This window comes from Heterodontus francisci, unplaced genomic scaffold, assembly GCF_036365525.1.
Source record: "Heterodontus francisci isolate sHetFra1 unplaced genomic scaffold, sHetFra1.hap1 HAP1_SCAFFOLD_157, whole genome shotgun sequence".
NCBI lineage: Eukaryota > Metazoa > Chordata > Chondrichthyes > Heterodontiformes > Heterodontidae > Heterodontus > Heterodontus francisci.
In genome coordinates, this window is record NW_027140118.1 from 3,996,403 (window position 1) to 4,068,491 (window position 72,089).

A 72,089-nucleotide genomic window follows, 5' to 3' on the forward strand; every position below is an offset into this window, starting at 1 on the left:
AAGGATGTGGAAGCTTTGGAAAAGGTGCAGAGGAGTTTTACTAGGATGTTGCCTGTTATGGAGGGAAGGTCTTACGAGGAAAGGCTGAGGGACTTGGGGTTGTTTTCGTTAGAGAGAAGGAGGAGAAGAGGTGACTTATCAGAGACATATAAGATAATCAGAGGGCTGGACAGGGTGGATAGTGAGAGCCTTTTTCCTCGGATGGTGATGGCAAACACGAGGGGACATAGCTTTAAGTTGAGGGGTGATAGATATCGGACAGATTTCAGAGGTAGTTTCTTTACACAGAGAGTAGTAGGGGCGTGGAACGCCCTGCCTGCAACAGTAGTAGACTCGCCAACTTTAAGGGCATTTAAGTGGTCATTGGATAGACATATGGATGAAAATGGAATAGTGTAGGTCAGATGGTTTCACAGGTCGGCGCAACATCGAGGGCTGAAGGGCCTGTACTGCGCTGTAATGTTCTAATATCCTGGGATTGTTGACCCATATTCACACTGTAACAGCTTGGCATGGTGAACAGTATCCTGGCCTGGTTGACCCATTTTCACACTGTACCAGATTGGCATGGTGATCAGTATCTTGGGCTGGTTGACCCATATTCACACATTGACAGTTCAGCATAGTGATCACTATCTTGGGCTGGTTGACCTACATTTACATTGTACCAGCTCAGCATGGTGATCAGTGTCCTGGGGCTGGTTGACCCATATTCACACTGTCCCAGCTCAGACTGGCGATCTGTAAACTGGGTTGGTTGACCATTATGTGGGATGAAAGCGGGAACTGGTTACTGAATTGTATGATCAGCCATGATCATAATGAATGGTGAAGCATGCTTGAACGGCCGAATGGCCTACTCCTCTCCTATATTCAATGTTTCTATGTTCTATGCAGGGGTCTAACTCTGCATTCTGAAAGGGAGGAGAATAGGACGATGCACAGGGATCTTCCTTTGCATTCTGAATGGGATGCGGCCTGGGATTACTGGAGGGAAAGCTGTGCTCACATGAAGCGAATTATCATGTGCCAGCCCTCCGTTAACAGTGTGCTCTCTGTGTTTGTGAGGGGCCAATGGCACACACTGCACCCTGTTTGAGTGGAGGGTGCCAGAAAGGGCAGGAGAATTAAGGTTATGTGGATGCTGTTGGCATTCGATTCAGCTGGTCGGATCTTGATGTTGTCATGCTGTGCCACTCCAAGTGTCGGCGAAGTTGGGAAATGCCATGGCACCCCACATAGTTGATCCAGGAAAGCAGCTGATGTGCCTATCAACGCCAATCCTTGCCCTATTAGCAGCCTTCGAATATATGAAGGGTGCAACCTTATTTATCACATGGCAACAGATTTGGCTCGTCCGCCATTGTGTGATCCACTGCACATGAGGATCCGTATATGCTAGAGGCAATACCAACAGGCAGTTGCGATCCGTGTAGAGGCCCCTGGTCGTGATCAGAAGCCACCAAGGGGACCTGGCCATTACGTTTGCGGTACATCTACCAGGCCCCACATGATATACCAACAGATGTCAGATCACCAGTGTCAGAGGAGATTGTGCCTATAGAGAGGGTGGTGGCATGTCTCTGTGCCCTGCTCAAGGATGGCCTGCAGCCCATGGGCTCCTGTGGACATCCCATGCCTTTGTTTCTCATCATTACAGCGGTCCCGAGGCTGATCCCTCTGAAGCCTGTTCGGGGACCACCAGAGACCTTGTTGGGTCATGCAGTTAGAAGTGCACCGCTGCATCAGGGAGGTCACCAATGGCCGCACCGGATGGCCAGTGAGGATGTTCACTTCAGGCCGGACTCTCATAGCCAGACCCAGAGGGCCATTGGTTCTGGCATCATTGCCGGAGAACCATAGGTTGTAATGTTCATAGACTGCACACAAGTGGTCATCAGGTCTACTGCCAGGCTACCACCTGCAGACGTCAATATTAAAGGAGCCCACTCAATCCAGGTGAAGCTGGTATGTGAACACCACAGTTGCTTGCAGCGAATGTGTGACCATCTCTCAGGAAACTGTCATGACATCTGGGTCTTGCACCCGTCCCGGCCACCACCACTGTTCACTAAACTGGCCCAGAGGGAGGGGTGGCTTCTTGGAGATAAGGGCTATCCATTGCAGACATGGCCATCAACACCAGTGAGAGACTCCACCACTGCTGCAGAGTAGAAGTACAACGCCAGCCACTGAGCTACAAGAGCCACCATTGAGCAGCTGATCGGCATGCTGAAAGAACGCCTTCAATGGCTGTATGGATAGGGTAATGCCCTGTACTACAGGCCGAAAAGGCCAACTCTTTTCTTTGCTGGTCTGCACAAGTATGCACCCAATAGGGGCCAGGCTTGGCATGATGATGAGAGACGTCAATAGATTCCTCCTCGGAATATGAGGACGCTGAGTACCTACAACATGAAAGATACATTGGAGGGCAGATGACACCCAGGCTCTGCACACAGGGCGAGCAGTGAGCGAGAGACGTACAGAGCTGTCATATCAGACAAAGGCTGTCTGCTCCATCGGAACCACCATGAACTCTGCAAGCCACACTGATGCAATGTCCATGTCACTGAGTCCCTGGAGACGCTCATGAGTAATCATGGCATAGTAATGGTGTTTTTGCATACGTTGGCTCTCCTGAAGTGCCAACGGTGCAAAAGGATGTGACGTTGCCGCTAAATGCTGGCACATATCATTCCCACAGAGAAAAGGACACACATGTTGGTGAGGAACATTTAGTGAAAGGAGTGTTTACATTGCTGTAACATACGTGTATTCCCATTTGTATCAGTGTGTTCTCTGCAAACCTCTGTAATACATTTAATGGTCTATTTAAGTCTCACGTACTGGAATGTGCAAAATTAAGATTATTCACCCAGGTGCAGCTCGCCTACAAAAGGGAATGTTACACTTAAGTGGGAGAAGAGAATCACAACTTCACAGGACATTGGGACGCAGCAGGGTAAGTATGTGACAGCAAAGCGGAATGTGTTAGGGTAACTAAGCAGGTCAGGCAGCATCTGCAGAGAGAGAAGCAGAGTTAACTTTCAGGTCTGTGAACTTGGACAATTTAACTCTGCTTCTGTCTCCACAGATGCTGCCTGACCTGCTGGATTTCTGCAGTACTTTCTGCTTTGCTGCCAGATTGACAGCAGCCCCACTCCGCAACAGTCATGTAAGTATTTCTCGGACGGCTGTCAGGAAACAGGTGCTACAGCGCTCTATATTAGTTATCAAGCGTAATTTAACAATTAACCAGAACAATAAACCCTGTGTATTCGGGATAACATCTAAGTTAGCAATTAACTGAAACGTTTTACACTCTACTTTAGTTATCAAGTCTAATTTTACAATTACCAAGAATTTTATACCCTGTGCATTAGGGATGAGATCTTATTTAACAATTAACTGGAACAATTCATGTTATGTATTAGATATCATGCCTAATTTAACAACTAACCGGAATATTATGCCTTGTGTATTATTGGTGACATCTAATTTAACAACCAACTGGAGCGTTTTACACTCCGTATTAGATACCATGTCTAAAAAAGCAATTAACCAGTATATTATTCCCTGTGCATTAGAGATGACATTTAACTTGATAATTTATTAGAATTTGAAGCACGCTATACTAGTTATCATGTATAATTTAACAATTAACTAGAATATTATAACTTGTGTGTTAGGGATGACATCTAATTTAACAATTAACTGGAACATTTTACAAACTATATTAGTTAGTTTGTCTAATTTAACAATTAGCAAGAATATTATACCCTGTGTTTTCCTGATGACATCTGATTTAACAAGTGGAACGATTTACGCTCTTTATTAGTTATACTGTCTAATTTAACCATTAACCAGAAGATCATTCCTTTTGTATTTGGGATGGCATCTAATTTAACAATATATTGAAATTTTATACACTCTTATTAATTACCATGACCCATTTAACAATTAACCAGAATATCATTCCTTTTGTATTAGGGATGGCTTCTGACTTGACAATATATTGGAATTTTATACACTCTTATTAATTACCATGACCCATTTAACAATTAACCAGAATATTATACCCTGTGTATTCAGGATGACAGCTAATTTAACAATTCACTGAAACATTTTACACTCTACATTTATCATCATGCCCAATTTAACAATTAACCAGAATATTACACCCTGTGTATTCGCGATGACAACTAATGTAACAAATGCCTGGACATTCTATACTCCGTATTAATCATCATGCCCCATTTCGCAATTAACCAGAATTTTATACCCTTTGTATTCGGGATGACATCTAATTCAACACCTAATGGGAACATTTTGCACTCTGTATTAGATATGATGTCTAATTTAACAATTAACCAAAATATTATCCACTACTTAATATGAATGACATCTGATTGAACAATGCCCGGAACGTTTTCGTCTCTATATTATTTTGTATGTCCATTCAAACAATTAACCTTAATATTATCCCCTGTGTGTTATGGATGGCATCGAATATAACAAATGCCTGGAACGTTTTACGCTCTATATTAGTTATCATGTCCATTTTAATAATTAACCAGAATATTATCCCCTGTGTATTATGGATGACATTTAATTTAGCTATTAATTGGAACATTTGCACTCTCTATCGGTTATTTTGATTTGATTTAGAGATACAGCATTGAAACAGACCATTCGGCCCACCGAGTCTGTGCAGACCATTAACCACCCATTTATACTAATCATACACTAATCCCATATTCCTACCACATCCTCACCTGTCCCGATATTCCCCTACCACCTACCTATACTAGAGGCAATTTATAATGGCCACTTTACCTATCAACCTGCAAGACTTTTGGCTGTGGGAGGAAACCGGAGCACCCGGAGGAAACCCACGCAGACACAGGGAGAACTTACAAACTCCACACAGGCAGTACCCAAAATTGAACCCGGGTCGCTGGAGCTGTGAGGCTGCAGTGCTAACCACTGCGCCACTGTGTGGAGTTTGCAAGTTTCCCCTGTGTCTGTGTGGGTTTTCTCCGGGTGCTCCGGTTTCCTCCCACAAGCCAAAAGACTTGAAGGATGGTAGGTAAATTGGCCATTATAAATTGCCCCTAGTATAGGTAGGTGGTAGGGAAATATAGGGACAGGTGGAGATGTGGTAGGAATATGGGATTAGTGTAGGATTAGTATAAATGGGTGGTTGATGGTCGGCATCTCGAAACTAAACTAAACTAATGTAACAATTAACCAGATTATCCCCTGTGTATTAGAGATGATATCTAATTTAAAAATTAACTGGAAAGTTTTACACTCTGTATTAGTTAGCTTGTCGAAGTTAACAATTAATCAGAATATTTTACACTGTGTATTAGACATGACATCAAATTTAACAATTAACTGGAACATTTTACACACTCTATTAGTTGTAATGTCTAATTTAACAAGGAACAAGAATATCATCACCTGTGTCTTAGGGATGACATTAAATTTGACAATATATTAGAATTTTAAGCACTCTACACTAGTTATCCTGTGTAATTTAACCATAAACCAGAATATTACAACTTGTGAATTAGGGATGATATCAAATTTGACAATTAGCTGGAACATTTTACACTTTATATTTGTTATGATGCCTAATTTAACAGTTAACAGGAATATTCTACCCTGTGTATTAGGGATGGTGTCCTATCTAACAATTAACAGGAACAATTCATGTCCTATATTAGTTAACATTCCTCCTTTTACAACTAACTAGGATATTCACCCTCTGTATTAGGGATGACATCTAATTTAACAATTAGCTGCGACGTTGTACTCTCTAAATTAGATATCATGCATAATTTAACACTTAATCAGAATATTATAGCCTGTGTATTAGTGATGGCATTTAATCTAACAATTAACTGGAACGATTTATGCTCTATATTAGTTGTCTTTCCCATTTGAGAATTAACCAGACTATAAGCTGTGTAATGGTGAGTTCATGTTGTTTAACAATTTGCTGGCATGTTTTATACTCTATATTAATCAAGTCTCTGTTGGAAGCTGCAGACGGAAGATCTCCAGAGGAGATGAGGTCAGTGACAGTCCCGGGGGAATCGGAAGAAGTGTCTGAGTGTTGGCACTGAGCGTCTGCAAGGTGGAGGTCGGTACACCGGACAATAACAGCACCACCCTTATCTGCAGGTTTGATGACAATGTCGGGGTTAGAACTGAGACCGGCATGTTCAGAGCAGGGATAGTTTAGAGTGAGTGTGGGAGGCAGAGAAATTATGATGACGCGCTGACAGTTTTTAATGAAAAGATAAAGAGCTGTTAAGAGGCCAGAGGGAAGGGTCCAGGTAGAGGGTGCATGCTGGAGGCGGGTGAATGGGTCTTCTGGCCGGGGAAGGACTCCTGTGCAAAGAAGTGAGCATGGACGTCAAGGCAATGGAAGAAGAAGTTAATGTCGTGCCAAGCACGGAATTCATTGATGTGGGGGTGTAAGGTGATTAAACTGAATCCTTTGCTGAGTACCAAAAGTTCAGCACCAGAGAGGGGAAGGTCAGAGGGTATAGTGAATACATGGAAAGGGGTCAGATCAGAAGGGGTTGGGTCAGAGGGAAGAGAAACGGAAGGAGGATCTGCAGGGGCATTAGTTCCCATCAGCTGTTGGAACTTGCATTCCATAGCACATGAAAGGAAGAAAAAAGACTAATATTAATGCGTAGGATAAGACGAAGGATGAAATGAAACTGAGGAATAGAACAGCTTTGAGATAACGTGAGGTGGTGCTTCTTGGTGGAGAGAGAGGTCCAGTGTGTACATGCGGAGGGCACATGCAGAAATCCAGAGTAGATCTCAGGATGCGGCAAGAACAGCTGTCCGACGAACGTTGTATTTCGTAGAGATGCCTGTAATCCTGCTGGATTAAAAAAAAGGATGCAAATTCAGTTGGAATCCACGTGGAATAAGTCGGAGTTGGAGACAGTCACTGAGGAAGGAAATGTTAATGTGAAAACATGTTTTGGTAGACACTTCAGCAAGCAGCACGACGGAAATAGAAAGCAATGAAAGTGAACAAGGTAAAAGAGGCAAACGAAAATCCCGTCGGAGAGAAGAGCAGAACTTCTTCAATGTAATTACTGGAAGAGAAGTGGCAGTGAATTAAACACTAAGATAAAAGCAAAATGCATCAGATGCTGGAAATCTGAAATAAAAGCAAGAAATTCTGGAAATACTCAGTGGGCCTGGCAGCAGTGAGAAGCAGCGTTATTGTTTCAGGTCAGTGACCGATTTTCAGAACTGACAGATATTAGAAATGTAAAAGGTTTTAAGCAACTAAAACGGGGTGGGCAAGAGATAACAAAGGAGAAGATGTTGATAGGACAGGGTCAGAGACTAATTGACCATATTGTCATGGAACAAAGGCAAATAATGTGCTAATGGTGTGCTGACATACAAAGCGTGAGGACAAAGAGGGTGAGAATTGACTGTTGAGCAGAACGCACTCCAGTCACTCACATTAAAAAAACAGTAGGTAAGCATAGTAGAAACAAACTGAAAAACCTAAAATAAAGTAAACAAATAAAAAAGGAAAAAGAAAACAAAAGAAAATATAACCAAAAATACAAAGGGGGGCGTCATGCTCTGAAATGATTTAACTCCGTGTTCAAGCCGTCAGGCTGTAGTGTGCCGAATAGGTAAATGAGATGTTGTTCCACGATGTTCTTGTGTTCATGTTCGCTGGAACACTGCAGCAATCCCAGGACAGAGATGTGAGCATGAGGGCAGGGGTGATGTACTGAAATGACCAGCAACCGGAAGCTCGGGGTCATTCTTATGGACTGACTGGAGATGATCACCATGCCGAGCTGGTACAATGTGAATATGCTTGAACGAGCTCAGGATGCTGATCGCCCAGTCAAGCTGGGGCAGTGTGAATATGGGTCAACCAAGCCAGGATACTGTTCACCATGTCGAGCTGGTGCAGTGTGAATATGGGTCAACCAGCCCAGGATATTGATCACTATGCCGAGCTGGTACAGTGTGAATATTGGTCAACCATCCCAGCATACTGATCACCATGCTGAGCTGGTACAGTGTGCATATGGGTCAACCAGCCCAGGATACTGATCACCATGTCGAGCTGGTGCAGTGTGAATATGGGTCAACCAGACCAGCATACTGATCACTATGCCGACCTGGTACAGTGTGAATATTGGTGAACCATCCCAGCATACTGAACACCATGCTGAGCTGGTACAGTGTTTATATGGGTCACCCAGCCCAGGATACTGATCACCATGTCAAGCTGGTGCAGTGTGAATATGGCTCAACCATCCCAGCATACTGATCACCATGCTGAGCTGGTACAGTGTGTATATGGGTCAACCAGCCCAGGATACTGATCACCATGCTGCGCTAGTACAGTGTGTATATGGGTCAACCAGTATTGGATCCTGATCACCATGCTGAGCTGGTACAGTGTTAACATGGGTCAACCAGCCCAGGATACTGATCACATGCAGAGCTGGTACAATGTGAATATGGGTCAACCATACCCAGGATACTGATCACTATGCCGAGCTGGTACAGTGTGAATATGGGTCAACCAGCCCAGGATACTGATCACTATGCCGAGCTGGTACAGTGTGAATATGGGTCAACCAGCCCAGGATACTGATCACATGCCGAACTGGTACAATATGAATATGGGTCAGCCATCCCAGGATATTGAGCACCATGTCGAGCTAGTGCAGTGTGGATATGGGTCAAACAGCCCAGCATTCTGATCGCTATGCCGAGCTGGTACAGTGTGAATATTGGTCAACCATCCCAGAATACTGATCACCATGCTGAGCTGGTACAGTGTGGAAATGGGTCAACCAGCCCAGAATACTGATCACCATGCCGAGCTGGTTCAGTGTGAATAAGCATCAACAAGCCCAGGATATCGCACTGATACCTTCCTTTATTAACAAAGTTCCAATTTTGCCTTTTTTCCCCGAATGTCAGATATCCTTGAATTTTGAATTCCAAGTCTTGGTCAGTCTGCAACCATCTCTCTGTGATTTCTCTCAAATCACATTCATTTATTTCTATTTGTGCTGGCAAATCATCTATCTTGTTGTAGATGCTGCGTCCATTCAGATAAAGAGCCTTAAGCTTAGACTTTTTTCCCATTACTACTCATTTTGTTTCTAATTTCTGCTGCAATATTTTGCTTATATTTTCTGCTCCTTCCTGTCACACTTTGATTACTGTTCACCTCTTCACTACCCTGCATCTCTGATCTCTCATTTCCTTTTGATTGTTTTTAAAACTTCCCTTGAATTGAAACCCCCCCCACCCCCGTCCCCCGCACTAATTAGTTTGAAATCGAATCTACAACCCTAGTTATACGTATGGGCATATGGGCAGGACACTGGTCCCAGCATTGTTCAAATGAACCCCGTCCCAACGGAACAACTCTCTCCTTCCCTAGAACTGGTACCAGAGCACCATGAATCGGAACCCATTTCTTCCACACCAATCTTTGAGCCATGCATTTACCTCTGTAATCTTATTTACCCTGCGCTATTTTCCACGTTGCTCAGGTAGTATTGCGGAGATTATTGACTTTGTGGTTCTGCTTTTTAATTTAGCACGAGCTGCTCATAGTCCCTCAGCGGAACCTCTTTCCGAATCCTTCCTCTGTCGTTGGTACCTACATGGGCTACAATAACTGGATCCTTCCCCTTCCATTCCAAGTTCGTCTGAAGCCAAGAAGAGGTCTCCTCAACCTTGGCACCAGGTAGGCAACGCAGCCTTCAGGACTCTCTATCTTTGCTGCAGAGAACAGTACCTATTCCCCTAACTATCCTAACCCCTATTTGTACATTTGTCTTTTCTTACCCACTTGAATGGCGCTCTGAACCATGGTGCTGTGGTCAGTTCGCTCATCCTCCCTTCAGCCTGTGCCTTCGTCCACACTGGGAGCAGGAGCCTCATAACTATTGGATATGTCTCCTCCAAAGCTAAATTCTAGATCCCCATACTTGCCTCACTCGCAATCACACCCTCCTGTCCCTAACTGCAGTCCAAAGTTGATGTAATTAATATAAGGGGCGCGACTGTCTCCGGAAGCACAGTGTCCAGGTAACTCTAACCCTCCGTGCTGTGTCACATTGTCCGCAACTCGGACTCCAGCTCATCAACTCTGAGCCGAATGTCCTCGAGCAGCCAACACTTGTTACAGATGTGGTCACCGTGGATCGCACTAGTGTCCACCAGCTCCCACATAATACAGCTACAACACATCGCCTCCCCAGCTATCTCTATTCTAATTAATTAATTTGGATGTTAAATACTTTAAATGTGAATTTCTTATCTGTACTCATCATCTGTAATCACGTCTCATCATTTAAACCACTTGGCTCATCAAAACAGGCACGGATGAGATACCCACCAATCACCTACCTGTTTTTCTGAGATGACACACCTCAGCTCTGACAGGTGGAGAGAGATAGAAGGGATTCTCTGCCACAGCTTTTTATCTCATGCCGCCGCTGCCCTTCTCATGCAGGTCCACTCTCCATGTGCAGTGATAGCATACGAAAGGATGACTTGATGTTCGCTGGTGTGATCATGGTCCAGGGAAATTGGGAAGATACGCCAGAGAGTTAGAGCTTAGGCGCCCCAAGGTTCTTTTCAGAAAACAACAACAGAGATTCCATTGTCAGCAGGTTTAATGACAATGTCATGGTTGAGAGAATGAAGTGTTGCAGATCACAGGGACATCGATCAGAGAGAGTAAAGGCGACGGGATTCATTTAATCATACCTGCCTCCATATTAACATAAACCTTAACTATTTTATTCCCTCCATGCCTCCTTAGATTAGATTTAGATTAGAGACGCAGCACTGAAACAGGCCCTTCGGCCCACCGAGTCTGTGCCGAACATCAACGACCTATTTATACTAATCCTACACTAATCGCATATTCCTACCAACCATCCCCACCTGTCCCGACATTTCCCTACCACCTACCTGTCCTAGTGACAATTTATAATGGCCAATTTACCTATCAACCTGCAAGTCTTTTGGCTTGTGGGAGGAAACCGGAGCACCCGGAGGAAACCCACGCAGACACAGGGAGAACTTGCAAACTCCGCTCAGGCAGTACCCGTAATCGAACCCGGGTCCCTGGAGCTGTGAGGCTGCGGTGCTCACCACTGCGCCACTATGCCGCTTTTCCCTGGTTCTGTCTTTGCTAAAAGTAATAATCTCAAGCATTACATGGTTCTGAAGAAATCGCATTAACGTGCAAAGCTGGTGCTCTTTCTCTCTCCACAGATGATACCAGACCTGCTCAGTGTTTCCAGCATTATCTGATTTCAAGTCTGATAATGCTCGCCTTCTGCTGGTGGTTACAGGTGTTTCAGTCAGCCGACCAAAAACAAAAATCACCATCAGCTGGAGAGTCAGCACGATGTAGTCGTTCTCCCGACTGAGTAACAATTGCACACCACTGATGACGAACTAAAATACTTAGAATTAAATTGCAAAAACACATTAATTTCTGATCAGATTCTCCTGCTCTACCGCCATACTCCGGGATAGTGCAGCACAGTAAAACAACATTGTATTGTATCTAGGAATTGGTGTATATTTAGAACTTGAATCATAATATTGGAATTAATATTGACAAAGACACACATTACAGCTAAAACATGGAATCAATGTTTTTATTAATTTTGCATTATTTCCATTGTACATCAACACTTACATTATAAACTGCAGTAATTTGTCCACATCGAGTAGATGGCGGTGGAGCAAGCCGATACAATAAATGCAGATAAAAGAGACAGACCATTTATTCTTCGACAGACGTATTCTAAACATTCCTTAATAGGATATGAACATGTGAAACGGTTACAGAACGAATTGCATACCAACTCTTTATTGATAAGCAATGGATTTAATCTCTGTGTCAGTGTTGGTAATTACATGTGGAGGAATGTATCTCAGTATTTGTACAGACAGAGAAATGATCCGAAATCAATTCTGTTTGGTATTTTAATTAAACAGATTACACACACTTTCAGAGAAAATATGGAGAAAAGCCAAATCTTGTTATTCCAACACCAAGTAATCTGGTGACTGATGAACGCAAAGTGATGCTTATATCGTGAAGTAAAGCACATTCAGCATGTTCACACTGTTGGAAATGTTCATGCCATTGTTTCAGATTTAACACAGAATATTTTCCACCAGTCTGTGATACACCTTTAGACATCATTTGCTGGATTTGAGGCTGACTTTTCAGCTGAAAGGATAACAGAAACGACTTGAGAGGGTTACAGCAATGCCAACCATCAAATAAACACATCAAATACAGTATATGTTCTCTACTCAGAATATTTCTGTTTCAATAATCCTCCTATTTCAATAGTAAGTACACAGAATGTTCTCTGCGATACTTTAGAATCACTGACTGCTGAAAACACCATTCATTATCATATTAATATAAGAACCAGCCGGGACTGTACACTGTCAGCACAAATAAATGGAACAAATAATACAGCATTGGTCTTACCGGGTTTATGCAGATGTAAGATGTTGAACCGCACAGTCACTGCCCGTCATTGGTGGAATGTCTGCTGCTGTGAACGTGTCACAGTGAACATCCTCATTGTTTTCAGGATTGGAGGGAACCAGCAAAGCTGTTTCAGTGCGGGTCTGGGAGTTGCATACTATGGAGAGAAAGATGATGGATTAATTATTGAACTAAAAGTGAGTTCAGTGCGGGTCATCTGTATAAGTGTCAATGAGGTGATGGGGACTGGAATTTGAATGGTTTCCAGCTCCATTCACCGTGTTGTTATTTTCCCGCTGGGTGATAGCAGATGAAGTGGATCTGCTGAGCCCGAATCAGGGTGTTTAGATTGAGCACCTGAAGGATTTCCAGTGAATGTGTTCATAACAGAGATAACGTCAGGATGTATTTTCTAAAATAAGTCCAGCATTTACTTTTGTTCAGAGATACAGCACTGAAACAAGCCCTTTGGCCCACCATCAACCACCCATTTTCGAGTAATCCTACACTAATCCCATATTTCTACCACATCCCCACTTGTCCCTATATTTCCCTACCACCTACCCATACTCGGAGCAATTTATAATGGCCAATTTACCGACCAGCCTGCAAGTCTTTTGGCTGTGGGAGGAAACCGGAGCACCCGGAGAAAACCCACGCAGACACAAGGAAAACTTGCAAACGCCACACAGACAGTACCCAGAATTGAACCCGGGTTGTTGGAGCTGTGGCTGCGGTGCTAACCACTGCACCACTGTGCCGCCCCATTGAGGAGACTAATTTGCTTTAATCACAACATGAATTTAAATCAATCAGCAGTCTGTGAGATCGCCGATTGGAATGAAATTCAAAGTAGAAACAGAGAGATGGTGACTGTGGGAGTTTAACTCACAGATAGTGGAGAGATCACCGCCGGCACTTGTCAGTGTGAAGAGATCATCAGGAACACTGTCCAGCAACAAGTGACCATCCTGAGTGTCAATGGCTCCAGTCTGAACATCATCATAATCACCGGGGACCAGACCTGAGAGGAAATAATGATTTTCACAAAAATCACATGGTAACACTGAATATTTAGAATGATATTGTTAGACGCCAATCTACTCAGGCTTGCCAGGTTTGACTGTGATCTTCAGCTGGAATGAGATTTGAGGCTGACGAATGGTAGGACCATGTCGTGCCGCGGCAGTTGAGTCATCATAGGCCCGTCATATATTTTAAACGGCAGCCAGCAATCGATTGAAAGACAGGAGCACTGTGGGACATTGGGTGGGAGGACTGACAACTGATCTGTTTGTAAGATGGCAGCAGTCAGAGCAAGGGTGGAGCCCATGTTTTCTCATGTCTCCCTGTACGTGTTCCTCCAAGCGGCAATGGCAGGAGGGAAGCGCTTTTCCCATCGGAACGGGTGGAGGAGGCCGGCTAGGCTGGCAGGCAGGGCCTGGCAGGAGATTGAGGAGGAGTTGAGCAGACGTGAGGTAGTCCCATGTAAGAGGCTTCAGTGCAGGAACAGGATCAATGCCCTGATGTAGTATGGCAAGGTGAGTGCAGTGCCTTACATTAAGCTGACAGCCTTAAATGTCACACAATATGAAAATGAAATTGGAGGAAGGTGCCCCCACTCATTGGTTCAGATTCTCCTCCATCAGATCCTCCTCCAGCTCAGTGACCACCTCCCTGATATGGCACAATCTTCAGTGACACTGCTGCTCTGACATTTGCAGGAAGCAGAGCCTCTGATGGTAAACCCACTCGTGGGTAGCATCATCTGCACTCAAGAAGCTGCTTGCGTGCTACTGTGCTGCCCTGCTAATCCACACTCTGTTCCAGCCTCACGATTCCTGTCCCTCGCTGGGTGCAGCAGACCAACCCTGGGGACTGCTGTTCTCTCCATCTCTGATGCTCCTCCACAATGGGAGATCTCAAAACAGGAGTGGATGACACCTATTGTAAATTGCTGCACTCACTTCTCAAACCCTTCATTGTTTTCATTTTTTATACCTATCTTATAAGTCAGAGAGGATGCTCATTCTGAATACCTCTGTTGTGATCGCCAAGATCGGTCAGCCTCCAGATTGCCAATACCGTGATTCAATATCTCTCCCCCTCCCTCCAGTGCCACAATGCTTTTCACAGCCAAAACTGACCTTCTTCTGAACTTCCCCTTGGTTATCGATGGCGAGTCTCTGAAACTGTTAGTCTCGCCCGCCTTTCACTAAATTGTGAATAGTTTGGAAAATTGCCATGAATTTCCTGTTTTCTTTGCTCCGTTATCTGCCCAGTGTCTTAAAGTGGAGCCTCCACCCACGAGATCGGTCGACTCGGGGAATATCACCTAACCGTGTAAGGACGTCAGGTTTCCTTTGCACCGCTATCCAGCGGCATTTTCACTCCCAGACTGTGGTCACTGTGCAACAAAATTCTGCCCTCCATTTAAAAGTCACGTGTATCCCATTGAATCACCCATCCAACATACACGCAAATTTCACATTGCACCGCCAAGACAACAGTGTCAGAAAACATCATGAACTGAAAGTTTCATTCCATTATACTACTGGATACAATCGGGATGATTTTGTAGAAATCCAAATTATTTCTCAATTTTTTAAAACTAAACTCACTCAGCAAATCTCCATGTCTTCAGCAGCATCATTTTCGGGCGAGTGAGTTCTGATTGATTTAATTGTTGATTTTAGATATCAGACAGAGTGATGGATTAAAAAACGTGATGGTAACAAGTAAAAATGTACCCACCCCGAATTCTAGAGATGTTCCCTTCAGGATATTCTGATCCAGGATCCGTGTCACCCAAACTGTAACTGGTGTAATATTCAATCTGATTGAGGGACTCAATGGAATCAGTAACTGTTAAACACAAACATGGATGGTTATTGGAGAGATTGATTGGCACGTTCGAATAAATAACATAATACCGTCATCATCTGGTGACAACGTCCTGGGACTTTGTATCTGACGTGATTGTGGAAAATTCATCACAGGGACTGCAGTGGTTCAAGAGCAACTAGGGTTGGACCTTAAATGTTGGCTCATACAGCGAGCCGTTAAAACAATACGCAGTACAGCCGGTCGGTCAGATTTCAGACATCAGAGCAGAGACAATAGTGTAAAACATAGTCAGTGAGCACAGTTTCTTAATCCAAAATCCCTCCACCCTGTCTCTTTCCCTTTCAGAGTCTCAAACGGCAGGTGGTGGGGCTCCAAAACCGAGCCCCACCCCGGATAATGGGGTAGAAAAGTGTGCAAGGAGGGCAATAACGGATTTGAAATTCGAGTCATAGAGTCGCACAGCATAGAAACAGGCCCTTCGGCCCACAGCGTCCATGCCCACCATAATGCCTATCTATACTATTCCCCCTGCCTGCATTAATTCCACATCCCTCTATGCCTTGCTCATTCAAGTACCTGTCCAGATGCCTCTTAAATGTTACTACTGTTACACTCTCCACCACCTCCTCTGGCAGCTCATTCCAGATAAACACTATTCCTTGTGTGAAAAATTTTATCCCCTTTAAACCTCCTCCCTCTCACCTTAAATCAATGCCCTATAGTTTTAGTCACCCTTAACATGGGAAGCAGACTCTGGCCAGTTAACCTATCTATGCCTCTCATCATTTTATATACCTCTATCATGTCCCCTCTCAGTGTCCTTCGGTCCAGGGAAAACAGACCCAGCCTATCCAATCTCTCTTTATTAATCAAGCGCTCCAAGCCAGGCAACAGCTTTGTGAATCTTTTCTGAACCCTCTCTAGCTTAATCACATCTTCCCTGTAGTGCAGCGACCAGAACTGCACACAGTACTCCTAGTGCAGCCTAACCAACGTTATGTGCAACTGTAACATGACGTCCCAACTTTTGTACTCAATGCCTCGGCCGATGAAGGCAAGCATGCCATTCGCCTTCTTCACCACCCTGTCTAACTGTATTGCTACTTTCAGAGAACTATGTACATGCACCCCAAGGTCTCTCTGCTCAACAACACTCCCAGGGCCCTGCCATTCACTGTTTATCTCCTTCCCTGGTTCAACTTTCCAAAATCCATCATTTCGCACTTGCCTGCGTTAAATATACCATTTGCCAATCCCTTGCTCACTTTTCCAGTTGATCTATATCCTGTTGTAGCTTTAGATAACCTTCTTCACTGTCCACTATACCACCAATTTTGGTATCATCTGCAAACTTACTAATCATGCCCCCTGCATTCTCATCCAAGTCACCAATATGTATGACAGACAACAGAAGGCCCAGCACCGATCCCTGCGGCGCACCACTGGTCACAGGCCTCCAATCTGAAGAACAACAATCCACTACCACCCTCTGCCTCCTATCACTAAGCCAATTTTGTATCCAATGTGCTACCACACCCTGGATCCCATGTGTTCGAACCTTCCGGAACAACCTACCATGCAGGACCTTGTCAAAAGCCTTGCTAAGGTCCATGTAGACAACGTCCACCGCCCTGCCCTCGTCAATCCTCTTGGTCACCTCCTCAAAAAACTCAATCAAATTCGTAAGATATGTTTTCCCACGCAGAAAGCCATGCTGACTATCCCTAATCAGACCTTGCCTTTCCAAATGCATATAAATTCTGTCTCTCAGAATCCCTTCCAATAAATTTCTCACCACTGATGTAATGCTCACCGGCCTGTAGTTCCCTGGCTTATTCCTGCTACCCTTCTTAAATAAAGGCACAACATTAGCTCTCCTCCAGTCTTCCGGTACCTCACCCATTGCTAATGATGATACAAAACTCTCTGCCAGGTCCCAGCAATCTCTTCCCATAGCCTCCTAGGATACACCTGGTCAGGCCCCGGAGATTTATCCAACTGAATGTGCTTCAAAACCTCCAACACCTCCTCCCTTGTAATGTTGATATGCTCCAGGATATCGCTGGTCCCGCCCTTGAACGCATTAGCTTCCGTGACGTTCTGCACGGTAAATACAGACGAAAAGTATTCATTTACGACCTACCCCATTTCCCGTGGCTCCACACATCGATTACCACACTGATCCTTAAGGGGACCTACTCTCTCCCTAGCTACCCATTTACTCTTAATATACTTATTGAATCGTTTAGGATTCTCATTTATCTACCAGGGAAATCGTCTTTGTGTGTTTTGTTGTAACCTCAGAAATTTATCTCAATGGTTAAATCGCTCCCTAAATATATCACAGGACAAAGCTTTCATCGATTTTCTAGTGTTGTTGCCCCAGTATCATGAAGTGGAATTTGTAGATATTATGTTAAGCATCAGAATACAAAGTGTCAGAATAAGTTTTTTTGTAGAAACCACTGATTTCAGGTAAGGAGTTCCTGATGGGAACGTGTTTCTGATCCAGAAATCCAGTCACCTCGAGAAATAAAATCTGAGTCAATGTGACTGTCTCCTCCTGAGAGCAGTGATTATTTATGGTCTTGTTTAAATGGAATAAAATTACATGAAAGTTACAAACAAACTGAAATAACGTTCTTTAACCATTCGCGATGGGTGGGAATCTTCCCAAACCCATTGCTCATCTTACTATACACACTGATATAGACACACTCGCACTGTGATAGGCCACCTTCACAGGGTGATAGTGAACGGATTTCTGACAGTGTTCAGTCAGTAAACTGACCATTAAAATGGGGTATTTAAGTGGAAGTGACATTTGTCTAGACAAAATTCGGTATGAAATATAAAACACAGACCTGAACGCCGGATCTGATAGGAATCCTTGCCAGGTGGAATATTCTCAATCTCTTCATAAATTGCTTGGTATAAACCAGCCGGTGAACCCTTGCCACCAGTGACAGAACCTGTCAGATGAAGAGTAGGGAGATTAAAGTTTAGTTGCAAACCACGAGCGTTTAACAGTAAATTATCTGCGAACACATCCAAATCACAGAGATGCCGATAGTAAAGAGACAAAGCCAGGTATTGTGAATGCAGAGTAGTTTTGTTGTGCATATTTTCGGATAAGTCTATGTATCTATTTTTTTTGCATTCTCATATATTTACCTGCAGCAGACTGGGGACAAATTCAATCAAGTTTGTTAGAAACGATCTCCCCCTGACAAAGCCATGCTGAGTTCCCCGATTAATGCCTGCCTGTCCAAGTGGAGATTAATCTTGTTCCTCAGGATTTTTTCCAATAGTTTCCGTACCACTGATGTTAGATTCACCAACCAGTAATTATCTGGTTTATCCCTGCTACCCCTCTTGAATAATGGTACCACATTCACTGTCCTCAGTCCTCTGGTACATCTCCTGTGATCAGACAGGATTTGAAAATCTGTGTCAAAGCCCCTGCTATCTCTTCCCTTGTCTCACGTAACAGTATGTGGCACATCCTCCCAGGGCAGTACTGTGGCGCAGTGGTTAGCACCGCAGCAACCCGGGTTCAATTCTGCGTACTGCCTGCGTGGAGTTTGCAAGTGCTCCCTGTGTCAGCGTGTGATTCCTCTGGGTGCTCCGGTTTCCTCCCACATGCCAAAGAATTTCAGGTTGACAGGTAAATTGGCCATTGTAAATTGCTCCTAGTTTAGGTAGGTGGCTGGGAAATATAGGGACAGGTGGGTATGTGGTAGGAATATGAAATTAGTGTAGGATTAGTATAAATGGGTGGTTGATGGTCGGCACAGACTTGGTGGGCCGAAGGGCCTGTTTCAGTGCTGTATTTCTAAACTAAGCTATCTCATCTGGGCCTGAGGATTTATCCATTTTAAGCCCACTAAAACATCTAATACTTCCTACCTTTCAATGTTAATTTATTCAAGTATATCACAATTCCCTTCCCTGATCTCTACACCAGCATCATCCATCTCCATGGTGAACACAGATGAAAAGTAATAATTTAAAACCTAATCTATGTCATCCGGCTCCACACAGATGGCTACTTTGGTCCCTAATCGGCCCTACTCTTTCCCTGGTTATCCTCTTTCCATGAATATACTTTAAAAACTCCTTGGTATTGTCCTTTATCTTGCTCACAAGTGTTTTTGCATGCCCCCTCTTCGCTCTCCAAAGTCATTTTTTAAGTACGGCCTGTGCTTTCTATACTTTTTTAGGGCTTGCGCTATTTTCAGCGCTCTGAATCTGTCATAAACCTCCTTTTTATTCCTTATCTAATCCCCCATAACCCTTGACATCCAGGGTTCCCTTGGACTTGTTGCTCCTACCCTTCAACTTTACGGGAATATGTTGGCCCTGATCTCTCCTATTTCCTTTTTGAAGGTAAGAGCCCATGGGATCCAGGGCAATTTGGAAAATTGGATCCAAAGTTGGCTTAGTGCCGGAGGCAGAGGGTGACGGTCAAGGGTTATTTTTGCGATTGGAAGCCAGGGACCAGTGGTGTACTGCAGGGATCGGTGCTGGGGCCATTACTGTTTGTAATGTACATTAATGATTTAGACGTGGATATAGGAGGTATGTCAGTAAGACCGCAGATGACACGAACACTACTGGTGTCATAAACAGTGAGGAGGAAAGCCTTAGATTGCAGGACGATATAGATGGGCTGGTAAGATGGGCGAGGGAGTAGCAAATGGACTTTAATCCAAAGAAGTGTGAGGTGATACACTTTGGGAGGACTAACAAGGCAAGGGAGTATACAATGGATGGTAGGACCCTAGGAAGTACAAAGGGTCAGAGGGACCTTGGCGTACTTGTCCATAGATCACTTAAGGCAGCAGCACAGGGAGATAAGTTGGTTAGGAAGGCATATGGGATACTTGTATGTATTAGCCGAGTCATATAATATAAGAGCGGGGAGGTTATGATGGAGCTGTATAAAATTATAGTTAAGCCACAGCTGGAGTACTGTGTACAGTTCTGGTCACCACTCCAAAGGAAGGATGTGATTGCACTGGAGAGAGTGCAGAGGCGATTCACCAGGATGTTGCCTGGGCTGGAGCATTTCAGCAATGAAGAGTGACTGGATTGGCTAGAGTTGTTTTCTTTAGAGCAGAGAAGGCTGAGGTGGGACCTGATTGAGGTATACAAAATTGTGAAGGGCATTGATATGATAGATAGGAAGAAACATGCTCCCTTAGCGGCGGGGTCAGTAACCAGGGGGGATAGATTTCATGTAAGGGGCAGGTGTTTGAGAGGGGTATTGAGGAAGAAACTATTCACAAAGAGGATGATTGGAGACTGGAACACACTGCCAGAAGGGGTGGTAGAGGCAGTACCCCTCACAAAATTTAAGGTATTTAGATGAGCATTTGAAATGGGATAGCATGCAAAGCTAAGGGCCAAGTGCTGGGTAACGGGATTAGAATAGATAGGTGCTTGATGGCTGGCACAGACACGTTGGGCCGAAGGGATTGTTTCTCTGCTGCATAACTCTATGACTCCATGACCTGATCTCGTGCTTGTGATCGTTTGCAAACTACTTCCAGTCTAGTCAAGTTACAAGGCTCGATCTTTTCAGCTTTATGATTGTCTTGTTACAGAGGCTGTTCTGGCCGGGTCCTTGGCAGAGATAACAGGTCTATGCTGTCCTAGCTATGGACTTTTTCTTATTCAGAGAGAGAAAGAGAGATTTTTCTATAAGAACTCTATATTATTATGAAAAGTGCTTTTTATTAAGAGGTCCATTTCTTATAATAAATCAGGAGTGGGTTAGATGGGTGAAATATGAGTGCAAGCGTTGTTTTGGAATGTCGAATCACCGCTGGTGAATACAGGAGGTCCTATACAAGTATCACTTGTCAAAATAACCGACAGGCCCGGTTAGACAACTCGCGATTGGATGCCCAGAGCCCGAATCTGAAGGGCAGGAATTGATACCCAATGGATGAAGAAAGATGAACAGTGAAATAAATAGCTGAATGCACAGCCCAAAAAATAAAATTATCTTCCTGATCCATTGTTACAATAAGTAAATTCTTCCAGAGTTTCATGTATTATGTGATGAACTCTCACAGTGAATGTGAACACTTCAAATCACTCTCCGTTTTGAATGTCACATTTTATTCATTCTGGAGCACCTTGAATGGAGAAAACCAGCAAAAACGACTGCAATGTATTTCTAACAAGGTCACCTGACAGTCCATAGAAAGCTGCATTGACCGAAAGTCTTGCAAGTATATGACATGAAATCTGCGATTTTCTGTTTGTTCCACGGTAAGATATGAGCCTCACCTCTTCTGATTGACTTTTTCTGTATAACCACCATCAGTGAGACCAACACACAGATTAGCAGGACTCCGAAGCAGACTGCAACTAGGATGGAAGTAGTTTTATATCCCTGTTCTTAATGACAAAAATAAAGAAAGGTTTAGCACAGACACAGTCCATCTTGTGTGATAAAATATTTGCAAGAAGTATTTAATAATTATATCCACTGCTTCCAGGCAATGAGTTGGGCTGAACATTCCCCATTATGTGGTGCACATTGCACCAGAGGAAAGTGTGAAACAATCTAAATTACAGAGACAGTGCCCCCATGTTTCTGATCAGTGCAGGACAGTTCAGGTACAGCCAGAAACTGGGATTAGCGGAATTTAAACTGGACCATTTGAAATATGCGGTGAGGCAACAAAATGTTCCAGTCAATGAGAACGTGCACATAGCATCTTCAGAAAATGACAACAATACCAATTCAACTAATACAAACTCTAATGCTAGCTGGACTATTAATAATGGTAAGTACCTGCAGATGTGGATGGGAAAGCAATTGGAGGCACATCGAACCCTATGGAATATATTGTACAAAAAGTTCAGGAGGATGAAATTTCAGCACTTTCCATTTAAACGATAAATACTGTTCTTAATTTCCCGAACTAATGAGTCAATTTAACAAAACAAGGTACCCTAACCCCACTCTCCAAACCCTGCCACCCTCACCGGAACAAATCACACTGGCATCTTCCTTGTGATCACAGTCAGATTGAGCCGGCGATGAGGAAGGACAGTCGGCCAGAGAAGATTCGCTTCCAGTGCACTTCACCTCATCCAGCCAGATAACACCGACACCCTGAGAAAAAGTAGCTCCTCCAGGGGCCAATAGAGCGTGACCACAACCCAGCTGTCTGCAGACAACATTGGCATCGGACAAATCCCAGGAGTCATCACAAACCGTGCCCCAGCTGTTATTGCACAATATCTCCACTCTCCCAGAGCAGTTGGTGTTACCTCCAAACAGGCGCAACCAATGTCCAGAATCTGGCAAAGAGAATCAATTATTATTATTGATGTAGTATAAGACAGGAGTACAAGTCAGATAGTTGGTATAATAAAGAGGAAGTAGCACCTGGTGAAAGTACATGTTTACAATCATATTCTCGAATGCAGTCCTCTGATCGATGGAGCTGCTCCTCAGTTACTTTTGCTTCTGTTGAGAAGAGAAACATGCTGACTGTATCAGCCACCAATGTTTGAAATGACACTCACAGATTGAGACGTTTGTTGTGTTACCTGAACAAATAACACCAGCATCCTCCCTGTGTTCACAGTTGTGTTTCCCCCACGGTTCTGTTTGACACTGCCAAAGGAACGATTCGTGTGAAATACACTCCATCCCATCGAGCCAAATGGGTCCAGATCCTTCTCCGAATGACAGAGTGTAATAATCGATAGAACTGAGGGGACCGCACTGTAACTGTTTACAGATCACTTCTGCATCAGGTCCATCAAGTGTATCCGAGCACACTGTTCCCCAGGTGCCATTGTAGAACACTTCCACTCTCCCCTCACAGCGATGCTTCCCATTCACCAGCCGCAGCTCTTTGTGATCTGTCAATGACACAAGAAATATCCAGATAGTTAGATTGATAACTCGTTGTATGTTCATACTGCACAGCTCAACACATGCTGCACCAGTTGTGTTCACTGATTTCCGGTAAGTATTCAAGAAAAGCGATAGAAAAACACCGGCAGCCCATAATGTATTAAAGAATAATCAACACGGATTGAACAACAGAAAGACAAACAACGTTACTGAATTGTTTTCAGACGTTACAGAAAGATAACGGGGATAATGCAGTCGACGCAACATGCATGTTTTTTTCAGAAGGCCTCCGACAAGGAACCACATCGTGAGATCATGACTGGGGTCAGAGCATGTGAAGTCAAGAGATCAGTGGAAGAATAGTATAAGACGAGCTACAAAGCACACTGTCGGGTTTAAATGTGGTAACCCAGAATGGCGGAAGGTGGGAAGTCGTGTTCCACAGGTCTGGGGTCACTGCTGCTCAATATTTACAAAAACGATTTTGACTTAGACAAGGGAGACATGATTTCAAAATTTCAGATGACAGCAATTTGGGGATATAGTTAACACTAAGAACAACAAATACGAAATACGGAAGACGTTAGTAAAAGAGCCGAATGGGCAAACAATTGCCAAATGAGTTGAATACAGATAAGTCTAAGGTGGTCAGTGTTGATAGGAAGAATAAAGAGGCAACGTACTTCTTGTAAAATAAGGATTAAAATGATGTATAACAGCAAAGAGACCTCGGGATATAGGGGCACTAATCACTTATAAAGTGACAGAAACCGAAGCTAATGATCATAAATATTGGATGATCATGAACAAATCTAATAAGATATTCAGGAGAATTATTTTTTTTAGCTCGGAGTGGTTTGAATTTTGAATTCCGAACACATGCAATTGTTGAAGTGATGAGCGTCGATGCCTTCAAGGTAAAGCTGTATAGGTACATGAAGAAGAAAGAAGTAGGCGGATATGCAAAGAGGGTTAGATGCAGTGATATGGGGCGATACTCGTGGGCAGCATAAACACCACATTGACCAGTAAGGCCGAATGGCCAGATTCTGTGCTGTCCATTGTATGTAATTCGATGTCATATCTTCCCTGTGAAGCCATGTGCACAACACTACGGAAAATAGGCACATGGAAGCACCCTTACCTGAACACAAGATCCTCACATCTTCTTTATGAGAACAGTCGTGGTTACCCCACGATGCTGAGGGACATTCCCAGAGAAATGATTCGTTACCGAAACACTTCAGTTCATCCAACCAAACTGGCCCTGAGCCTCGTTCACAAGATGCCGGAAGTGCCAGGTCCAAGGCCTTTCCACAACCCAGCTGTTTGCAAACCACGTCAGCGTCCGCCAGATCCCAGGAATCATCACAGACTGAACCCCATATCCCATTGTAATAAATCTCCACTCGGCCAGTACATGGGCTTCCACCGTCAGACAGCCTTACCTGCACGTGGTCTGTTGGACAACAGTACAGGAGGATTATACTTTCAATAGACATTCACCTCATCACTCAATGCAACTCATTGCACCATCACCAGCTTTAAAACAAGACATGTTAAATGCGCCTGCGACAGGTAAATAAAGCTATAAAACAGAATATCTGTTTACACATGCTTCTTACACAGAATGTAATGAACAGAAATGTTTCAGATATCCTACTACATCTGGCTTTGACATGTTATGTTCTCCAGTTCCCATTTTATGTTTTGAACGCTGTGTACGTTGTTGTACAGGCGATCACTCACACGAATAACAATTAATTTATACCCATGTTTTATTACTGTATATGTTCGTTGTCCATGTATGTTACCCTTATCTGTTATCTTGGTCAGACATTTACTGTCATCTCCTATTGCCTTTATCTTGAATTGCAAGTGACTTGCATTTATCTAGCGCCATTAACGTAATGCAACATCCCAAGGCGCAGTGCAGGAGTGATATCAAAGAAAATTTAACACAGAGCACCAAAGAATATATTAGGTCACATGACCAAAAGCGAAGTCAAAGAGTTTGCTTGTTATGGAGTATCTTGAAGCAGGGAAGAGAGGTTGACAGGCAGAGAGATTTAAGGAAGCAATTCTGGAGCGTGTGACCTTTGCAGCTTAAGGCACGGCCGCCATGGTGCGCAATTGAAATCAGGAATGCTCAAGAAGCCAGAACTGGGAGCTGTCAAACTGGAGCCGATTGCAAAGAGAGGAGCTGCGAGGCCAAGAAGGGATTTGAAAACAAGGATGAGAAATTTAAAACCGCGCATTGCTGGGAAAAGTAGGTCAGTGAGCAGAGGGCAGATGCCTGAGTGGCAATTGGTCGAGACAGCAGAATTTGCAGAGGTTGGAACTAAGGAAGCCAGCCAGGAGGACATTAGAATTATCGAGTCTGGAGGGAAAAGGGCAATCGACAAGAATAGATCACGGCAAATTCGGGTGATGTCATGGAGGTGAAAATAGACAGTGTTAATGAAGATATGGAGATTTGGTAGGAGGCTCACCCCGGGATCAAATGTAACACCAAGATTACAAGCAGTCTGCCTGAGTCACAGACAGTTGGTGTGGCGAGAAATGGAGTTGGCAGCAAGGAAACATGCGATGGGGACTGATGGTTTCTATCTTTTCAATACTGAGTTGGAGGAATTTTCTGCTGATGCAGTACTGAATGTCAGACTGGAATTCTGACAGTGTACAGGCTGTGGAGGGCTCAAGAGAGCTGAATGTGAGGTAGAGTTGGATACAGTGAGATACATGTGGAAACTGAGGCTCAGTTTGTGGATATCACTGAAAGGCAGCATGTAAATGAGAAATGAGGTATCAATGGATAGATCCTTTGGTGACACTGTAGGTGACTTTGCAGGAGCGGGAAGAGAAGACATTGCCGGTAACTTTCTGACTATGACTGCACAGATAAGACTAGAACCAGCTGAGTGCAGTCCCACCCAGCCAGGGGATAATGGAGAGGGGTTGGAGAGGAATTTCATGATCAATCATATCAACATTTGTAGACAAGTCAAGAAATAGGAGGAGGAAACGTTTAGATTTGTTACAATCACTTAGGATGACATTTGTGACTTTGATAAAAGTTATTCTGGTCTTGTGGTGTGGATAGAAATCGGATTTGAGGAATTGGAACATGCAGTCCATAAAAGATGAGCATGGATTTGGGAGGCGACAACACATTCAAGGACGTTGGCGAGCAACGAACAGTTGGAGCTGGGGCAATAATTTGCATGGACAGGTGGTCAATGGTTTCTTTCTGAGGAGAGGCATGATGACTGCCGATTTGAAGGAGAGTGGGCTGAACATGAAGAGAGAAAGAGAGAATCGTTAATATTGTCAGCTGTCATGGGACCCAGGAAGGGAATGTCTCTGTTCAGTATCTTAGTAGAAATAAGGCGCACACAGCAAGACGTGGATTTCATCAACAGCATAGGTTCAGAGAGAGCGTGAAGGACTCTAGGAGAGAAACAAGAAAAGCGAATTCAGGGTGATGGTGCGGGGTGGGGTTGAACAACTGATAGGAAGTTAGGCCCGGTGGATTGGGGAAGAAAGGTAAGTTGTGGAGGCGACTGAACAGATATTTTTGAACTTTGTGACAAAAAGTCTAGGAGTCCTCTCATTTATTTTTGGAGTTCAGGGTGGACGAGGCAGGGGAGTGGTTCAGGGGGAAGATTTATGATGGAGAAGATATGCTGCGCGTTTCCTTTGCCTTCCTGGATGATCATTGTCTAACGGGTGGTTTTAGCAAAGAAGAGCAGGAACCGATGATGCTTTATGTGATTGATCCATTCAGGATTATATTACCAGATTGTTGGCCAGATGTCACCCAGCCTTTCTGTTTTTTTTAAATTCTTTCATGGGGTGTGGGTGTTACTGGCAAGGCCAGAATTTCTTTTATCCACCCTATATATTACTTCCAATTCATACTGGAGAATGTAACGTCCACAAGTTCTACCCTTGAACATCAGTCTTGCAATATACAGTATCTTCGTGTAGAACTATGTTCCAGGGTCGTGTTGATTATAACATTATCATAAATAGATGTAATATTAATTGCATAACAGAATCACTTACTTTTGTAAGGATGGGACTCTGTATTTGACAATGAAGACATTTGAGTAATTTTAGAGATAAACCATACGTCTGAACAGAGAATATGCAGACCTCTCTGTCCAGACAGGCTGCTGCTATTATGTTCAATGAGCAGACGAAACTTGTGAGGCATATTATCAATTGCTATTGTCTGTAAAATATCAATGATCTAAACTACCAATTATATCAATATATGACTGTTGGAGTGAACAAAGAGGGCAGAAAACAGGATCTCTCTGCAAAATGTTGGACAGGATCAGGAAGTGTCATTGGACAATTGAACTCCAGATGTGTAGACCTCCTGGCTGAGCAGGAAACCAGTATTTAATCTGGACGAGACAAAAATGATTGGACTAATTGCGTCAGGCACTTTGGGGAATAAGAATCAGGATGTGACCCATCAGATAGAGAAGTAGAAGACAAGGAGAAGACACATGGCTTCTGTAGGCGGACATAAATGTTGGGTGGAGCTGAACATCTACCTAACTAAAGAACAAGATGACATACTCTACTCTGTCCAGTGACTGAGTGTGTAAGAACCATTCGGCACTGTAAACTTCTGACGTGAAACGATGGAATGTATTGAATGCCGCTGTGTCCGAAAAAATACTTACTGTAACCAATCGGTATTAAATCTGAATCATTAACTATCTCATATGTTGTAAGTTCCACTCTGTCATATTTAAATAAATGTTCGTTGGAACAACCCCAAACTATCATTAGCGAAATATCAGCACGGTTTTGTGAAGGGTAGGTCGTACCTCACAAACCTTATTGAGTTTTTCTAGAAGGTGACCAAACAGGTGGATGAGGGTAAAGCAGTGGATGTGGTGTATATGGATTTCAGTAAGGCGTTTGATAAGGTTCCCCACGGTAGGCTATTGCAGAAAATACGGAAGTATGGGGTTGAAGGTGATTTAGAGCTTTCGATCAGAAATTGGCTAGCTGAAAGAAGACAGAGTGTGGTGGTTGATGGCAAATGTTCATCCTGGAGTTTAGTGACTAGTGGTGTACCGCAAGGATCTGTTTTGGTGCCACTGTTGTTTGTCATTTTTATAAATGACCTGGAAGAGGGTGCAGAAGGGTGGGTTAGTAAATTTCCGGATGACACGAAGGTCGGTGGAGTTGTGGATAGTGCCGAAGGATGTTGTCGGGTACAGAGGGACATAGATAGGCTGCAGAGCTGGGCTGAGAGATGGCAAATGGAGTTTAATGCGGACAAGTGTGAGGTGATTCACTTTGGAAGGAGTAACAGGAATGCAGAGTACTGGGCTAATGGGAAGATTCTTGGTAGTGTAGATGAACAGAGAGATCTTGGTGTCCAGGTACATAAATCCCTGAAGGTTGCTACCCAGGTTAATAGGGCTGTTAAGAAGGCATATGGTGTGTTAGCTTTTATTAGTAGGGGGATCGAGTTTCGGAGCCACGAGGTCATGCTGCAGCTGTACAAAACTCTGGTGAGACCGCACCTGGAGTATTGCGTGCAGTTCTGGTCACCGCATTATGGGAAGGATGTCGAAGCTTTGGAAAGTGTGCAGAGGAGATTTACTAGGATGTTGCCTGGTATGGAGGGAAGGTCTTACGAGGAAAGGCTGAGGGACTTGAGGTTGTTTTGGTTGGAGAGAAGGAGGAGGAGAGGTGACTTAATAGAGACATATAAGATAATCAGAGGGTTAGATAGGGTGGATAGTGAGAGTCTTTTTCCTCAGATGGTGATGGCAAACACGAGGGGACATAGCTTTAAGTTGAGGGGTGATAGATATAGGACAGATGCCAGAGGTAGTTTCTTTACTCAGAGAGTAGTATGGGCGTGGAACGCTCTGCCTGCAGCAGTGGTAGACTCGCCAACTTTAAGGGCATTTAAGTGGTCATTGGATAGACATATGGATGAAAATGGAATAGTGTAGGTCAGATGGTTTCACAGGTCGGCGCAACATCGAGGGCCGAAGGGCCTGTACTGCGCTGAAATATTCTGATTCTAATTCTAAAAAACAAACATCGGTCGAGGCTTTCATTCTGCACAATACAACTTCCCCAGAACATATGCCTGCATTGATATGCTGCACAATGGAACTTTCAAGCATCTGGTCCAAAACATCTGTCTACTTTTATACACAGCCTAATGAAACTTACACCAGAACAACTCCCACACAGCTACCTGCTCTTATATACTGTACAATGGAACTGATTGCAAGCTCGACGCCGGATTTGATACCACAGCTGAGAGTCCAATTCTGTATTCTATTTATCACAAAATAGAGATCTTTCACGTCTATCATCATTCACCTCCCTTCCTGCCGCAGCCCATCTGCTGCTGAAATGCTCACCCATGCTTTGCTGTCTGTGGAACAGCATATTTCAATGTTCTCCCGGGTGATAACCCATCCTGCATCCTCCAGAAACATCAGCTCATCCAAAGCTTTGTCGCCTGCCCTCCATTAAGCCCCTCTCAGGAACGCCACTGCACTCACTGGTATCCCTGCTGCCAATGCATCGAGTTTTCAATTATGATCTTCATGTTCAGACACCTTCATGCTCTCCCCCTGCCATCAGTATAACCTCCTCCAGCCTGAATCATTTCGAGAGCTCTGCATTTATCTGAATCCAGCTTCTTGTACATCTCCCACTTCCATCCCCCACAACTTTCAGTCTAGCCTTTAACCATCTAACCACCCAGATGAGAATTTCCACCCCAAACATCTCCGTGTCTCCGCCTCTTCAAATCCAACCATCTGACTAAAAGTTTAGTCACCCACTCGAACATCTCTTTGACTGGCTCTGTGTCAGTTTTCTGTCCGATTACATTCCTGATAAACTCTTTGTGATGTATGTGTTTATTGAAAGTTCTGTGAGAAAAAAGTTCTTGTTGTTTAATTGTGTCCGTGTTCTCTCTCCCTGAACACCACCCCATCCATCCCCAGCTCCCCCACCGCCCACCCTGCTCATCCCCTACCCCCAAATGAAATTACTGATTTGAGACACCCAGGAACAACCTGTATTATCACTTTTCTCAGCAGATTAGACATTTCACTTCTTTGTTATTGTAAAAGCAGTGAAGAATTTGTTTACCTGAACACAGGACCCCAACATCCATACTGTCAGTGAGAGACGAATTCAATGTGAACAAACTGCAGTTCTGGAGCTGCAATTCATTTCCTCCACATTGGACATCATTCACCCAGATGGGTCCTTCACTCTTTCCGTCCTTTGAATAGTTATAAGCGGCTGTCGCTTCACCGCAGCCCAGCTGTGTACAGACCACGTTGGCATCATTCAGGGTCCAGAGTCTGTCCTGCAATCTCCTCCAGCTGCCGGTGTAGTAAATCTCCACTCGCCCATCACACCAGCTTCCCCCGTTAGTCAGCCTTAGTGACCAATTTTCATCTACAATATGAAACACAATGGTGAAATTGAAGCATAATTCACTGCCACCAGAAAAGTTATTAATTTTGATGGTTACTATTTCTGTCATCATTGTTCAGAAGGCGTGTCGGCAGATGTTGCTCACCATCATCTTTTCTCAGTAAATACATTTTGGAGACATACCGAGTCGCTTCCACTGTTTAAACTGGGGGCCAAGGGTAAAATGAACTGGAGGTGAGCGCGGCACATACCGGCAATTGATAAGTGATGAGACCGAAGGGTGGGGCAGGGGCTTTAAATGGCTCCTGACAGATGACAGTTCCTTTCATCCCATATGGAGAGAAACAGACCAGTTTACGTTGCCACAATGCTTCCGATGACATCTCAAGTCGCCTCACAGGCAATGAAGCACTTTTGATTCGTGGTCACTAATGCAATAGGTGACAGACCCGAGGGACTGAAGGTTGTCCTCCTGTCCACATGTACTGATATTTCCTGCTCTCGCCCTGTACTTGAAACAGCATCAACGTTTCTTCCAATTTCTCCCCCTCATTTTCACATAGTCCATCTTCAACTCTTCCATTCCCTTCCACAACATCTGTGTCTCTGATTCTGGGGACTCTCACAGTTATCTTGTCTATGATTCCTCACACCACGAATACTAGAATGACTCTATCACATTCTTCCACTTTCTCCATCTGCATTGTATCTGGTGATGCAACCGATCATACCAGTGCTTCCAGATATGTCTTCCTTTTTCCACAACCGAGGACTCTCCTCACCTCCTCATCCACCCACCATGGTTGACAGGGCCACATCACGCCCATTCCATTTCCCATACCTCTGCTTTCACCCTTTCCCCCCTCGCAGAACCATGATAGGATTCTGCTTCTCCTCATCTTCCGCTCCATCAGCTTCCATATTCAACAGATGATCTTCCACTATTTCCACCACCTTTAATGTGATACCACTACCAAGCACATCTTCCCCTTCCCTCCACTTTTAACATTCTAAAGGGACCATTCCCTCTGTGACACCCTGATGCACTCTTCAATCATTCTCAGCAACCCTTCCCACAGGAACTTCCCAGGCAAGCGCAGAAGATGCAACCACTGCCCTTTTACCTCCACCTTTCTCACCGTCCAAGCCGGCAAATACTGCTTCCAAGTAAAACAACGATTTGCTCGTACTGCTTTCTCTTCAGTATACTGTATTTGCTGTATTGACTGATTATGATGCGTCTCCTTTACATTGGCACAGCAAACACAGTCGAGTGATTAATTTGCAGAACACCTTTGTTTAGTCTGCAAACTTCACCTTTATCTTCCTGGTATTCATTGTATACTCCACTCCCACTCTGACCTCTCCCTCCTCTTTCTCATACACAGTTCCAATGAAGGTTAACATAAGTTTGAGAAATAGCAAATTAAAAGCAAAATTCAGCGCGTGCTGGAAATCTGAAATAAAAACAAGAAATGCTGGAAATACTCAGCAGGTCTGGCAGCATCTGTGGAGAGAGAAGCAGAGTGAACGTTTCAGATCAGTGACCCGCCTTCACAACTGACAAATATTAGAAACCTAACAGGTTATAAGCAAGTTAAGTGGGTGTGGGGCAAGAGATAACAAAGGAGAAGGTGTACATAGGATGAGGTTACAGAATAGCTGACCAGAATGACTTGGAGCAAAGATGTGTTAGTGGTGTGTTGAAAGACAAAACGTTAGAACAGAAAGGGTGTTAACAGACTGAAAATTGAACAGCCACAAGTACAAACATAATAAAACAGTGGGTAACCCAACTGACCAAACTCAGATGAAACAATATAAAAACAAAAAAAAAATTAAAATTGGAAAAGAAAAAATAACTCAAAATAAAAGTAAAATGGAGGGCCCATCATGCTCTGAAATTATTGAACTCAAAGTTCAGTCCGGCAGGCTGTGGGGTTCCTGATCGGAAAATGAGATGCTGTTCCTCGAGCTTGCGTTGATGTTCACTGGAACATTGCAGCAATCCCAGGACAGAGATGTGAGCATGAGAGCAGGGGGAGTGATAAAATGGCAAGCAACCAGAAGCTCAGGGTCCTGCTTGAGGACTGTTGGAGGTGTTCACAAATCAGTCATGCAGTCTGCGTTTGGTCTCCCCAATGTTGAGGAAACCACATTGTGAGCAGCGAATACAATGTACTACATTAAAAGAAATACAAGTAAATCGCTGTTTCATCTGCAAGGGGTGTTTGGGGTCTGGAATAGTGAGGGGAGAGGAGATAAATGGGCAGGTATTACACCTCCTGCGATTGCAGGTGAAGGTTCTGTGGGAAGGGGATGAGGTGGTGGGGTAGCGGAGGAGTGGACCAGGGTGTCACGGAGGGAACGATCCCTTCAGAATGCTGACAGGGGTAGGGAGGGGAAGATGCATTTGGTAGTGGCATCACGCTGGAGGTGGCGGAAATGGCGGAGGATGATCCTTTGGATATGGTGGCTGATGGGGTGGAAAGTGAGGACAAGGGGAACCCTGTCACGGTTTTGGGAGGGAGGGGAAGGGGAGAGGGTAGAGGTGCAGGAAATGTGCCAGGCACGGTTGAGGGCCCTGTAAGCCACTGTGGTTGTAAGGACCTCCTATAAGGACTCCATTCCATTCTCCCAGTTTCTCCGTCTCCGACGCATCTGCTCTGATGATGCTACCTTCCATGACAGCGTTTCTGATATGTCTTCCTTTTTCCTCAACCGAGGATTCCCCCCCCCACCCCCACTGCGATTTAATTGTACTTCTTTCAATGTAATGCACTGCATTCGCAACAAAAACGACTTGAGAGGGTTACAGCAATGCTAACCATCAAACAAATACTCCAAATGGATGATCTCTTCAGAATATTCCTGCTTCAATAAGCCTCCTATTTCTTTATTAAATATAGAAAATGTACCCTGATACTCTCTTCAATCATTCTCAACACCCCTTCCCACAGGAACTTCCCATGAAAGCGCAGGGGTTCCAACCAGTGCCCTGTTACCTCCACCTTTCTCACCATCCAAGCCCCAAAACACTGCTTCCAAGTGAAACAACGAATTACTTGTACTGCTTAATCTTTAGTATAATGTATTTACTGCATTGACTGATCATGATGCGTCTCCTTTACATTGGCAGACCAAACACAGTGGAGGGATTACTTTGCAGAACACCTTTTTCAAGTCTGCAAGCTTTACCTTTCGCTTCCAGTTGCCTGTCATTTTCATTGTCTACTGCACTACCACTCTGACCTCTCCCTCCTCTTTCTCCTGGACAGTTCCAATGCAGGATAACATAAGTTTGAGAAACATCACTTCCTCTTTCCACTAGACTCTTTACAGCATTTTAGAATGAACACTGAGTTCAGCAATTTCAGATCAGATTCCCTCCCCCTTTTTTTCTTTTTTGGACGATATTTGACTTCCAATTTGCACCTCCTCCAGAAATGTGCTTTTTACTTGGCTCTTTCTAACATACTTTTGCTCTGCATTGTTCGTTTTACCATTTCATCTCTCCTGTCTTTCACCACATCACGGAGCGTTCCTTTCATTCTTTCCTTGTTTCCCCCTTTCTTTAAAAAAAACTGTTAAATCTCTAAGTTCTGATGAAAGATCCACAATCTGAAAGGTTGATACTCTTTCTGTCACCACAGATGCTGCCAGAACTGCTGAGTATTTCCAGCACTTCCTGTTTTTATTACCTATATTGTAAATTGTGAAACGTGGGAGCACTTTTGCATTGAGCAATGTCCCACATACAGTGATCAGATAACTGAGCAGATAATCTGTTATATGAGGGTGCTGGCTGAGAGATAAGTATAATCCTGCAAATTGGGAGAATTTAAATTTACATCATGTTTGTGAAATTTTCAAAGACATAGCACATTGGTGAAATAACGAATTATGCCATTCACTATCATTTTATTGCAACCGGTGTGGTGGAACTTAAAATATATCTCACACTATGTATCTTACAACAAGTTCACAGTGTTTTCTATTAAACAGCTGATCTTTGCAGAGAATTCCATGATCATTCATATTTGAACTGCCTACATTGATAACAGTTTCAATGCTCGAGCAACATATCCATTCCATGGCAGTGGTCCTGGGAGCATCTTGCTGATTCTATAGCCCTTGAAAAATGCTCCAGATTTACCCGGAAATAGATATTATATGACGAGAAGTACGACCAACGAGTCATTGTATGTATAAATGTTTCCTGGAGTGAAGCTTTGATTCATTTGTAATTTAATTCAGACCAATAAGCCCACAAACACATCTCAGAATCTTAGTGACAAAGGAAGCATGGGATCAGCAAAACGAGTGAATCAGAGACCTGTGGAAATAGTCAATGATGCTTGACAGCAGAGCGGTTGCTGTATTTCAGTTCAATTGACTGAGATGACTCACCCGTACAGATGACACCTGCATCGTTTTCATGGGAGAAGCTAAACTGTTCCCAGGATGAAACAGGACAATCCCACAATCGCGTCTCGTTCCCCATACACCTGTAATTTTCCTTCCACACTGCACCAGTACCCTTTCCAAAGCGGGCTCCTCCCGGGATTGAGTTTACTGCCCCACACTGTAAGTGCTCACAGACCACTTTGGCGTCTTCCATATCAAAGTAAAGGTCACACAGCGTCCCCCACTGGTGGCCATGCAGCACCTCCACCCGACCGGAGCATCTGTCCATCCCACCAACCAATCGAAGTTCAGGTTTTCCTGTATTGAAAACAAATACAAATCCAAATGATTTCTAAATCATCCTCTGCATAGAAACAGCAAAATAGAAAATGGGTAAAAAAAAGGAGAATTTTATCAACACGATTATCCAACCATACTTTACACAAATTATCTATCAAAAAACAATTAGAATTACTACAGCAACACAAAAGTAAAATACTGCGGCTGTTGGTGATCTGAAATGAAACAGAAAATGCTGGAAATACTGAGCAGGGCGAGCAGCATCTGTGGAGAGAACAAGAGAGTTATGTTTCAGGTCTGTGTACTTTCCTCACAATAATTATTACAGGACCTCTTTAAGAAGTTGGCTGAATACTCAAAAGTTAACAGTTCTTCTTTCAAACGTTAATCGACAGTTGGACTTTATCTCTTGGTACTTGGAATATAAAACTCAGAAGGATGTGATGTTTCTATTGTATCTGTTGTCGCTTTTGGGCATGGCACTTCACAAAACCATCGGCTTTGGAGTAGGTGCTGGACAGAGTCACTAGAATGACAACTATGCTTAAAGCGTTACATTATTGAAGACAAGTTGCATAAACCTTGTTTGCAGTAGATTGCGTTTAGAAGGATTAGACATTATCGAGTTGACGTGTTTAAAATGTTTAAGGGGTTTGATAGATGCGCTAGAGAAGATCAAAAGAATAAATACAAAACAAGGCCATTTAGGAGCTGCTTTTCTTCATGAGGGATGTGGACATCTCTGGCAGTTATTGCTCAAATTTATTTGCCATTGAAACCGTTGTCAGGACCTTCTTCTTGAACTTAATTTGATTGCCTGGGCAATGTTCTTCTGCAAGTTCTGAGCTAGGTAGAGTTCAGTCAAAGGTTTTAAGCATAGTGTGTACCTTTAGCTGCATATGTTACAAACAGAGTGGGAAGTGTAGAATTTGGTAATTAGTGTGAAAGACTGAAATCTAGCCTTAACATTTAGAATTTAACTTGCAATATAAAAAAGCTGCAAGGCAGTTCATGTTAGCAGTTAATCGTGCAAGTCAAGTTAGCAGTAAGCAGTCAATCAGCTGTGATAGTCCGATCTGGGGTAATTACTGTCTGCTGGAAACGGTCTAAACTGTTGCAACTTGAATGTGCCTGCAAAGGCAAAGAACATTAGACTTAATTGCAAGTGGGTTTGAGTGCAGGAACAGGGATGTCTTACTTCAGGGCCTTGGTGAGACCACATCTGGAGTAATGTGTGCAGTTTTGGTCTCCTTATCTGAGAAAGGATGACCTTGCCATGGACAGAGTGCAAAGAAGATTTACTGGGCTGGTTTCCAGGCTGGCAGGATTTACGTATGAGGAGAGATTGGGTCTACTAGGCCTACCTTCACCAGAGTTTAGAAGAACGAGATAGGATCTCATAGAACCCTATAAAATTCGAACAGGACGAGGCCGGCTCGATGCAGGGAGGATGTTCCCGATGGCTGGGGAGTCACAGTCTCAGGATATGGGGTATGCTATTTAGAACCGAGATGAGGAGAAATGTCTTCACTCATTGGGTGGTGAACCTGCGGAATTCTCTACTGCAGAAGGCAGGGGAGGCCAAACCATTACATATTTTCAAGAAGGAGATGGATATCTTTCTTAATGCCAAAGGGATCAAGGGGTATGGGGACGAAACGGATCAAGGTACTGAATTAGATGATCAGACATGATTATTTTTTATTGCTTGGCAGGCCCGAAGGGCCGACTGGCCTACTCCTACTCCTATTTTCCATGTTTCTATTTTTAGACTTCTAGTAAGGCAGAGTGTAACCACAGATTGCAATGTTAACTGAATAAATAATGAACACAATGGGAAGTTAGAGTTTGCTCAGAGTAAGAATTCGGTGCAGAGGGGGAAAAGGATGTTTTTTTTTAATTCTTTCACAGGGAGTGGAGGTTTTTGGCAAGGCCAGCATTTATTACCCAACCCGAATTGCCCTTGCAACGATGGTGGTGAGCCGCCTTCTTGTACTGCTGCAGTGCATGCACTCTCAGTACACCCACAGTGCTGTTAGGAAGGGAGTTCCAGGATTTGACCCAGCGACGGTGAAGAAACATTGATATTGTTCCAAATCAGGATGGTGTGCGTCTTTGATGGGAACTTGCATATGGCGCTGTTACCATCCATCTGCTGTGCTTGTCCTTCCAAGTGGCCGAGGGCTTGGGTTTACAAGGAGGTGCTTTGTTTTGTCTGTTCAGCTTGAGTAAGTGTGTGGAGTCACCGATTTAAGACAGCACCACATCCAGCAGCAGCAGAGCCTATTGGGAGAGGCAGGCACCAGACAAATAGAGGGGAAGCAATTGTCAAGTCAGAGTATGAGGGGATGTGGATAAGTTTCAAATAAGTATTACGTTAATTGGTGAGTGCTCAGTGTTTCGGCATTAGCTAACCAGTAAAATAGCTTTAAAGCTAAAATGCATCGACAAATAATTTTAACTCTAAAATAAAGACAGACTAAGTTATGGCAGATCAGTTATTTTTTTCTGGATATAGGATTTTGTGGATGACGCAATTATCCCGAGGGAACATGTCCATAGCAGATGTATCCACCTGCAAACTCTCTGGCTCTGGGTCATAAAGCTGGAGGGGGAATTGGAGATACCCCAACACATACAGCAGCAAGAGGAATATTGGACAGTTTGCTGCAGATTTCAGTCACAACAGAACAATTATTTAATATCCTAGTACAAGTGGTGGGTACCACCACTTGTTGAAGGTGCGGGATCAGAATGAGGTTGTTGCAGCTTATAGTGCACAGTAATGGAAATCCAGATTTGTTGGTGAACGAGGATATGCAGAAAGTGAATCTATCCAACAGGAACAATGTACTGGCTATTTGTGAGGATAAGGATGAAGACTGTCAGAAGGACAGCCAGAATGTTGACCGTGATACGTTGGAACAGGAAGCTGTGGAAAAGGTGGAGGAGTGGATCATAATGTGATACTTTTAAGTAGTTCAATAGTTAGGGTTTTAGGAGTCCCAAACAGTATTTCCCCAACTTGTGCGAAGTGAGGGATATCCCAAATCAGATTGGGAGAATGCAGGGGAAATATCCTGTCGTTGTGAACCATGTAAGGACCAACAGCATAGGAAAGATGAGGAAAGAGGTTCTTTTCAGAGAGCACCAGGAGCTGAACTAAAAAAGAAGATCTCAAGGATTATAATCTCTGGATTATTATACAAGCCGCTTGCACATTTGTATGGGGTGTGGGTGGGGGTGGATTAGGGTGGTCAACACGTGGTTGAAGGTGTTGATGTTGGAAAGAGGTGTTACTTTTCATGGCACCCACCACTTGTACTGGGATATTAAATAATTGTTCTGTTGGAATGCGCTTCACCAGAACCGGGTTGGGATCAGGGTCCTAGAATGAAGGATAAATAAGGTTGTTACAGGAATGATAAACTAGTTAGTGGGTGAAGGGAGGCTGGTGGGGGGGCGGGGTGAGGGGGTAGAGCACAGTTGGAAATGTAAAATAAATAGGCACCACCGGGAGAGGAAAAACAGAAAGATGCTACATTTGCGTAAGGCAATTTTACGGGTTTTCACCACGTGAATTTGCTCTTAAAACAGCAGTTCTTTCTTGAAAAAGGAGTTGTTAGAAATATTGGCAGACCTCGACATTTTGAGCAGTGTACTGTGCCCATTGTCTGGAGAAACAACTGGAACTAGTGGAAGTTATCGGTTTATATGTAGTGGAGAAAGGGAATATGGACAGGATCTTACTAGTGATAGGTTATTACATGTTCTTGTTCTGGCTGCTATTGGTCTGTTAATTATTTTCTATGATAGGTCGGTATATGCAATTGTCCTTGCTGCTTTTTGTCAGCTACTCTGTATCGTGGCAAGTCATTCCATACTATTGTTCTGGTCGTGTTATGTTGGCTGCAGATCAGGTGATGGTGTGTCTCTTGAGGATAGACAACCAGATATCCACTGAGGAACAGGCCACTGTTAGGGGGACAGTATGGTGTTTTTAGATCTCCATAGCTTCCCTGATGCAATGAATGAGACATGTCTGCCACCGTCAAGTAAGCTCAACTCAATGACCACAGCATTAAATGGTCCAATTCCAAACTCACCTCATCTATTATGGACTGCCGTGCAAGACACAGTAACATGATCAGCATAAAAGAAAACAAAAACATGGAAAAATGGGGAAAAGAGCCCAGATTCTCGTGAATGGCAGATGTAGAAAGAATAGCAAAGGGTGACAAAATAGATCGCAAAAGCTACACAACTTTTACAATCACTTCTAAAATAGGTTGTAAGTAAGAGCAATGTAGCCTCATTAAAATGACAATGGTGATATTATAAATGAAAATAAGGAAATGGCGGGAATTATACATAATTACTTTGCATTAGTATGGACATGGACGTCACTTTTCTTAAGGTTCCTTGTTGCCACAGTTGACCAAAAGCCGCCTTGACGTCGAGGACAGTCACTTTCATCCCACATCTGGAATTCAGCTCTTTTTTCCATTTTTGGACAAACGGTTTAATGAGGCCTGAAGCTGAGTTGTCCGACAAACCCAAACTGAGCATCAGTGAGTAGTTTATTGGTAAGTACTGCTTGATAGCGCTGCAAACAACACCTTCCATCACTTTGTTAATGATTGAGAGCAAACTGCTGGGTCAGTAATTAGAAAATTGCAATTGTTACACGGCTATTTAAAGAATGTTATCGAGGGAATCGAGGGAATTATAGATTGGTTCGCCTAACAGCTGTTGTCAGGAAATTACTAGAGTGTACATTTAAAGATGGAGTGTCTGATCACCTTGAAAAGTTACAACCAATCAGAGAGAGAGCCAGCATGGATTTGTAAAAGGTAGATCATGCCTGATTAACCTGATCAATTGTTTTGTGGAGGTAACTAAAGTAGAGGGCAGGGGAAGCTCAATGGATGTTAATCAGATGGACTTCCAGAAAGCAAACAACAAAATCCCTCATAACTGATTGTTGGCTAAAGTTGCAGCTCATCGGATTTAGGGCAAATTATTGACTACTTAGGACGTGAGCTAAGTGGCAGGAGACAGACAGCAGGGATAATGGGCAGATCATATAACTGGCAGGATGTGATAGCGCCGTCCCACAGGAACCTCTACTATTTATTAATGATTTAGATGGCTGGACAGAAAGCCGTATATAATTGACATACTCAATATTGCCATTGAAAAATATCAACGATATTGTAATCATGCATATTTTAAGCATAAATTTGCAACAACAAAAAAAATAGATTAAGTGACTGTGTAAAACTATTACAATATTGGCAAGTGTGAGGTGTCCAATTTGGAATTTAAAATGTTCCAGTATTTTCGAAATGGTGAAAAAACGGAAAATAGACTTCAGGGTCATGGGCAAGGACAGGAAAAAAAACAGCAAATGGAATGCTGGGCTTTATATCTAGAGGAACGGAATACAAGGGGCTGGAAATGATGCTACAGCTAAAAAAAAATCCTGGTCAGGTCACATCTACAGTAGTGTTCGGCTGTGTGCAAACAAAAAGTATTTTGGGCAGTTAGAACTGTGCAAGAAGTATTGTGCGACAAGAACTGATGCTAGGAGTACTATTGATCATATTTTGCATAAATGATTTCGACTCAGGGAGGGACATACAATTACAATATTCATTAATGACATGTACTTGGGACAATGGTTAATACTAAGGCAGATTGTGATAAAATACATGACGTTAACGAAATTGTAAATTAATTCTAATGCAGATAAATGTACACTTACAGATTAGGGTAGGAAGAATGAGAACACATTTTCCTTGGACAATGATAATCTAAATTGTGTCGAGGAGCAATGGGATTCAGGGGTGCAGATAGAAAAATGAATACAACAGCAATACGGGTTAACAAAGCTGCAGAAAATACAAAAACATTGAGGATTATTTTCAGAGAGATACGTTGAAAGGGGAGTCATACCCAGCACAAGGAAAGATTTGCTGTTGATTGGAGTCGGTTGATTGGGTGCGAACTGGTCAGTGTTTCCCTGCTTTTCTAGGCAGTATGCAACTGGGCAATTTTCCACCGGATCAGTTGGATCCTAGTGCTGTAACTGTACTGGATCAGCTAGGCTCCAGTTGTTGCTAGTTTTAGAGCACTGATCTTCAGCACTGCAGCTGGAGTGTTATCGGGCCCCTAGTCTTTGTTATGTGCAGTGTGCTCAGCCGCTTCTTAATGTTGTGCACTGTCAATTTTAGAATGGACCGAAAAATAGAAAGCATTTGCACAGCAGTAGCTCATTGGCATGGATTGTCACGCACTACTTCTCAACTTTTGCCAGTCTGAATAACTACCTTTAACCCACACTTTGTTGACTGTTTTGCAGCCAGTTTTCTACAGTCTGTCATGATCACCCTTCACATTATGCAATTAATTACCTTGAAACCACATTCACAGTTTTAGGTTTAAAAACTGGACAGACAGCTTCTGACCAGCAAGATGCAACAGTCAGCATATAATCATAGAATGTTTACAACACAGAAGGAGGACATTCAGCCCGTTGTGTCCATGCTGGTTATCGGCAAGAGATCCTCAGCTGGTCCTATGCTTCTGCCCTTTCCCCATAGCCATGCAAAGATTTTCTCTTCAGGTGCTTGTCCAATTCCACATTGAAAGCCACAATTGAACCTGTCTCCATCAGACTCGTAGGTAGAACATTCCAGATCCTAACCACTCGCTGTGTAAATAACTTATTCCTCATGTCACGGTTGGTTCTTTTCCCATCCACCTTATAACAGTGTTCTCTGGTTATTGACCTTTCTGCCAAGAGGAACACTTTCTCTCTCTCTACTCTGTCTATTCCCCTCATGATTTTGAACACCTCCATCAAATTTCCTCGCAGCCTTCTCTGTTCTCAGGAGAGCGACCACAGTTTCTCCAAACGATCATTGTAACTGAAGTCTTTCATCCCTTGAACCTTCCTTGTCAATCCTTTCTGCACCCATTCTATAGCATTCACATTCTTCTAATGTGCCGTGCCCAGAATTGTACACAATACGCCAGTTGAGGTGAAGCCAGTATTCCACAAAAGTTCATAATAACTTCCTTACTTTTTTACACTATACCGCTACTTAAAAAGGCCATGCGCAGGCAACTGCGGGATCTTACAGAGCAGTTATCTTTGTGATTCCCACAATAACTGTGGACCCATTACTTCAGCTCCCCGAGGCTGAGGAAACTCCCTCCCTCCCTCCCTCCCTTCCCTGCTCCCCAGTCTCAGCTTCACAATCTGTGTGATATATCAGATCTGAAGCCAAGCGATCATTGCAGGTTGGCAGCCGGGCGGACAGTACATGCCCGGCAGCGGCTGTTGGGTTGATGAATGGAGATTTGGATTGAGATTGTGACATTTCCAGCGGTTCAGATCATTCACTGCGGATCTGGGGAAAATCTCAATAGAAACTGCTCTGTCTGCATTGTAAATGTGCTGAGTATCAGGTATTGGCTGCTCCCGGTGGAAAATGTTTCTTAAATATAATACTAATAATATAATTTTAAACAGTGATCCTAATATTAACAATAATTCTAACCAGAGATAACTGGAATTATTATCATCTGACTTTCTGGGTATGGACCATCGCGGATTGTTTTACTTTCACTTCTTCACAGAATCTAACAGCCGCGGTGGGAGATGAGAGACTGAGAAAGATTTTTACCTGAGCAGATGACGCCGGCATCATAGAAGTGTGACCAGGTATAGTGACCCCATTGAGCTGACTTACAGTCCCGCAGAGAGGCTTCGGTCCCGCCGCACTTTACATTCACCGTCACAACGGGTCCGGACCCTTCCCCAAAGTGAGCCCGGCCCGGTGCAGAGACTGCGGTCCCGCAGTCCAGCTCCCGACACACAACAGCGGCGTCCTGCAGGTCCCAATCATTGCCATACACAGTCCCCCACTGCCCCCGGTAGTGAATCTCCACTCTCCCAGTGCACCGACTGCCCCCATTCACCAGTCTCAGCTTCACCGTCTCTGTAAAATATCAGAAATATCATCAAGCGGTTCTTGTGTGTTAAACCCACAGGTTCCCAGTGCACAGACCCTCCCCATTCACCAGGTATGAATTGACAGGAATATCAGTCTGCACTCAGAACCCTAATAAAACCCGGAGTATATATTACACATGAAAAAAGGAAAGGGAAATATTAATACACGGTGCAAACGAGCAGGGAACCCGGAGACAGCCGAATATTCCCACCAGCACAGCGGCTCGAAGGAGAACTGGATGGGGACAGGCTCAGAATAGTTTTAACCTGCAGAAGTGGGGAGATGGGCGTGGCTGTAATGATCACATGTTTACGTACTCAGAACTCATTGGACGAACACAGTGAGACCCCAGCACCAGGAAAGAGCAGAGGAAATTGCACCCACACCCAGTACAGCCAATGAAGACAGGGCTGGATGGTGATGTGATCTTGATGTCAGCGCAGATTGGTTAGCTGGACCGTTGGGCCGGCAGCGGTGTCAGTGGAGCTGATCCTTCACACTCTGCTCTTCAGAGACCCTCAGTTATTGTCCCTCTGCATGAAGACAGCAGTCATCTCTCAGCTAGGTAACAGTGTGAGTGGAGCTGATCCTTCACACTTTGCTTTTCAGAGACCCTCAGTTATTGTCCTTCTGCATGAAGGCAGCACTCATCTCTCAGCTAAAATTAAAGATCTTCAGTCACAGTATGAGGGACACCCTCCCTTTCTGACTCTCAACTGGGCAGCGGGTTAATCCGTGATCAAAGAAAATGCTGAGATTTTCGCCCAAGCTTCATATTTAATGGGATGGATTAGAGCAGAGAGATAGCAGATAGTGTGAAAATAAAGGGCGATTACCTGACGGGTCAGCCTTACTGTTCCCAGGTCTGCCTGAAATGAGAAGTTAACAATTAGAGTTCACTGGGGCAAGAAATGAATGAAACTGTCAGAAAGAAAAAACACAAATACAACTAACTGCAGGGTCATTATTCCCGTGCCTTGCAGAAGAAATTATATCGGGATCTGTGATTTCATTCCTTAAAACAGAAAATACAGTTTCTGCACAACATTAATATTGGTAATGGGATAAAATATATCCAGAATTGTTTTCACATATACACACACTGACATCCGGATACACTCTCTCCTTGTGCTGACGGTGGGTGGGCTTCATGTATTACCAGTGTGAAGGTGCCTGAGAAGGCGATGGTGATGGTCCTCTCCCTTATAGAATCTTACAATGAAACAGCACAGAGGGACGCCATTCGGCCCATGGTGCCTATGCTGTCTCTTCGTCAGAGCAGTCTAATTAGTGCCACTCCCATTCCCAATCGCCCTGTAAATTTGTGCTGATGGTGCTCTGATCATTGATGACCCGTATGTAGATACCCTGAGAAGAGGGTAGTGATGGATACCCTTTTAAACCCACACTGATGGCACTGTCAGTGAATTCAGCTTTCCGATCTAAAGTTCGAGAAGGGATGGCAACACAAGTTAAAGATTTTCCGATCCTGCGGTAGATTTCAATGCCTTTCAATTTACTGCAAATTCTTCCACCTGTAACTTTCAAAGTATCTGTAAACGTGTAATTGGGCTATTCTGTCGTTCAATAAATTACATAGCTTCCTCAAACGAAACAAAACAAGATTAACGGTCTGTCAGCCTCCTAACTCCGTGCTGACTGTTTCTCAGTAAGCTCCTGCAGTTCTGATTCTCTTGTAACCTGCCATCACCGACGTGCCCTGTTCTTTTACCCATTAATAATGTTCGATCAATGGTCCCCCCGTTTACTGGTTAAGCGTTTCTGCTTTTCAAAAATTCAGTTACTCGGTTGACCTGAACCCAATCCCCCTGATCACAATGTGTCTCACAGATCTCCAGGTGTTTTTCTATTCTCAACATTATATACTACAGACGGTGTGTTGACCTGATCCCAATCCCACTGATCACAATGTTTCTCACAGATCTCCAGGTGTTTTTCTATTCGCAACATGGGGTGGCACAGTGATGCAGTGGTTTGCACCGCAGCCTCACAGCTCCAGCAACCCGGGTTCAATTCTGGGTACTGCCTGTGTGGCGTTTGCAATTTCTCCCTGTGTCTGTGTGAGTTTTCTCCGGGTGCTCCGGTTTCCTGCCAGAAGACTTGCAGGTTGGTAGGTAAATTGAGCATTATAAATTGCCCCTAGTATAGGTAGGTGGTAGGGGAATGTAGGGATAGGTGAGGATGTGGTAGGAATATGGGATTAGAGTCGGATTCGTATAAATGGGTGGTTGATGGTCGGCACAGACTCGGTGGGCCGAAGGGCCTGTTTCAGTGCTGTATCTCTAAACTAAACTAAAATTATATACTACAGGCGGTGTGTTGACCTGTTCCCCAACTCCCTGGTGAAATTATATCTCCCATGTATTATTGTCTCTTTGTATACTCTGGTGATATATTATAGACAACGGGACACCGATTCCTGTCCTCAGCTGTGCTTCCCGAGTAATTTTGAATGTGTTACTGTTTCCCAACTATATCTCACTGGTCTCTTAATGATCCTAATTCTGGAATGTAAAGAGTGTGTGATTTCCTCCCAGTCCTGGAGCCTGAGCATTCCTACTAACTTTCCCTGATAATAGTCAGTTCCCACAAATTCCCCTTTTCCAGTCACCCAATGACAGACGTGGGGGAGGGGGGGAATAATCTTTCAGTATTTACTGAAAAACGGTTCCAGTCTCAGTGTTTCTGTAGAGTCCGTGAATCGTCTTCAATCCACTCATTCATTTCCCCTACTCTTCATGCATTTATCATTTCAGCCTGTAACCATCCATGTCACGTGGGATTTTTTCTCCAAATAATCCAGTGGTTCAAGGAGAAAGCCCACGAACACCCTCTTAGGGAAACTAGGGATAGACAATACATGGGTGGAGGACAACGTCGCCAACATGACGACAGTGGTTCAAGAAAACACCCCGTCATCCTGTCTGGATAACTAGGGTTGTTCAGTAAATTCTGCCTGGCCAGCGAACTCATATCCCGAAAATGATTTTAAACAATTATAACCGAGATACCCATACTTGTCTATTCGGCCTGTTTATCTCTTGCTGTCTCAGAGAAATGTTCAGTCAATCCCCTTTCTCAATCAATACTATTTTTCCATTTATCTGCACTACTCCTCATTTCTGCTGATTCCTCCATTTTGCTCTCAGATCCTTCCTCGCAGTTTCTAACTGCTCTCATTATTGTTCTTGAAAAAGTTTGAATGCATTTCTGTGTACCGTTTTTCAAATCTCCGATATATGCAGAGGATATACTCACTATTCCAACACTCTTCTGGTCGGCCTCCTACCCTAGGTAAACTTCAGCTGATCTAAAACTCTGCTGCTGTTCTCCTGGCATGGACAGTCCCGCTGTCACTGACTCCCGGATCCCAACGCCTTAGATTTCAGTGTTCACACCGTTACCTTCCTGATGTTTAGACTAATGGGTTTAGTGCAAAACTGTTAGGTTATTTTAACATTTTATACATATGTTAAATTACTATGGTACCGTATTACTGCAAACAGTAATATAGAAATATTAATTATTAATAACAATAAACTCAAAGGAGGTGAACAGAAATGGGACAAACGTTGGATATTCAAATCCCAAAATTTAAACTCTTGAATGTGTTACAAAACCAGGGACAGCGGTGGTTTAGGGGATACAAAATACAGTCAATGCAGAGAGTTTATGAGTACATGCTTCGAATGGCAGATTATTAGATGGGTCAATAATCAAAATAATTATATTATATCAAACTATTTTACTTGAAATTTGAGCTACTTCCACAAATAAATGAGGTATTTTGGATTTCAGAAGCAAATTAATTGATAGAATTACAGTTATTGTAGCTTACACTCACAAGCAAAGCACTGGACAGAAGGAAGTCATATCAAACAATCCGGATTCTGTGTGTCAATACTATTATCAGTAACGTTTAGCATCTATCTCCATAACACATCAACGAGTGTCTGAAGAAACGTTACCACGGTTCGAAATAACCAAACACGCATCGAACCTTTACAGTACCGAGAAAAAATGTTCTGTGCACTGTCTGTTGAATTTCTATATGCAAACAAATTCAGGATTTGTTCCACAAGGTGACCAGAGTATGGCACATGTAGAAGGAGATAAAAGAATTTAATAGGAGTAGGATTAGGCCATACTGCCTACCCAGACTACTCCGCCATTCAGTAAGATCATGGCTGATCTATTGCCCCAGATCAACTTTCCACCTTTTCCCAGAGATTGGGAAACAACTCTGGATCTTTCATTAAACACTGCATCGCACCATATATAAAGTTTGGGATATGTGGAAAGAGATTCCAAAATACGTCTGGATATTAAATACTACATCAAATGTATGAATCATGTAGAAAGAGACTGAGAAACACTAATTATTACACAACACCGTGCATATAAATGTATGAAATAGAAATCATGATTTAATGTCAAAAGACATAGTTTTGAAGATTGTCAGTGACGAAATAAAATTGTTCATCCGCCAAATCGCCTGAAAACAGCAGCATACTTTCTGGAGGGTATAATCGATAATCAGTAAAAATGAAGCAATATGTATTCCACCTCCAGCTAATATATTGTACAATATTTATTGTCCTTTCTGAATATTCCAAATGCTGTACAAACTATTTAATCTAATTCTCTCCAGCACATGGCACTTCACTGAGACATTCCGGGGACAGAAATCTCAATGTGCGATGAGTCAACTGGATGCAGATCCCGGTATTCTACAGTTCTGACTCCCATACACTCGATTGTAACACTGACTACTTTCTACTTCCAGGAGTCTCCGTTTTAAACGTCTGATTAGAATTTTAACTTCAGTCTGCTGCGTCCGTACGAGAGCCATAGGAAACAATATAAAACCAACTCTTGCCGCACTTCTGTTTGATTTTGGTAATAAAACAAAATTTAACTCAAATTATCTCTGGAAATGCAATTAAATATTCATCAGATGACAAATATTAGATCCGTTTTTGCTTTTTGCGACAAAAATGAATAACAGTTCCTTATTTGAATTTGATGAACTTAAAATCAAACAGGACAGAATGTGTTCAATGACAAATTTATAAATTAAGGAAACTGTTTCAATATTCACTTGTACGATTTCAATAAATGACAAATCAAAATAAATATGCACATGCCCCATAAATTGATTTTGATCTGGGGCTAATAGCTAAAAAAAAGTTTCAGGGAGTCAGATAGATTTCATACTTTCTCTCTGTCCTATGGCTTGCAGAAAATATTCTTAAATTACCTTAAAAATCAGAATTTTAGAATGCAATCCCTTTCACAAAACCAAAAGAAAATTAATCATGGAAGTCTGTAATAACATTAAGGGAGCGTTTCCCTGTCGTGAACCTGCATTTGCTGTCGATAGGCATTAACAAATGTCACCAAACCCGCACTGGAAACAGTGAGAAACTGTCATATTAATTATTACTTGACGCTGTTCATATGAATATGTGAAATAAGTTGAGAATTTATAATACAAAGTTCTAAAGTTCAAGGTCATCATTAAGTAAACAATAACAAATGGAAAATCGTCCGGAGATTTTGGAATATTCATTAACATTATCTTTGGGAACGGCACTTCACAATGACAGTAATAACTAATGCTAATTGAAATAATATTGGTTCTGCTACAGTTAATACATTATACAATATTTATAGATCATGTACAACACTCGAACGTGGAACAAACTATTTAAATCATTTCAGTTCCACTCAGTATATCACACAGGGTCAGACAGCACTTCTACTGTGAAATAACTGGGACAGAAATGCCCGCGTGGCTTCGGTCAGCAGTAGATTTAGCTTTGACTGCTGTTCTATAATCCCTGCATTACCATCGACCCCACACCCCGAGACCTTCTATTCTCACTGTGATCACTTTCTACTGCTAGATTGCTGTTGTTAAATAATCTGCTTAGAATTTCAACTTCAGTCAGTTGTGTCGGTACGAGTGCCGCAGAGGACCAAATAACACAAATTGCCACGATATTTGTTTTCAATTTTGCATTTAAATCAAAATTCTGCACATGTCCCACTTGGGAATTTAGAAGACGTGTTAATAAGATGCAAGATATTATAAAAACAATGTTTTTTGATCGCAAAAGAATGGATAATTGTTCCCTATTTAATATTGATGGAATGTAAAATCAAACCAACAGCCCAAGATTCGTATTCAACGTGAATTCTACAAATGAGATAAACTATTTCAATATTCGCTTCATATGATCGCAATGAATCACAGTGTTTTTTGTCATAAAGCATGCCTGCTTTTTAAAAATGATTCTGAGCAACTAGCGATTGGAGAAACGGATACAGGGAGTCATGTGCAATTCATTGTTTATCTTTTCTGTGGCTTGAATACAATTTTCTTTAAATAATCCACAGAACAGGCTTTTACAATCCAATTAGTTAATATTCACGGAAATACAATTCGTTAAACACATCAAGTATCTGATAACACTGGGACTAAGCTGGCCTGTCAGTAAACCAATAAAGTTTGTAACAGACAGAGATTGATAAATGTAACCAAACACACACGGGAAATAGTGAGAAACAGAATGGAATCATCAATGGAATAAAACAACAAATATCGAGCCGTTGGAACAATCATAAAGAACAATATCGCTAACTCTTTACACACAACATGTCACTGTGTGAAAATATGTGATTGGGAAAACTTAACTATCTTCAGGCACTGTACAAAAAAATGGAGGCAATAGAATAATTAATTTAATATAAAAGATACTAATTTTGAAGATCATCACTAACTGATCAATAATACAGAGCAAATTCCCCAATGATTTAGGAACTTACAGTGACGTCATTTTTTGCAGAGTGCTCTTGATAATTATACTAATCATGAAAACGAATTGAAAAATATTGGTTCCACCTCCAGTTGAGTGGTTATTATAGATTGAAGGTAACACTTCAACATTGAACAAATTATTTTAAAATATTTAGTTTCATGAACTGTATCACTAGGAGAGCAGACAACACTTGTGTTGAGAAACATCTGTTTCAGAAATGTGTGTGGCGGTTCATGGTGGCAGTAGATGTAGTTTTGACTGGTGATCTGCACTCAGTGAGATAACTTACACCTGACTCTGATACACTCTATTCAAACAAAGACGGCGCTCTACTTCTATCAGACTCGCTTTAAATACTCAGATTAGAATTTCAATTCCAGCTGGCTGTGTCAGTATAAGAAACACAGGGGGAAATATAAAACAAACTCCCGCAGTCTTTGTGTTCGATACAAATTCAACTGGGAATTTAAAATACCTGTTAATTAGATGTAGAATATTCCAAACTCGTTTACTGTAACCAAAACAATATTACTGTCAGCAATAGCTCAATTGCTAGCACTCTCGCCTCTGAGTCAGGAGATGGTGGGTTCAAGTCTAATTCCAGAGACTTGAGCACAGAATCTAGGCTGCCACTCCAATGCAGTGCTGAGGGTGTGCTGCACTGCCCAAATTCTTTCCATCGGAGGAGACGTTAAAGCGAAGCTCCGTCGGCCCTTTCAGGTACACTATTTGGAGGAAGGGTAGGGGTATTATCCCCAGTGCTCTGGCGAATGTTGATCCCTCAATCAACATGTCACACACAAAAAAAGTATTCTGGTCATTATCACATTGCTGTTTGTCGGCGCTTGCTGTGTGTAAATTAGCAGCCACGTTTCCTATATTACAGTATGGACAACACTACAAAACAATATCGAATTGACAGCAAAGCCCTTTGGGACGTCCTGACGGCGTAAAATGCGCTATGTAAGCGCAAGGCATTTTTATATAAATGGGGGTTTATTCCTATTTGTAGTTGAAAGAACTTAAAATTGAAACATTCAATCCAAAATTTGTAGTAAATGAAACTACTACAAATTATATTACACAGTATCCATTTCATACCATCCCAATGAATGACAACTGAAAATAAAATAGATCCGTTTTACGTAAATTGATCTCAGACACTGACATATTCTATTCTAACAGCGAAGTGTCTCTTTTTCTAACAGACCCTGCTTAAATCGACCCATGAGATTTTCAACGCCAGTCTGCTCTGTACGAGCGGCTGGTAGAAGGCAATAAACAAGTGCCAATATTTCATTAAACTCTACACAAGAAAATTAAAATGTATAAAGCATTATTTACTTTCTACATCTCCTGAATGGGTTCTGTATTAAAGATGATAATTAGATTAATAATATACATCTTGTAATAATAATCAGTGTATCAGTAAATAACATAATGCATTCAAAAATCTGTAACTTACAGTTCAAAAGCTGCAGTAGAGACAGGGTCAGGAAGGTTTGCATCATGGTTCTGGCGCTGGGTACAGCGATGAGAACAGAACATTACCCGAACGCAGTTCTCAGACACTAAGAGCTCCTTGCAGCAGCTTCTGAAACTCTGGCTGTTGTGAAAATTAATTCTTTGACAGAAGTTTCTGCAGAAAAAATGTTTTCTTCCAAATAACCAATAGATTTTGACTTGTGTGAACCGTGAATTACAAGCTGGTAAAATACACCAATGAGACGAAATGTGACCATAAATGGATAAAATGAACCCAGGTTCCAACTACCAGCCTATCCTGCGAGGATAATGACGTGTGACAGTTTGAAAAGTAAATGAATCACTGATCTGGCGTCCAGATCATAGATTCATAGATGCACAGGAAAGGCCATTCGGCTACTTTAGTCAGAGTCGTCCCTTTGAAAGAGCTGTCTAATTTATTGTCACATATGTAGCTTTTTCACGTAACCTGGAAATTATTCCATTGCAAGCACTTGTTTAATTGTCTTTATAAATTCCTCTGGAATCTGATTTCATCACTCTTTCGGGTCGTGCTTTCCAGATCTAAACAAGCCTTAGTGTGAAGAAATGTCTCTTCACTACCTTTCTAGTTATTCTTCCGGTTCGACAGAGGGTCTCGGACCCAGGCCCATCTCTGGAACCGCAGAGAAGAGGTAGGTGAGGCGGTGTCACCAGAGCCAGTACGCAAGGCCCCGGCGAGAGGGCCTGGGCGGTTTTCTTGTGCTGCAGGTGGAGGGAGGTCCCAGGGAATGAACTGGTTCCTGGTGGGGGTGCTCTGTGCGTCACAAATTGGCCATGAAGGAGGCAACGCCCCACCGCACCCACAAGGCCACAGGGAGAATGCTTCGTTTTACAAGGTGTCCTCTCTATATGGTGGAGGACATCGCTGCTGGTAAGATCCCAGCGGCGGTGGAATGATCCCATAATTGTCCCTTAATTGGCCACTGAAGATCCTCAATCTGCCATTGGGCGAGAAGGCTCTTGTCGGTCTATGCTGCCTCCAGGATCACTGGACGATGGGGAGGCGCTGGGATCCCCATCCTGCCAAGTCCCTTGTCACACACCGCTTTTCTCCGTGCCCCCTCCCCACCCCTCCCGGCTTCCAATCACGCCTCTGGGGGCCAGTAAAATCCTGGCCATGATCTCTGATGACAAACGTATTCATGAGAGGAAATAAGTTCGCATTCTTACTCTACCATAACCCCTCATTATTTTGAACTCTGTTAGATCTGGGATGGCGGGACTGGCGTATGAGGAGAGATTGAGTCGGTTAGAATTATATTTGTTGGAGTTCAGAAGAGTGAGGGGGAATCTCATTGAAGCCTACAAAATTCTAACAGGACTTGACAGGGTAGATGCAGCAAGGATGTTCCCGATGTTGGGGGAGTCCAGAACCAGGGGTCACAGTCTAAGGATGCAGGTAAACCTTTCAGGACAGAGTGAAGGAGAAATTGCTTCACCCAGAGTGGTGAGCCTGTGGAATTCGCTACCACTGAAAGCAGTTGAGGCCAAAACATTATATGTTTTCAGGAAGGAGTGAGATACAGCTCTTGGGTCCAAAGGGTTCAAAGGGTATGGGGCGAAAGCGGGAACAGGTTACTGAGTTGGATGATCATCCATGATCATAATGAATGGCGGAGCAGGTTCGAAGGGCCGAATGGCCTACTCCTGCTCCTATTTTCTATGTTTCTATCCCACTGAACTTTCCCTGCTCCAATTCGAAAAATCCAAGCTCCTGAATTCTGTTTAGTTTTTTTTAGTTTAGAGATACAGCACTGAAACAGGCCCTTCGGCCCACCGAGTCTGTGCCGACCATCAACCACCCGTTTACACTAATCCTACACTAATCCCATCACATCCCCACCTATCCCTATATATTTCCCTACCACCTACCTATACTAGGGGCAATTTCTAATGGCCAATTTACCTATCAACCTGCAAGTCTTTGGCATGTGGGAGGAAACCGGAGCACCCGGCGAAAACCCACGCAGACACAGGGAGAACTTGCAAACTCCACACAGGCAGTACCCGGAATTGAACCCGGGTCGCTGGAGCTGTGAGGCTGCGGTGCTAACCACTGCGCCACTGTTCTCTCCCTGTAAATGAATTCCCTCACCCGTGGTGCCTTCTTGATAATCCTCCTTTGTACGTTTTGCAGGGCCTTGAAATTCTTCCAAGGTATTCGTGCCCGGAATTGCACACAGGACGACAGCTGAGTCATAACAATTGATCTATTAAGTAGCAGCTTGATGCCCTTTATGTTTGAATTCAATAACCCCATTTTCAAATCAAATATCTCGTACACTTTCTCAATCAGCTTCTCTACTTGCCCTGCAATCCTTAAAGATTTATGAACATGCATTCCCCTGTCCCTCTGTTCTTGCACCTCCTGCAAATGGTACTATTTATGTTATATTGACATGATGCTGTCACAATGAACATCACTTCTGACTTGACCACAATAAATTGCATCTACCGTTGATCTGCCCATTTCAGCAGACTGTCTACCCTGAAGTCTGCGATTATAATATTCACGATTTAATGCAGAGCCATGTTTTTCACCATCCACAAATGTAAAAATTATACATTCTAAACCCAAGTCTATGTAACTTGCATGAAGAAAGTAAGAACAATAATCTTAAGACGAACCCCCGGGCAACAGTCACTCTCGCCTGTCAGAAGAGCATCCATTCACCATTGTTCCCTCCCTCCTATCTCTTACCCAATCGACTACTCGAGCTGACATCTTCCCTTTAATAATATGCATTCCCATTTTCTGAATAAGTCTGTTATGAGGTACTTCGTCAGCATTGGATGCCCAAATACACAAGGCCTACTTCAGTCTCTGACTTGATTAAAGAACTCAATCAGTTAAGTTACACGCGATTGGCCTTTTATAAATCCGAGATGTTTTTCTCATCTTACCTCATGCTTCTGCAAGTGAGAATTAATTTTGTCCTTGATGAAGGCCTCTAGTAGATCTCTCAACTTTCACTGTGGTTAGACAGATTAGCGTGTAGTCACATGGTTTACCCTCTCCTCTCGTTTTGAAAAGGAGTCTAACGTTTGCCAAATTCCAGTTCTTTGGCCCCAGTGCGATGTACAAGGAGTATTGAAACATTGTGGTCAGACCTGATCTTATCTCCAACCCAGATTCCTTTATCTCCCAGAATGCTTCCCATCTGGACCAGGGATGTTGTCGACATTTAGTGACAAACTGTTTAGCAACGCGTTCCCATCTATTTTATCCTATGCAGGATATCTGCATCCCTCTCCTCGATTGGGACATTAATTTCAGCCTCTTCTTTTTTGAAGGCAGTTGCAAATTACTCATTCTGTACCTCAGTCACGCCCTCTGCCTCGACAGGAATATTTATTTGCTTCTCCATAATCGGCTGCACCGTTCCTTTATTTTTACTTGTATATGTTTGACAAGATTTCTGAACCCCTTTACTCTTAGCTGCTAATCTTTTCCATGCTTTCCCTTTGTCCTTCTTGTATTCTTTTCCAATTCTCCCTGTGCACTCTGCTTTCTATTTGTTTTGAGATTATATTCTTGATTTGGAATTTGTAATGAATCTCTTCTTTCTCTTTTCCTTTAACTGACAATTCATTTTTCATCCAGAGAGTGCAGCATTTAATTCCCCATCTTCACCTCCAGATTTGAGTACTCCAATGCATTCGTGGCCAAACTCCCTGTTTGCATCCTCAGTCATCCTGAGGACATCCAAACCTCTGCTGCCTACATACAACTCTCGCAAGGAGACGTTCATCCATCACCTCTACACTCACATTAGCTTCTGGTCACACACCTAAACAATATTGAAATTCCCACGTTTATTTTATAATCTCCCCATGAGCTCTTCTCTCCCTATCTCTGTAATCTCTTTTAGCCCTATAAGATATTTGTCCTCCTTCAATTCCGGATACCTGAGCATTCCCAAATTTAATCGCTCCACCGCTGCCAAGATCCGAAATTCTGGAATTCCCACCATAAACCTCTGCCTCTCTACATATTTTTCCTCCTTTAAGATGCTGCTTAAAACTTACCACCTTGACGAAGCATTTGGTCATCTGACTTAATATCTGTTAACGCTGCTCGCTATCAAATTGTGTTTGATAATATGACTTGGAAATTTTAACTATGTAAGGACACCTCATAAATAAGAAGTTGTTGATCTTGTTTTCCACCTTCTCCTTTACTCTTCTCCAGTTAGAAGTGTGCTTTAGAATGAAGTGTATTTAGCTCTATGCCACCGTGGCTGAAAGGGCCTTTGAACCTCTCCATTCCAGTTCCACTATCATTCCTTCCATCCTTCCTTAACCATAATGAAGTTGCGCTTACCCTCAACTTTCACTCCACCAGACTCTACATTCAATGAAATATCCTCCATCACTTCTGCCAACTTCACCACAATGCTCCCACCAGACATCCTCTGCTCTATTTTCAGCATTCTGAAGGTACAGCTTGACCCACTCTTCCTTCACTCAAAACACCCACTACTCTTCCAATGTCACCTCCCCAGGCAAGTGTTGGTGATGCATGACCTGCCCTTTCACCTTCTCTTCTTCAACTGTCAGGACCACAAACAGTGATTTATTTGTATTTTTGTTTTTGTTTAATCAATGCATTACTTCTTAACAATTGTCCTCAACACCATGGAGATGAAGCATACATTCTGCAATTGCTTTGCTGAGTTCTTCCATTATGCCCAGTAGCTTCCATTCACTTGCCATTACAATTCCCTGTCCCACTCAGAGCTGACCCCTCTGTGTTCAGCCGCCCACATTGTTTCAATTTTTCTGACTCAGCATCAACTTCAAAAATAAACACGTGGGAACTACTGCCCCCATTTGTTTTTGACAGCAGGTTCTGGTAATGATTCTGTTCTTCATTTAATCACGACTGCCTTCCACCCCATCACAGTTTCTCTCTTTATCTCCTTCCTCTGTTCCCATTTTCCCAGCCTCTGTCCTTACTGAAACACTGTTACAGCACAAACCTTTCCTGTTCTGAAGAAAATTCTCTTTCTCAAAATGCTACCTCGCCTACTAAGTAGTTCTAACATTTTCAGTTCATGATTTAGATTTCCAGCATCTGCAATATTTTGACTTTTTAAAGAAGTTGATGTCATAGAGAAATGTGGTTAGGTTGCAATTGAATATAAATACATACACACAATAGATAAATAACTTCGGAGAGAGTGGCAAATGGGAATATGATGGGATCAGGAAAGTAATCTTCTTCGGCAGACACTTGGTCAAATGTTGACTTGTTGCCCAGGGCAGCCACCTCGATTACCATTACCACCATTACCAGCAAAACAGCAATCACTGCTTTTCTGCTCAGTTTTGCTGTATTTGCCCACTGTAGAACAGCAGAGTGTATCTGAGACATTCCTCTCAAAACTGCTGCACTCCATATAAGGACTGTGCAGCTTTATTGGGAAAACTGCCAAATATTTGAGGAAATGTGATCTCTAATTGAGACTGTCGAGAGACGCAGAACACACTGAGACACTGAGTGGTCATCATAAGTTGTGAATGTTCACCATCGTTGAACTATACAGGGAGGGATGTGATGTGTTTCCTCTAAAACAAAGGAATCTGTTTTCTGGAAGGTGATCACTTGGAGTCAGGAACGGCTTTCCATTGCCGAAATATGTGAAAAGCAGCTCACAGTCTGCAGAACCTCAGAACAGCCACTGTGTGTTTTTCTGTTCTGTTGAAATGAGAGGAAGCACCTGGCGTTGTGGTGATTTCTCTGCTTCCGTTTTTCTTGCCTGCTGCTCTGTAATGTCAAGATACTGCAGCAGCATATTAAAACTCGGAATCTGAAATTACGTTGTTTAAAATCCAAAAGGACAAAGTATCGGGGGAAGAATTTCTGGGCAATATCATTAATTCATTGGAAATATTTGACAGCTTAGTGTCTGCAAGTAAACGTACCTCTTATCACAAAAACTGAATCACAGCACAGAATATCTGTAATCTGTGTACAATTTCCAAATGTATAACACACAATATCAACAGGCCATGATAAATCACTCTGAGTCCAATTCAATCAGCAAAGTCAGATACACCAAAGCATCAATTCTCGCTGAGGTTTTAATTTAAAATAGAAGAACCCATGTGATGTTGCCTGTCCAGGTTCATGAAGCAGGAATACTGTTAAGAATCAAATACAGTCAGGAGGATTGAGCCTGTGTTAATGTAAAGTGTTAACTCGCTGCGATCCGATCACTGGAAATGCAGCCTGTGTCAATGTCAGTAGTTAACTTGCTGTGATTCAATTCAAAGAGGGGATCTGAAGGTAGACAGTTGCTTCAATAAATTGTCCACTGTACCTCAATAAATAACATTTAATGTCAGCCTGATTTCTCTGGGAATGAAAGTAAATCTGGGTAATGAAAAGAGTCTGAAGAACTAAAACAGATCAATAAATGAACACAGCTGAGCAGCCACTGTAAAGTTATCACAGGTAGAAAATGTTCAAATGATTAATTCCTCCGGATCTCACATAGAATGAAACAAAAACTCCCCAGAAATGGACATTTAATAAAATAATTCCACAAACTGCATTGTCAATCTGGACAAAAATGATTTGAAACGAGGTAAATCCCCCATAACATTGCCACACACTCTTTGGTTTCTGAGGATGTGTCAGGTACTTTCCCAATCTGATAGACTTGTCCCCCTGAGGTGTGTTTTGCAGATATCACAGACTGACAATTTCAGTATGAGCCATGGGTGTTGACAGCAACTGGTTGTCAGAGAAACTTGAAACACATGCACAGAATGGTGGGGATTGAAGATATTTGGGTCAATATCTTGTATCTGTGAGGAGCTGATCGATCCTGTAAACAGTGGCACTTACACATGAACATACTGAGAAATGGTAGCGCTAACCAAGGAACTTGCAGTAAGCACTGATACTCAGCAAAGAACCTATATAAATTATGTTATACATGCAAGATCTCCTCAGACTTTCTCAAATACTTAAGAGAACGCAGTATGAAAGTAAAGATCTGAGGATCTCTCTGCCAACACTGTCATTTTCTGGGGTCACTGTTAATAATGTGACACTCAGGCAACCTAATAAACACTGACCTTAAATCAGAAAGTGCTGGAAATACACAGCAGATCTGATAGCATCTGTGGAGACGGAGTTAGCATTTCAGGTCTGAGACCTTTCATCAGAACTGGAAAAGGTTAGAAATGAAATAGTTTTTATTAGAAACTGAAAAGAAGGTGGCAAGAAGAAATAAAATTAAGATGTGTGATAGGACGGAGGGCAGGAGAGATTGTTGTTGTTTTTATTATTATTCATTCATGGGGAGTGAGCGTCCCTGTCTAGACCAGCATTTATTGACCATCCATAATTGCTGCACTCCTTGGGGTGTAGGTACACCTACAGTGCTATAGGAAGGGAGTGCTAGAATTTTAATCCAGCGACAGTGAAGGAACGACTGTCTTGTTATTTTTCTGGATGGTGAGTGGCTTGGAGGGGAATATTAAGGTGGTGGTGTTCATATCCATCTGCTGCCCTTGTTCTTCTAGGTAGTAGGGGTAGCGGCTTTGGTATGTGCTTGGTGTGTTGCCACAGTGTACCTTGTTCTTGATACACATTGCTTCCACTGTGTGTCGGTGGTGGAGGGAGTGAATGCTGGAGGTTGTGAATAGGGTGCCAATCAAACGAGTTGCTTTCCTGGATGGTGTCGAGCTTCTTGTGTGTTGTTGGAACAGCACCCATCCAGGCAAGTCTAGAGTATTCCATCATACTCCTGACATGTGCCTTGTAGATGGTGGACAGGCAATGGGGAGACAGGGTATGAGTTACTCGAGGCAGAATTCCTAACATCTGACCTGCGCCTGTAGCCACAGTGTTTACCTGGCTGGTCCAGTTCAGTTTCTGGTCAACGGTCACCCACTGGATATTGATAGTGGGGGATTCAACAATTCTAATACCAGTGAGCATCAAGGGGAGATGCTTAGATTACCTCTTGTTTGAGATGGTCACTGACTAGCACTTGTCTGGTGTGAATGTTACTTGCAACTTATTAGCACAAGGCTTGATGTTCTCCATGTCTTTCTGCATATGAGCACAGGCTGCTTTAGTATATTCTGATTCACAAATGATGTTGAACATTGTGCAATCAGCAGCGAACATCCCCACTTCTGACCAGATAATGGAGGGAAGGTTATTGATGAAGCAGCTGAATATGGCTGTGCCGAGCACACTGCCTTGATGTTCTATGGCTGAGATAATTGAGATCCAACAACAACAACCAACTTCCTTTGTGCGAGGTACTACTCCAACAAGTGGAGAGCTTTCCCTCTGATGTCCTTTGATTCCAGTTTTTCTCGGGCCTCTTAATGCCATGCTCAGTCAAATGTTGCCATGATGTCAAGAGCAGTCACGCTCCCCTCACCTCTAGCGTTGTGCTCTTTTGCCCATGTTTGGACCAAGGCTGTAATGAGGTCAAGAGCTGAGTGCCAGTGAGCAGGTTATTGCTGAACAAGAGCTGCTTGAAAGCATGGTTGATCACCCCTCCCATTACGTTGCAGATGATCGACAGTAGACTGATAAGGCGATAATTGGCCAGGTTAGATTTGTCCTGTTTTTTGTGGACAGGCCATACCTGTGCAATTTCCCACATTTCCATGTAGATGTCAGTGTTGTAGCCGTACTGGAGCAGCCTGGCTCAGCGTATGGTTAGCTCTGGAACACAAGTTATCAGTACTATTGCCGGAATACTGTCAGGGCACAGAGCATTTGTAGTGTCCGGTGCCTTCACTATTTCTTAATATTTCGTGGAATGAATAAGATTGGCTGAAGACTGACATCTGTGATGCTGGGGACCTCAGCAGGAGATCGAGATGGATCATCCACTCTGCACTTCTGGCTGAAGATGAATGTAAATATTGCAGCCTTGTCTTTTGCACTGATGTGCTGGGCTCCACTATTAGTCAGGATGTGGATATTTGTGGAACTTCTTCCTCCTGTTGGTTGATCATTTGTCCACCACCATTCGTGACTGGATGCGGCAGGACTGCAGATCTGTTTCAGTGTTATTAGACCTGCACTCATCCAGGAAAGTGAGTGGGGACAGTATGAAGAAAGATTTTTCAACTGTGAGCTTCTGGGTTTAAGAGAGCACACAAAGCTTGTGGGATGGGAGAGGAGGAGTTTTATATGAATTGTGGGAAAATTGAGTTCATCGACCAAAAGACTTACTTGTTTTTTCTACAAGTTATTTTATCTGGTGTGTCATGTGGCTGGAAGCCTTGCCTGATTCAACAGGCTGAAATTTTCAAGCATTTTGGAGATGGTCTGGGAGTCAGGACGGCTGGCAATACTGGTGGGGAAGACATCGAGTTGGGAGCTGATCTGTGTGTTGTGGAATTGTTTAACTCTGTCTATCACATGTTGCTTCCACTGTTGGGTATGCAAGTAGTCCTGTGTTGTAACTTCACCAGGCTGACACCTCATTTTTAGGTATGCTTGTTGCTGCTCCTGGGAAGCCTTCCAACACTCTTATTGTACCAGGGTTGATCCCACGGCTTGATGTTAATGGTCGAGTGGGGATATGCCGTGCCATGAAGTTAAACATTATGGCTGAATATAATTCTGCTGTTGCTTCTGTTGCCTATGGAACAAAGCGTCTCGTGGTTACCCAGTTTAGAGTTGCTAGATCTGTTTGCAATCTATGCCATTTAGCGTCGTGACAGTGCCACACACTACAATGGTGAGTATACCTCAATATAAAGACAGGACCTTGGCTCCAGAGGGACTGTGCGGTGGTCAATCAGAGAGCCATAGAGTAATACAGCACAGAAACAGGCCCTTTGGCCCAACGTGTCTGTGCTGGCCATCAAGCACCTAACTATTCGAATTCCATTTTCCAGTACTTGGCTCGGACCATTGTATGCTCGGGCGTTTCAAATACTCATCTACATAATTCCTAAATGTCGTGAGGGTTCCTGCCTCTACCACATCTTCAGGCAGTTCGTTCCAGACACCAACGACCCTCTGGGTTCAAATTCTTTTCCTCAAATCCCCTCTAAACTCCCTGCCCCTTACTTTAAATCTATGCCCCCTGGTTATTGATCCCTCAGCTGAAGGAATACGTTTCTTCCTATCTGACCTATAAATGCCCTCAGAATATTGTTTCCCTCAATCACGTCCCCCCTCAGCCTTCTCTGCTCGATGGAAAACAACCCGAGCCTTTTCAGTCTCTCTTCAAATCTGAAATACTCCAGCACAGGCAACATCCTGGTGAATCCCCTCTGCAATCGCTCAAGTACTATTACATCCTTCATATAAGGTGAAGGCTAGAACTCTACACAGCACCCTAACTGTGGCCTAACTTATATTTTATACAGCTCCATCATAACCTCCCTGCTCTTATATTATATGCTTCGGCTAAAAAAGGCAAGTATCCCATGCGCCTTCCTAACCACCTTATCTAACTTTGCTGCTGCCTTCAATGATCTATGGACAAGTACACCAAGGTCCCTCTGACCCTTTATTTCCTAGGGTCCTACCATCCATTTTGTATTTACTTGCCTTGTTATCCCTCCTATGCATCACCTTTGCAGGGTTAAACTCCATTTGCCACTGCTCCGCCCATCTCACCAGCACATCTATATCGTCCTGTAATCAAAGGCTTTCCTCCTTCACTATTTACAATATCATCAATTTTAATGCCATCTGCAAGCTTACTAATCATACTTCCTATATTCACGTCTGAATCATTAATGGACACTACAAACAGCAAGAGTCCCAGCACCGATCCCTGTGGTACAACACTGGTCACACGTCTGCTCTCCCAAAAACAACCCTCGGCCATCAGCCTTTACCTCCTGCCACTAAGCCAAATTTGGATCCAATTTGCCAAATTACCCTGGATCCCATGGGCTCTTACCTTCTTAACCAATCTCCCATGCGGGGCCTCAGCAAAAGCCTTACTGAAGTTCATGTAGACTACAGAATCCACTTTACCCTCATCTACACATCTAGTCACCTCCTCGAAAAATTGCAATCAAGTTTGTTAGACAGGATCTTCCCCTGACAAAGCAATGCCGATTACCGCTGATTAATCACTGCCTCTCCAAGTGAAGATTAATCCTGACCCTCAGAATGTTTTTCCCAATAGTTTCCATACCACTGATGTAATTATCTGTTAGATCCCTGCTCCCCTTCTTGAATAATGGTACCACATTCAGTGGCCTCCAGTCCTCTGGTAACTCTCCTGTTTCCAGAGAGGATTTTAAAATTTGAGTCAGGGCCCCTGCTATCTCCTCTCTTGCCTCATATAACAGCCTGGGATGCATCTCGTCTGGGCCTGGGGATTTATCCACGTTAAATCCCACTAAAACAGCTAATACTTCCTCCGTTTCAATGCTAATTTGTACAAGTGTATCGCAATCCCCCTGCCTGATATCTATGCCTACATCCTCCTTCTCCATCGTCAAAGCAGATGAAAACTAATCACTTAAAACCGTACCTATATCCTCCGGCTCTACACACAGATTGACACTTTGGTCCCTAATGGGCCCGACTCTTTCCCTCGTTATCCTCTCGCCCTTAATATACTTATAAAACGCCTTGGGCCTTTCCTTTGCCTACACATTCTACAGGCTTGAGGGGCAGAATAGCCTACTCCTGCTCCTATTTTCTATGTTTCTATTCTCCTCCATGGCCGCCACTGTTTTCAGCGCTCGAAATATGCCACAAGCCCCCTTCTTTCCTGATCCAATCCTCGAGATCCTTTGACGTGCAGAGTTCTCTGGGTTTGTTAGACCTCCCTTTCATCTTTACGGGTACGTGCTGGCTCTGAACTCTCACTATTTCCTCCTTGAATGACTCCCAATGGCCTGATGTAGACATTCCTTCTATTAGGTGCTCCCAGTCCACTTTAGCCAGATCCTGTTTTTCATATTGATATTGGCCTTCCCCCAATTCAGTACTTTTATTTCCGGTCCCTCCTGGTCCTTTTCCATAGCTGCCTTGAATCCTACAGATTTATGACCACTAAGCCCGAAATGCTCCCCCACTGATACTTCTATTACTTGTCCAGCTTCATTCCCTCGGATTAGGTCCAGTACTGCCCTTTGTCTTGTCGGACGTTCTACGTACTGGCTCAAAAAACTCTCCTATATGCATTTTAAGAACTCCGCCCCCATTCAGCCATTTCCACAAAGAATATCCCAGTTAATATTGCTGGAACATGAACTCCCCTACTATAGCCCTATCAGTGTTACACCTGCCTGAGATTTGCCTACGTATCTGTTCCTCTATCTCTCCCTGACTGTTTGGAGGCCTGTAGTACACTCCCAGCCAAGTGTTTGCCAGTTTTTTTGTTTTGAAGTTCTACCCATATACCCTCATTTGAGGATCCCTCTAAGATATCATCCCTCCTTACTGCAGTAATTGACTCCTTGATCAACAGTGCAATGCCACCTCCTCTTTTACCCCCTCGTCTGTCTCACCTGAAGATTCTATACCCTTGAATACTGAGCTGCCAGTCCTGCCATTCCCAAAAATATGTTTCTGTGATAGCATTAATATCAAAATCCCATGTAATAATTAATGCCATCAAATCATTTGCCTTGCTAGTAAGACTCCTCGCATTAAAAAAATAGATGCAATCCATCCTTGCATTATTCGCTCGTGCCTTAACAGGTCTGTATTTGCTCTGCCTTCCAAACTGATTTAGATGTTCTTCTTCATTTGACTGTGCATCATCCCGACTGTACCTCCAGTCTTATATCATTGCGCTGCCAAATTATTTCACCCCCAACAGCAACTCCACCCCCCAACCCCAACAGCACTAGCAAATCTACCAGCAAAGAGGTTGATAAAACACACACACAGGCACACACACACCGATCAGACCCCAGGCGCTGAGCGAGACAGCTATATAACCACATACACAGACTGACAAAGAGAATCACACACACACACACACACACACCGACCAGACCCCACGTTCTGAGCCAGACAGATATACAAACACGCATACACAAACAGAGACACACACAAACACACACACACACAAACACACGGAGGGATGGGAACCTTTGCAAAGAGTCAGAGGAGGGACGATCAAAGACAAGGACAAAACACAGTAAGAGGAATAGGAAAAGTGAAAGCCAGAGAAATCAAGGGCCAGAATCAAACATGGCCACAGTGAAAAATAGTGGGAAGGGGCCAACTAATGTTTTAAAACAAGCCTTAAGGCTGTGTGCCTTAACACGTGGAGCATTCACAATAAAGTGGATGAATTAATCGCGCAAATAGATATAAACGAGTATGATGCAGACGGGATTATGGAGACATGGCTGCAAGGTGATCAGGGATGGGAAATGAACATCCAGGGCTATTCAGTATTTTGGAAGGACAGACAAAAGGCAAAAGGCGTTGGAGTTGCATTGCTGGTTAAAGAGCTTTTTAATGCAATAATCAGGAAGGATATTAGCTCTGACGATGTGGAATATGTATGGGTAGCGCTGAGAAACTCTAATGGGCAGAAATGGTTAGTGGGGGTTCGATATTGATCCCCAAACTGTAGTAGTGATGTTCGGAATGGCATAAAACAGGAAATTGGAGACGCATGTATTACGGGAACATTTGTATTTTCGGGTATCTTTAATCAAACTATAGAGTGGGCAAATCAACTTAGTCACAATACCATAGAGGAGGAATTCTGGAGTATAAACGGGATGTTTTTCTGGACCAATACGTTGAGGAACCAACTAGGCAAGAGGCCTTCCTAGACTGGGTATTGTGTAATGACAGAGGAATAATTGACACTCTGGTTGTGCGAGACCCCATGGGGAAGAACGACCATAATATGATAGAATTCTTCATCAAGATGGGGAGTGACATAGTTGATTCTGAGACGAGGGCCCTGAATCTTAGTAAAGGAAACTATGAAGGTATAAGGCGCGAATTGTCTATGATAGACTGGGACACGTTACTTAAAGGGACGACGGTGGAAATGCAATGTCAAACATTCAAAGTTTGCATGGACGGACTGAAACAATTGTTTATTTCTGTCTGGCGCAAAAGTAAAGCAGGAAAGGTAGCCAATTCATGACTTACAAGGGAAATTAGAGAAAGCATTAGATCCAAGGGAGATACATATAAATTCGCTAGGAAAAAAGCAACAAACCTTAGGATTGGGAGCAGTTTCGAATTCAGCAATAGAGAACCAAGGGATTGATTAAGAAGGGGAACATGGAGAATGAGAGCAAGCTTGTGGGGAACATAAAAACTGACTGTAAAGGTTTATATAGATATGTGAAGATAAAAAGTTTAGTGAAGACAAATGTAAGTCCCTTACAGTCAGAAACGGGGAATTTATTATGGGGAACAAAGAAATGGCTGACCAACTAATTGTATACTTTGGTTCTGTCTTCACAAAGGAGGACACAAATATCACACCAGAAATGTTGGGGAACACAGGGCTCAGAGAGAGATGGGAAATGAAGGAAATCAGTATTAGCAGAGAAATGGTGTTGGGAAATTCGTGGGATTGAAGGCTGATAAATTCCCAGGGCCTGATGGTCTGAATCCCAGAGTACTTAAGGAAGTGCCCTAGAAATGGTGGATGCATTGGTGGTCATCTTCCAAGATTATATCGACTCTGGAACAGTTCCTACAGATTGGAGGGTATCTAATGGAGCCCCACTATTTAAAAAGGGAGGTAGAGAGAAAGCAGGGTATTATAGACCAGTCAGCCTGACGTCGGTAGTGGGGAAAATTCGAGAATCCATTATCAAAGATTTTATAGCAGAGCACTTGGAGAACAGTGGGAGAATCGGCCAGAGTCAACATGGATTTAAGAAAGGGAAATCATGCTTGGAAAATCAACTGGAATCCTTCGAGGATGTAATTAGGAGAGATGATGAGGGGGAGCCAGTGGATGTGGTTTATTTGGACTTTCAGAAGGCATTTGAAAAAGTCCCACATAAGAGATTAGCATGTAAAATTAAAAGGCATGGGACTGGGAGTACTGTACTGCGATGGATAGAAAATTGGTTGGCAGACAGGAAAAAAGGAGTAGGGATAAATGGGCCTTATTCTGAATGGCAGGCAGTGACTAGTCGGGTACCACAGGGATCGGTGCTTGGGCCCCAGCTATTCACAATATATATTTATGATTTAGTTGAGGGAACTAAATGTAATATCTCCAAATTTGCAGATGACACAAAACTGGGTGAGAGGATGAGTTGTGAGGAGGATGCAGAGAGGCTTCAGGGTGATTTGGACAAGTTGACTGAGTGGGCAAATGCTTGGCGGATGCAGTATAATGTGGATAAATGTGAGGTTATCCAATTTGTCAGCAAACGCAGGAAGGCAGATTATTATCTGAATGGCTACGAACTGAGAGAGGGGAATATGAAATGAGTGCTGTGTGTTCTCATACATCAGTCGCTGAAGGCAAGCATGCAGGTCCAACAGGTGGTAAAAACTGCAAAGGGTATGTTGGCCTTCATAGTGAGAGGATTCGAGTACAGGAGCAGGGATGTCTTGCTGCAATTATACAGGGCCTTGGTGAGGCCACACCTGGAATATTGTGTGCAGTTTTGGTCTCTGAGGAAGAATGTTCTTGCTATCGAGGGAGTGCAGCGGAGGTTTACCAGATTGATTCCTGGGATGGCGGGACTGACGTATGAGGAGATATTGAGTGGGTTCAGATTATATTCGCTGGAGTTCAGTAGAGTGAGGGGGGATCTCATAGAAACCTATAAAATTCGAACAGGGCATCACAGGGTAGAGGTAGGAATGATGTTAACGATGGTGGGGGAGCCCAGAACCAGGGGTCATAGTCTAAGGATACGGGGTTAACCTTTCAGTACTGAGATGAGGAGAAATTACTTCACCCAGAGAGTGGTGAGCTTGTGGAATTCTCGCCCACAGAAAGCAGTTGTGGCCAAAACATTGTATGTTTTCAAGAAGGAGTTCGATATAGCTCTTGGGTTTAAGGGGACCAAAGGATATGGGGCGAAAACGGGAACAGGTTACAGAGTTAGGTGATCAGCCATGATCATAATGAATGACGGAGCAGGGCCGAATGGCCGAAGGGCCTACTCCTGCTCCTACAGACATACACACACCGATCACACCACAAGCACTGAGTCAGACAAATTAGACGCACACACACATGCACTGATCAGACTCCAGGTACTGAGCTGGAGCCATATGCAAACACACACTCACAAAGAGACAGACAGACACAAATACACAGCACACACACATACATTAACACACACACACACGCACAGGCACACACCGATCAGACCACAGGCACTGAGCCAGACAGGTTTGCATATAAACACACACGCACACAAACACAGATTAGAGGACAAGCACTGAGCCAGACAGATATACATATACACACAAACACATACACACAAACACTGATCAGACCCCAGGCACTGAGCCAGACCGATATACAAGCACATAAAGTCAAACACAGACACACACCACACACCCAGAAATGCACACCGATCAGATCTCAGGCACTGAACCAGACAGATATGCAAACACACAGAAACAGGCACACGCACACACACACAGATCAGATACCGGGCACTGAGCCAGTCCAATATACAAACACACATACACACACCCACACACCCACACACCCACACACAAACAGTGTGCGGCACAGTGGCGCAGTGGTTAGCACCGCAGCCTCACAGCTCCAGCGACCTGGGTTCAATTCTGGGTACTGCCTGTGTGGAGCTTGCAAGTTCTCCCTGTGTCTGCGTGGGTTTCCTCCGGGTGCTCCTGTTTCCTCCCACAGCCAAAGACTTGCAGGTTGATAGGTAAATTGGCCATTATAAATTGCCCCTAGTATAGGTAGGTGGTAGGGGAATATAGGGACATGTGAGGATGTGGTAGGAATATGGGATTAGTGTAGGATTAGTGTAAATGGGTGGTTAATGGTCGGCACAGAATCGGTGGGCCGAAGGGCCTGTTTCAGTGCTGTATCTCTAATTCATAATTCTAATTCACACCGATCAGACCTCAGGTACTGAGCCAGACCGATATTCAGACACACAGACGCAGGCACAAACATAGACAGACAGACAAATATTCACCAAAGATACACCAATCAGACCACAGGCTCTGAGCCAGACAGATATGGAAACACATACACATAAACACAGACACACATATACACAATCGCGCACACACACTTATCAGAGCCCAGGCACTAATCCAGACAGATAATCAACCACATACACACAGACAGACAGAGAGAGAGACACACACACACACACACACACAATCACACAAATCAGAACCCAGCTGTGAGCCAGCCAGAGATACAAAGACGCACACACACATTCACACACAAACACACACAGACACACACCGATCAGACCCCAGGCACTGAATCAGACAGATATACAAACACATAGACACAAACAGAGCGAGACAGGCTCACACACAAACACACACACACACACACCGATCTGAACCCAGGCAGCAAGCCAGACAGATCTACAAAGACAAACACACACACGTGCACACAGACGCAAACACAAACTCACACACACACCGATCAGACCCGAGGCACTGAGCCAGACAGAGATACAAACACAGACACACGCCACACACAAACATGCACCAACTCACACAGGTCAGCTTTGATTAACGCCCAACCTGCTGCTGTTGGGGCATTGGTTTCCACAATCCCTTCCAGCCTCGAAAAGTATAGAGGCAGCATTGACAGATTTAGTGATTCGAATGGAGAGGAGATTTGGTCGGATCACTGATGTCCTTGAGTTTTCTCTCATGCAGATCACTGAGAGATAATGTACAGCCCCATGGGAGCAGACTGGCGCAATGGGAGCTGCAGGCGGTGTCCTCTTTCAAGAAGGAAGTGCATCTGCACCCTTGACAGGCCCTCGTTCGATGCCCATCAAGTTAGTCGAGATGCATCAACCAGAAGTCATTCACTGCTCTCGGTCGCACTGCCGAAAATTCCGGTTGTAAATATCTGCAGTGCCATTTTTACTACTGCAGTCAGCGTCCACCACGCTGAGGTCAAAGGGGCAGCTCTAGAATTAGAAAACACGCAGCCTTCAGGAAAACACAATTAGGTGGCCCATGAATGAATATTAATTTGAGTGCAATTTGTGAACGTAATATTAGTCAAACGTTTATCCATGTCAATTTGTGCAGATTGTTTTGTTAATAACTTTAGTTCCTTCACAGTGTGTGGGCATGTGAATGCCTCATGCAGGGATGTTCTCTGTCCAGGTGCAGTGGAGATCTGAGCTAAATGGAAGAGAAGAATGATGTTCGTGGATCACGGGGTGCAGGGGTGGGAGGAAGGGGGATGGGTAGCATTTCAATGCAATCAATGTTTAATAACTTGTTCTCAGACTTCTCATGTTACTCGCTGCTTCACCATGCAATGCCAGGCAACGCATGGTCAGCTCTCGGTGTGGTCTCCAATTCTGCCTGCACGATGACAGTGCAGTGACTGGCACGACAGAGCCATCTCTCAGTGTGGGCTCCAGGTCTGGCTGCTGAGACAGGGCAGTGGGAGGGAAATATAAAATATCTGTCAAAGAGGAGAAGTGCTTTTGTCATCCCCCAATGTGATGTCCCTGTCTCACTGCAGTTACTGTCCCCCTCTCACCATCTCCATCTGCTGGTGGCCCTGTCTCACTGCAGTCACTGTCTCCCCGCTCACTATCTCCATCTGCTGATGTCCCTATCTCACTGCAGTTACTTTCCGCTCCCACCATGCCCATCTGCTGGTGTCCCTGTCTCCCTGCAGTTACTGGCCCCTCTCACAATTTCCATTTCTGGTGTCCCCGTCTCACTGCAGTTACTGTCCCCTCTCACCATCTCCATCTGCTGGTGTCCCTGTCTCACTGCAGTTGCTGTATCCTCTCACCATCTCCATCTGCTGGTGTCCCTGTCTCACTGCAGTTACTGTCTCCCCACTCACTATCTCCATCTGCTGGTGTCCCTATCTCACTGCAGTTACTTTCCGCTCCCACCTACTCCATCTGCTGGTGTCCCTGTCTCCCTGCAGTTACTGGCCCCTCTCACCATTTCCATTTCTGGTGTCCCTGTCTCACTGCAGTTACTGTCCCCTCTTACCATTTCCAACTGCTGGTGGTCCTGTATCACTGAAGTTACTGTCCCCCTCTCTCTATCTCAACCTGCTGGTGTCCCTGTCTCACTGCACAGTGACATAAAACCACACCGTATCTATCTATCCATCCATCCATCTATCTAACTATCTATCCCTGGGTATTGTCTGTACCAGTACATCTGAGGAATACTGGTCCCATCCACGGTGCATTTCAGCTTCACCTGCTCTCCAGGAAATTTGGAGACAGCGGTGGGAGTCTGGTGGATAGTCTATGAGTTCACATCTGGGAAAGAGACAGTGAGAGGAGGAGATCAGTAAACAGGGACAATCAGTCCAGTGGAGAGAGTTAGTGAAAGAATGAGAGAAAGTGGGAATAAGTGAAGAATTAAGTAGAGCTATTGTTGAAACAAACCCCTTATGATGAAACTGGGTGATCAGAGCCAGTAACAAATATATCTTTTATTTTAAGCTGCCCTCTGAATCAGCAAAGGGGAGAGAGCAGGAACGATGAGTGTTGTCAATAACCAACCCACTCGTACAAGTAATTGGGAGGAACAGGAAGAGCATTAGGAAGTGAGGCAGAGATGGTGACGTTCATTTTCCACGTCAACAAATCAGAATGCAGAAGATTGTCAATGCCTCTCTTTGTCTCCTTCTTTCTCGTTGTTTCTGATCGCGAACTTGTGGGAGTGAAAGGAAGACTGGGAGAGGAAAGGAAAGTTATTAACAATATTATTGTACGTCACACTCACTTACAATGAAACAGGATGATCAGACCCAGTAACAGATACATCGTTCACTTCAACTTGATCTCTTAATCGACACAGGAGTGAGAGCAGGAGCTTAGAGTCTTGTGAGGGTCCAAATTCACTCTTTACAAATCATTGGAAGGAACATGAAGATTATTAGGAAGTGATATAATGTTGGAGACTCCCATTCCTCGAGGTCAACAAACCAGAATTGAATTGGTTGCCAATCTCCTTCTCTCTCTCTCAGCTTACCTTCCACTCTCTTGCTCTCTTGCACTCTCTCTGTCACTTTAGCTCTCCTCATGTATCTGGAGTTATGCCGCCCACTCTCGCCCTCTCTCTGACTCTCTTTCTCTCTCTCTATCTCAGT

General features: G+C 43.5%; 1 protein-coding gene across 1 annotated transcript; it reads right to left on the bottom strand.

Annotated features, from left to right (window-relative positions):
* Positions 1 to 22,067: 22,067 nt before the first annotated feature.
* LOC137358867 (deleted in malignant brain tumors 1 protein-like) lies at positions 22,068 to 51,927 on the bottom strand. The gene is made up of 10 exons (XM_068025084.1): positions 51,794 to 51,927; positions 44,320 to 44,352; positions 43,154 to 43,468; positions 35,163 to 35,477; positions 30,459 to 30,773; positions 24,448 to 24,762; positions 22,991 to 23,308; positions 22,827 to 22,907; positions 22,474 to 22,738; positions 22,068 to 22,149 (listed from the first exon to the last, which is right to left on the bottom strand). The coding sequence occupies exons 1-10, from the start codon at positions 51,837 to 51,839 to the stop codon at positions 22,068 to 22,070; spliced, it is 2,085 nt and encodes a 694-aa protein (XP_067881185.1). The 5' UTR covers positions 51,840 to 51,927.
* Positions 51,928 to 72,089: the final 20,162 nt, after the last annotated feature.

What these genes read in the sequence shown, in the direction of transcription:
- LOC137358867 (XM_068025084.1), bottom strand. Translation starts at nt 51,839, where the DNA reads ATGATGCAAACCTTCCTGACCCTGTCTCTACTGCAGCTTTTGAACT. An exon ending in TGCAGGTGTCATCTGTACGG is followed by an intron (nt 30,774 to 35,162) that starts GTGAGTCATCTC and finishes TTCATATTGTAG; the next exon opens with ATGAAAATTGGTCACTAAGG. An exon ending in TGCTGGTGTTATTTGTTCAG is followed by an intron (nt 22,908 to 22,990) that starts GTAACACAACAA and finishes TCTTCTCAACAG; the next exon opens with AAGCAAAAGTAACTGAGGAG.